The sequence below is a fragment of the Lolium perenne genome, chromosome 5, assembly GCF_019359855.2.
Source record: "Lolium perenne isolate Kyuss_39 chromosome 5, Kyuss_2.0, whole genome shotgun sequence".
NCBI lineage: Eukaryota > Viridiplantae > Streptophyta > Magnoliopsida > Poales > Poaceae > Lolium > Lolium perenne.
Window position 1 is genome coordinate 179731999 of NC_067248.2, and position 71370 is coordinate 179803368.

The 71370-nt window shown below is 46.2% G+C and overlaps 3 protein-coding genes across 5 annotated transcripts; all 3 read left to right on the forward strand.

The window, feature by feature from the left end:
• The first annotated feature begins 27281 nt into the window (after nt 1-27281).
• On the forward strand, nt 27282-29247 carry LOC127300803 (uncharacterized). The gene is made up of 2 exons (XM_051330971.2): nt 27282-28837; nt 29071-29247. The coding sequence occupies exons 1-2, from the start codon at nt 27532-27534 to the stop codon at nt 29106-29108; spliced, it is 1344 nt and encodes a 447-aa protein (XP_051186931.1). The 5' UTR covers nt 27282-27531; the 3' UTR covers nt 29109-29247.
• Nucleotides 29248-34641: 5394 nt separating this feature from the next.
• On the forward strand, nt 34642-41335 carry LOC127300805 (ABC transporter A family member 7). Of its 2 annotated transcripts, XM_051330972.2 has the most exons (18): nt 34642-34901; nt 35420-35804; nt 35903-35985; nt 36068-36212; nt 37485-37598; nt 37799-37923; nt 38019-38177; nt 38277-38439; nt 38547-38672; nt 38753-38836; nt 38919-39283; nt 39364-39564; nt 39658-39767; nt 39865-39949; nt 40097-40225; nt 40317-40422; nt 40528-40616; nt 40688-41335. In XM_051330972.2, the coding sequence occupies exons 1-18, from the start codon at nt 34827-34829 to the stop codon at nt 40985-40987; spliced, it is 2844 nt and encodes a 947-aa protein (XP_051186932.1). In that variant the 5' UTR covers nt 34642-34826; the 3' UTR covers nt 40988-41335. The 2 variants fall into 2 exon arrangements, with proteins under 2 accessions (XP_051186932.1, XP_051186933.1); XM_051330973.2 differs by lacking the exons at nt 34642-34901; nt 35420-35804; nt 35903-35985; ... (1 more) ...; nt 37485-37598; nt 37799-37923 and having other exon boundaries at nt 38019-38113; nt 40688-41329.
• Nucleotides 41336-43476: 2141 nt separating this feature from the next.
• On the forward strand, nt 43477-51612 carry LOC127300806 (serine/threonine-protein kinase PBL34). Of its 2 annotated transcripts, none has more exons than XM_051330974.2 (6): nt 43477-44175; nt 49244-49581; nt 49694-49829; nt 49982-50118; nt 50216-50339; nt 50877-51612. In XM_051330974.2, exons 1-6 carry the CDS (start codon nt 43923-43925, stop codon nt 51386-51388), a joined length of 1500 nt encoding a protein of 499 aa, XP_051186934.1. In that variant the 5' UTR covers nt 43477-43922; the 3' UTR covers nt 51389-51612. The 2 variants fall into 2 exon arrangements, with proteins under 2 accessions (XP_051186934.1, XP_051186936.1); XM_051330976.2 differs by having other exon boundaries at nt 49247-49581.
• The last annotated feature ends 19758 nt before the right edge of the window (nt 51613-71370 follow it).

A 71370-nucleotide genomic window follows, 5' to 3' on the forward strand; every position in this document is an offset into this window, starting at 1 on the left:
GAGGCCGGGGCGCGGCGGGGCAGGCGGAGGAGGCCGGGGCGGGGCGGGGCAGGCGGAGGAGGCCGGGGCGCGGCGGGGCCGGCGGGAGGAGGGCGGGGCGGGCGGGGCAGGCGGGAGGAGGGCGGGCGGGAGGAGGGCGGGGCGGAGGCGGGGCGCGGCGGAGGCGGGGCCGAGCGGAGGAGGCCGGGCGGGAGGAGGCCGGGGCGGAGGCGGGCCGCGGCGGAGGCGGGGCGGAGGCGGGCGGAGGAGGCGGGCGCGGAGGAGGCGGGGCGCGGCGGAGGCGGGGCGGAGGAGGCCGGGCGCGGCGGAGGCGGGCCGCGGCGGGGCTGGAGGGCGGCGGCGGCGGCGGGATCGGGGGAGGAAGAGGGAGGAAGAGGGAACGAGCTGAAAGTTCCCTCCCGCGCGTGTCCGGGACGTTTACAGGTCGGGGACGGGTTGGATTGCCCAACCCTCGTTTCTACAGGCCAAGAAGGGATTCCCAGGTCCGACCTGGGAATTTTTTTACAGTTTTACAGTTTTAGGGGCTCTAGTCTTTGCGATTTTTTCGTCAAAAAATGTAAAAAAACGGTTATTTTTACAGATTTAGGGGTTTAGGGGCTCTACTAGACATGCTCTAAGGGCTGTTTCTTTCTATCTAATATAAAGCACATGCAGTTCTCCTGCATGGTTCGAAAAAAAAACAAGTACCTCGCTAATCACAACGGTTGATTTTCCATAGTCGTTGTGTACATGGCGCCATGCGAAAATTGGGGCGTCGGGGGACAAGAGGTTGGGTGGTGGTGGGGGGGGGGGGGGGGGGGAGTGAAATTCGTCATGGTCTGCCTTGGCACGCAACATGGGCAAATTGTGGAGCCGTGTCAGAGACTGCATCGGGACCAATTGACGAAGAAGGCCGGAGACAACTCGCTGTCGTCATTCACCATCAAAGGGCTCCTCCTCCAGCGGCATGGAGGATGATGCAGTTGGTATGAGCTTTTTTTAGGGGGGGTGGCAACGACGCCTCCAAAGCCACCCCAAGGCCATTTATAACGGAGAGTTCTTAGAGAGGTGCTTATAAAAATAAATCAGACTTTTTCATAATCACCAATGCTTATTTCTACAAGAGAGGTGCCAAGTTAAGCATTTTCTCCTATAAATAAACGCTACTGCTTAAGTACAAGGATTTAAAAAAAATTAAGCATCTCTCTAAGCACATTGCATTGTAGATGGCCTAAGTGACATGTAAGGTAGTTACAAAAGGTTTTGTTTCTCCACCCAATTTGCACTCATGCGTGATGCGGGGCCTTGTTATATTTGATACGGTTGAATAGAGCTAAACCATGTCCAATGTGATCCACATAGCATGTACGTATTATTTGCTAAGCGCATCACATAGCGAACTGTGTCTCATATAGGTGATGTTTTTAATATTTTTGTGTGATAGTGAGACATGTGTGCTGTGTGAAATAACAATGGTACAGAGGTAGAGTGATAAACTCAAAATGCTCATTTTGAGAAAAAAAAAAGAAAAAAAAAGCTGTGCCTCGATGAGAGAATGTTGCGCACAAGTCTAAGAGGGCACACCCAAATATTACAACTCAACACCCCTACAATCTAAGAGGCGACCACAACCCCTGCAGCATCTGCCATAACCCATGAGCAGGCCTTAGCCTTAATCGTTCCGAGAAGGTTAGCGGTGCTAAGTCACGTTCCCATGAAGATGACGGAATTACGATGCTTCAAATACACCATGCCGTCGGCATAATGAACAGCGAGGTCCCGTTCCTTATTGGGGTGGGAACAGACGGGACTGCCTGGTGCCACCAATCCATGAAGTTGCATAGTTACATCGCAATTTTGGCGGCAAGTAATGACTGCAAATATATACCGTAGATTTGTATTATTTGTAATAATTTCAAAATGAAGGAACATATGTGTTTTTTAAAGCACTTATTTTTCATATATATTACTAAAGAAAATAAATGAAAATTATTTTGAATATAATGGTTCGAACAGCAGCAGATAACAAGGATCTGCACAGAAGAGTTGCATATCTTAGTACATCATACTGGCATGCATCATTAACCACTGAGATTTGATTTGTATGCAGGTACTAGTGTTGTAGATTGATGCATTTCAGCTAACAGATCCAAAGTGGCAAAGCAAAAAAAATTCCGGTAAATTATTAGTTGGCATAGTTATTGTGCTTAATAATTTTTAGAGATATGTATCTTAGAAATGACATGAAGAATATATAGAGCCCATGAAAGAAAGATCAACGATTCATATAAATTACTTAATGGAAGTATCCTGAAAAAGCATAGTGAGAAACTATGATTCTTGTTATTGAGAAAAAAAGAAGTAACTATCATTCCTTTTTTCTAGATCACGTAATCCCCCAATTTCACAAACTAATAATGTTATCAAATGAATCATAATCACAATGAAAATGTGTGAGAAGGATATACGGTTTATTATATGTTATGAAGTTGCAAATAGCATAAGGGCAAGATCCCTTAACAAAATTGTAAAATTCAAATTGGATCCATTTTCAAATTTGTATTCTTTGTCAAGAATGCCTCCACTAGGATTCTAACCAAGATGCTTGAGCAATGCATCCTAACAACAGTATATCTACCAATTTCACCATGGTGGCTAACTTCAAATAATAGGTAATTTAAAAAAAAACTTAGCTATTATCTTGCGAATCATCGTGATTGGAAATGTCTTGGACATCAAATAACTTCGATTTCTATTATCCATTGTATCAAACTCAATAAGATCTGCCGATGTATAATCCAATTTCTCGATTCAATAGAAGCCCAAAGGGGTGCATATGGTAGGACTTATGATTGGGAAAATCAAGTTGGTGTCGACCCAGTTATCTTACTAAGGGACCGATAGGAAGAATAAGAAAAAGCAAGGACAAGAGAGGAACGCATGAGACTAGACTAGCGTTTAGTAGGACAAAGGAGGCGAACAAAATTTACAATAGAAAAGAGAACTTTCGAAATTTGAGCGAGGATATAATTTCTTAAACTTTGAGGATCAGGGATCAATAAAAAAAAGTTCCTCACTTCGTTCATGATAGTCAGTCTGAGTTCCATTTCCCCTTCCTTTTGTTGAGTTTGGCCTCTCCTCTCTTCCTTGTCTAAATTGTGATTGATTTGGACTATATTAGGCTTAAATTACATGTTCACATAAAGACAAGTTGGAGAACTCTTCTTCTCGGGCAGTTGGTCAGCCATGCTGACTATTTTCTGAAGTGAAGTGTCTCAAAGACGTCCATGCTGCTTGAAGCAACCCATGATGAAGGAATCAATGATTGATACCATGCTTACTTTTCCGATCGAAACAAATAGATAAATGCAGAATGGATTGTACAATGTATGCGTTAGATCTGATAGTATCAACGCATCATATAGGCCTCCCTCGTATATATTTCCTCTTTACTCCCTCCATTCCGAATAATGCATGTACCGACGATATCGTTCAGCATCGTCCGATGCATATCCAGGCACCCAGCTGCTACCATATGGTACATGCATTTATGGCCGCCGTCGCTGTTCTTCCCGTCGCTGCCATGCGTGGGGGTCGTCAGCGGCTGCCCATGCCGGAGCGCCGCGCGCGTTCCTGAAGCGGAAACAGGCCCCGGCACCTCGCCGGGCCGGCAGCTACCTGCAGACAGGCATGCCCGGCTTGCACTGATGAGTGATGGCTGCCTCGGTGTTTCCTGCACATAAGTCGGTATGGAGAAGACTACTTGGCCATTGTCGGGTTTAAGAGATGGCCAATGCTAGGCATTAGCCGGCTGTAAAAATGATGCTCATCAGCCGTCTTCTCAACAGTTGAATTAATTTAAATAAGCGAATTTCACGAGTCCAATCGTGGTACAACAACGTTTTGTATGTAACAAAAAAAATTCATACGTAAGGTCGGTCTTCAACATTTTTCATTAAGTCGCGAAATAATGGTATAATTTTTTTTCCAATGATACGAAAAAATTCCTAATGTAACCTTTTTCTTCGTGTATGTAATATTTTCAAAAATATGACATTGTTATACAATATTTCTCTACAATGCATCCGATATTTTGGTCTAGTGTATCTTTTTGCTAAAGGGAATATATTGATATTAAAAGATACCAATTACACTCAGCCTCTGCAAGAACGCACCACCCTAATAGCAGTACGGATGCACACAACTAAAAAAAGGAAAACTAAGAAAGAAAAGTCCCGCTCTAGTATCCTAGGCCTAGCAACAATAATACATCCACCCCTAGACAACACCTGAAATACTCTCCAAAAGCGACGCCTCTAAGAAGGGAACAATGCACCAGCGCCGTCTTTGCTCGATCAAAGATCTTAGGTTTTCACCCTGAAGATAGTACCCGCTCTCAAAATAATGCCTCCAACAAGGTTATTGCCAAACACAACCAGTAAAAGCCAGATCATGGGTTTTCACCCTGAAAGGTGGGACTTTGAACTTCACATGTGCTGTCACCCCCACTTTCGTACCACTGTTGCGAATACCGGAACACCAAGAAAGTTCCTCAACATCGCGGAGACTTGAACCTTCTTTAGCTAATCCCCCAATCCCGTTTTCATGATCTTCTCTGTTTCTGACTTCACCATGGACCAAAAGTCTCTTGATGTCAACACGGAATAGAGTTCCGTGCCACTCCCTCCGGAACCAAACGGTCAGAATAAAAACATGGGTGGCGCGCGACCGAATACCACCCGATCATGTGAACTCCAGGCAAAAGATGCAATGTTCCATTCACTGTCGGAGCCTTCCGGAACTCATCACTCTGACTAGATGAAGAAAGATCGGCATTCAGAACATCTTCATCTTCGCGAAATAAGAACCCTAGGATCACCACCATGAAAGCCGGAACGGCCGGCCCACACGCCGCCGCCATGGCTGGGATCCGCGGTACATCTTCCTCCTCCAACCCGGCCGGTGGAGGTCAGCAGCGATCCCGCTACCGCCCTATCCCCGCCGAGTTCCGCCACACCACCGCGTCTCCCGCCATGATCTAGGTGAAGTAGCCGAAGGCCACCGCCACCAGACCCGCCGTCCACCATCGCCGCCCCTGGAAGACCCCACCTCTGCGCGAAGGGGAGTCCATGGACGCGCCACCACCGCCTATGCCTTTGGCAGCCGGACGCGGCCGCCGACCCCAGCGGCGGCAGCGGCCAAGAAGAGGAAGATGGACCGCCTCTTCTTGGGTTCGGGTCATCGCCCGGAGTCGCCTCGCGCGAGACGACCTAGGGCAAAGGTGAGAAGGGAGGAGAGGGGATGGGAGGGGGCGCCGGGAGGGTGGAGGTGGAGGGGCGGTGGCTCTGGTCTAGTGTATCTAACATTACACAATAATATATGTACCATTGGTGCAAATTTATCCGTAACAAATTTCATGGAGACACCACCATGCACGATTTAAGGTCGCAGGCAACGAATCCATCACCAGTGATGGAGAAGCTTCCGGTAATGCTGTCGGTGCTCTGCCGCATGGTGTGTGGAGAATGGTGCTGGAGATCGATTATGGCTGGATTCATGGAGATCCACGACGACTCAACCGGCGCGCAAGGGGCAATCGCTAGGAAGACCTCTCCCACATCGGCGGCGAGGGTCTGTGTGGATGCAGCAGCCGAGAAAAGGGACGCACATGGTGCGAGGACAAGAGCGTGTGGTGGCTAAGAGCATCTCCAGCCACGTCTCCCAAACCAACCCCAAACGGCGCAGGATCGAGCGTTTGGGGGACGAGTTTTGTTCGTGCCGCGTTTGGGGGACATCGCTCCCTAGTCGTGTCCCCCAAACACCGTCCCCAAATAGGAATTCAAATAGTTTGCATTCAAAAGAGATCGTTTCCGCCGAAGTCATCGCGATTAGAGTAGCGGCGATCAAAGTACTGGGCGGGCGATCATATTACAGGCCGATGATCCAACTAAAAGAAGGGGTCGGGGTTGGACGACGCTGACACCGACATCGACGCTGGCGGCGCATCCTGAGTCGATGTAGGCCCGTCGAACATGATGAACTCGTCGTGATCTTCCTGGTGTGCATGCTCCGTCGCCGATGTCGAGACAGAGGCCGATACAGGTGTAGTAGCGGATGCGTCTGCCGAAACTTGCTACGGGGTTGGGGCCGCTGCAGCTGCCTGGGCCGCCACCTCAGACTCCGTCTCGGCCGCCGCCATTTTGGCTTCGATGGCGTCGAGGATCTGGCCTTTGAAGAAGTTGTGCGCCGCCCGCGTCCGGGGAGAGATTCCTTCTCTCGACGCTCTTAACAGGGACATGTCGTCCCTACGTTTCTTCGGCTCCATCTTCTCCTCTTGCCTCTTGAGCAGCGCCGCCCACCTTTCCTCGGCCTTTTTGTCGCGGGAGAGCAAGGTCGAGGAGACCTTGACGAGGCACTACGTGAGCGACGCCTGCGTCTTCTCGGCCGATGTAGCGTCGGCCAAGGCGGCCTTGGCAGCCTTGTTGCCGATAGGACGCCCTGCCGATGTTGCTAGCGGCGCATCCAGATCAATGGCGTCTTTCCCCTTCGACAACGAAACACGCGTCAACCTCCATTTGGCGTTCTTCTTGAGCTTTGAAAGTGCATGGAGCCCCCATGTATGGTTTTGGTAATTAATGACAATCCCTATGGACTAATGTTTGCATTGAGTTATATTTATAGGTGTTGTCCATAGGCAATGCTTGAACCATATGTTGGCTTCAAGGTTGCAATAAGAAGAAATTGATGAAGGATATCAAGTGTCAAGTATGTCTTGAAGATGAAGATGAAGTGAGCCCTCAAGTTACTTCAAGACATCAACATAATGAAGTGCAAGTTCAAGATGAGCCAACTCGAAGAGATCATAAGCTTGAAGCTTGCCATGAAGAAATGAAGTGCAAGTTCAAGATGAGCCATCTCGAAGAGATCCTTTGCTTGACTCTTGCCATCCATATGGTGATCATGGATATGTGAAGATGCGTCGAAGAAGAAGCTCTCCCATGGTGGATTATGGGGGAGCAATCCACAAGACTTCGTCAAGCAAGCACAATCAAGAAAGGCGTTCCATCTTGTTGAGGTCAAGATCGTCATCATCGAGCACAAGTGGAATGCGCAAGTATAAGGTTTGCTCTTCATAGGGTTTATATCTCACCGGTCTCATAGTGTAGTTGGAGACCGGTTTATAGTTTAGTTGCCGTACTATCAAGAGGGCTCTCGAGTGAGTAACTCGACCGTATCGTTCGGAGAGAGCTCAAACCTTTGCATTCTTGCATCATCTTTCTTGGTTGTTATTTGGATCTTATCCATGTGATGTTTTAGAGCTTGTGCTTATTCTCATGACAAGCTCTAGTTCATCGAAAACGGATTTCACATAGATCACTTGTTGCGTTTTCGAGTTTGGTTCATCATCTTTCTTGGTGGTTATTTGGATCTTGTCCATGTGATGTTTTAGAGCTTTTGCTTATTCTCATGAAAAGCTCTAGTTTATCGAAAACGGATTTTGCATAGATCACTTGTTGCGTTTTCGAGTTTAGTGATTTTATCGGTTTCTCATGTTGAGGTAGCTCCTGGTCGTCCTCTTTCCAACAAAATTGGTTTCACTCCATTCGGAGCTACCAATCTTGAGATATTGATTTTACAAGTTTGCTAGGCCGGATTTTCCGGGCCGGATATTTGGCCGGATGATACGTCTCCGACGTATCGATAATTTCTTATGTTCCATGCCACATTATTGATGTTATCTACATGTTTTATGCACACTTTATGTCATATTCGTGCATTTTCTGGAACTAACCTATTAACAAGATGCCGAAGTGCCGATTCTGTCAAGTGCTGTTTTTGGTTTCAGAAATCCTAGTAAGGAAATATTCTCGGAATTGGACGAAATCAAAGCCCAGGGGCCTATTTTCTCACGAAGCTTCCAGAAGTCCGAAGGAGAGACGAAGAGGGGCCACGGAGGGGCCACACTATAGGGCGGCGCGGCCCCCCCCTTGGCCGCGCCGGCCTGTAGTGTGGGGCCCCCGTGCCGCCTCTTGACCTGCCCTTCCGCCTATAAAAATTCTCCGTGACGAAACCCCCAGTACCGAGAGCCACGATACGGAAAACCTTCCAGAGACGCCGCCGCCGCCGATCCCATCTCGGGGGATCCAGGAGATCGCCTCCGGCACCCTGCCGGAGAGGGGAATCATCTCCCGGAGGACTCTACGCCGCCATGGTCGCCTCCGGTGTGATGTGTGAGTAGTCTACCCCTGGACTATGGGTCCATAGCAGTAGCTAGATGGTTGTCTTCTCCCCATTGTGCTATCATTGTCGGATCTTGTGAGCTGCCTAACATGATCAAGATCATCTATCTGTAATTCTATATGTTGCGTTTGTTGGGATCCGATGAATAGAGAATACTTGTTATGTTGATTATCAAAGTTATATCTACGTGTTGTTTATGATCTTGCATGCTCTCCGTTACTAGTAGATGCTCTGGCCAAGTAGATGCTTGTAACTCCAAGAGGGAGTACTTATGCTCGATAGTGGGTTCATGCCTGCATTGACACAGGACAAAGGATGAAAGTTCTAAGGTTGTGTTGTCTCGTTGCCACTAGGGATAAAACATTAGTGCTATGTTCAAGGATGTAGTCACTAGTTACATTACGCACCATACTTAATGCAATTGTCTGTTGTTAGCAACTTAATACTGGAGGGGGTTCGGATGATAACCTGAAGGTGGACTTTTTAGGCATAGATGCAGTTGGATGACGGTCTATGTACTTTGTCGTAATGCCCAATTAAATCTCACTATACTCATCATGATATGTATGTGCATGGTCATGCTCTCTTTATTTGTCAATTGCCCAACTGTAATTTGTTCACCCAACATGCTGTTCGTCTTATGGGAGAGACACCTCTAGTGAACTGTGGACCCCGGTCCAATTCTCTTACTGAAATACAATCTACTGCAATACTTGTTCTACTGTTTTCTGCAAACAATCATCTTCCACACAATACGGTTAATCCTTTGTTACAGCAAGCCGGTGAGATTGACAACCTCACTGTTTCGTTGGGGCAAAGTACTTTGGTTGTGTTGTGCAGGTTCCACGTTGGCGCCGGAATCCCTGGTGTTGCGCCGCACTACATCCCGCCGCCATCAACCTTCAACGTGCTTCTTGACTCCTCCTGGTTCGATAAACCTTGGTTTCTTTCTGAGGGAAAACTTGCTGCTGTGCGCATCATACCTTCCTCTTGGGGTTGCCCAACGAACGTGTGAAATACACGCCATCAAGCTCTTTTTCTGGCGCCGTTGCCGGGGATCGAAGGAAAGTTACACCACAAAGATTTTCAACTCCCACGTCAACATCTCTTTTTCTGGCGCCGTTGCCGGGGAGATCAAGACACGCTGCAAGGGGAGTCTCCACTTCTCAATCTCTTTACTTTGTTTTTGTCTTGCTTAGTTTTATTTACTACTTTGTTTGCTGCACTAAATCAAAATACAAAAAAATTAGTTGCTAGTTTTACTTTATTTGCTATCTTGTTTGCTATATCTAAAACACAAAAAATTAGTTTACTTGCATTTACTTTATCTAGTTTGTTTTATTTACTGTTGCTAAAATGGCCAATGCTGAAAACACTAAGTTGTGTGACTTCACAACCACAAATAATAATGATTTCTTATGCACACCTATTGCTCCACCTGCTACTACAGCAGAATTCTTTGAAATTAAACCTGCTTTACTGAATCTTGTTATGCGAGAGCAATTTTCTGGTGTTAGTTCTGATGATGCTGCTGCCCATCTTAATAATTTTGTTGAACTATGTGAAATGCAAAAATATAAAGATGTAGATGGTGATATTATTAAATTAAAATTGTTCCCTTTCTCATTAAGAGGAAGAGCTAAAGATTGGTTGCTATCTCTGCCTAAGAATAGTATTGATTCATGGACTAAATGCAAGGATGCTTTTATTGGTAGATATTATCCCCCTGCTAAAATTATATCTTTGAGGAGTAGCATAATGAATTTTAAACAATTAGATACTGAACATGTTGCTCAAGCTTGGGAAAGAATGAAATCTCTGGTTAAAAATTGCCCAACCCATGGACTGACTACTTGGATGATCATCCAAACCTTCTATGCAGGACTAAATTTTTCTTCACGGAATTTATTGGATTCAGCTGCTGGAGGTACCTTTATGTCCATCACTCTTGGTGAAGCAACAAAGCTTCTTGATAATATGATGATCAACTACTCTGAATGGCACACGGAAAGAGCTCCACAAGGTAAGAAGGTAAATTCTGTCGAAGAAACCTCTTCCTTGAGTGATAAGATTGATGCTATTATGTCTATGCTTGTGAATGATAGGACTAATATTGATCCTAATAATGTTCCATTAGCTTCATTGGTTGCACAAGAAGAACATGTTGATGTAAACTTCATTAAAAATAATAATTTCAACAACAATGCTTAGGAACAATTCTAGTAACAACTATAGGCCATATCCTTATAATAATGGCAACGGCTATGGTAATTCTTATGGGAATTCTTACAACAATAATAGGAGTTCACCCCTGGACTTGAAGCCATGCTTAAAGAATTTATTAGTACACAAACCGCTTTTAACAAATCTGTTGAAGAAAAGCTTGGGAAAATTGATATACTTGCTTCTAAAGTCGATAGTCTTGTCTTGATGTTGATCTTTTGAAATCAAAAGTTTTGCCTAATGAGAATCATCATAATAAAATTACTACTACAGCAAATGCCATTCAAGTTAGAATTAATGAGAATATAAGATTAATGGCTGAACTGCGTGCTAGGTGGGATAGAGAAGAAAATGAAAAACTAGCTAAAGAAAAGAATATAGCTAAAGTTTGGACTATTACCACCACTAGTAATGCTAACGCTACACATGTTGCTGCACCTCCTACTCATACTAATAAAAGAATTGGTGTTAGCAATGTTTCCACTTCTAATGCAAAGCGCGAAAAACTGCCTGAAACTGCTAAAGCTCAAACTGCCTGTGATAAAGCTGCTGAAATTTTTTCCAACATTGGGGATGATGATCCCATTGCTTTAGATTATAATGGTTTGAATTTTGATGATTGCCACATCTCTGAAGTTATAAAGTTCTTGCAAAAACTTGCTAAAAGTCCTAATGCTAGTGCTATAAATTTGGCTTTCACGCAACATATTACAAATGCTCTCATAAAAGCTAGAGAAGAGAAACTAGAGCGTGAAACCTCTATTCCTAAAAAGCTAGAGGATGGTTGGGAGCCCATCATTAAGATGAAGGTTAAAGATTTTGATTGTAATGCTTTATGTGATCTTGGTGCAAGTATTTCTGTTATGCCTAAGAAAATTTATAATATGCTTGACTTGCCACCGCTGAAAAATTGTTATTTGGATGTTAATCTTGCTGATCATTCTACAAAGAAACCTTTGGGGAAAGTTGATAATGTTCGTATTACCATTAACAATAACCTTGTTCCCGTTGATTTTGTTGTCTTGGATATTGAATGCAATGCATCTTGTCCCATTATATTGGGAAGACCTTTTCTTCGAACTGTTGGTGCTATTATTGATATGAAGGAAGGTAATATAAAATATCAATTTCCTCTCAAGAAAGGTATGGAACACTTCCCTAGAAAGAGAATGAAGGTACCTTTTGATTCTATTATGAGAACAAATTATGATGTTGACACTTCGTCTCTTGATAATACTTGATACACACTTTCTGCGCCTAGCTGAAAGGCGTTAAAGAAAAGCGCTTATGGGAGACAACCCATGTTTTTACCTACAGTACTTTGTTTTTATTTTGTGTCTTGGAAGTTGTTTACTACTGTAGCAACCTCTCCTTATCTTAGTTTTATGTTTTGTTGTGCCAAGTTAAGCCGTTGATAGAAAAGTAAGTACTAGATTTGGATTACTGCACAGTTCCAGATTTCTTTGCTGTCACGAATCTGGGTCCACCTCCCTGTAGGTAGCTCAGAAAATTAAGCCAATTTACGTGCATGATCCTCAGATATGTACGCAACTTTCATTCAATTTGAGCATTTTCATTTGAGCAAGTCTGGTGCCATTTTAAAATTCGTCAATACGAACTGTTCTGTTTTGACAGATTCTGCCTTTTATTTCGCATTGCCTCTTTCGCTATGTTGGATGAATTTCTTTGATCCATTAATGTCCAGTAGCATTATGCAATGTCCAGAAGTGTTAAGAATGATTGTGTCACCTCTGAATATGTCAATTTATATTGTGCACTAACCCTCTAATGAGTTGTTTCGAGTTTGGTGTGGAGGAAGTTTTCAAGGATCAAGAGAGGAGTATGATGCAACATGATCAAGGAGAGTGAAAGCTCTAAGCTTGGGGATGCACCCGGTGGTTCACCCCTGCATATATCAAGAAGACTCAAGCGTCTAAGCTTGGGGATGCCCAAGGCATCCCCTTCTTCATCGACAACATTATCAGGTTCCTCCCCTGAAACTATATTTTTATTCCATCACATCTTATGTGCTTTTTCTTGGAGCGTCGGTTTGTTTTTGTTTTTTTGTTTTGTTTGAATAAAATGGATCCTAGCATTCACTTTATGGGAGAGAGACACGCTCCGCTGTAGCATATGGACAAGTATGTCCTTGGTTTCTACTCATAGTATTCATGGCGAAGTTTCTCCTTCGTTAAATTGTTATATGGTTGGAATTGGAAAATGATACATGTAGTAATTGCTATAAATGTCTTGGGTAATGTGATACTTGGCAATTGTTGTGCTCATGATTAAGCTCTTGCATCATATGCTTTGTACCCATTAATGAAGAAATACATAGAGCATGCTAAAATTTGGTTTGCATATTTGGTTTCTCTAAGGTCTAGATAATTTCTAGTATTGAGTTTGAACAGGGGCGGAGCCAGGATTTGACCATAGGGGGGGCGAGGAAGACGACAACCACAAAACGACATAGAGGATTTTTTTTCAATAGCACATGTAACATCAATATAAAAATGACAATTTGACAAATAGGTGGTGGCTTTCTCTTCATTTTTTCATAGGATTGTCTTTCTGTTCATTTTAAAGCAATTTTTTAAAAATAAAATTTACTTCATGTTTTCTCTCGCTTTTGTCTTTCAACTGTGTGGCGATATACAAATTGATGTACGATTCCTATTCAGCAGAACAAGAAAATTAGCTAGTAGTATATACGGATTGAACTGTAATATTAATACACGCCATACCTTAGGTATAGTATCACAGATTGCACTCAGATCGCGACGCGGCGCCTGAGTGGCTGAGCGGCAAGCGCTAGAACATATCCTGCTCTGATCTCGCGGTGTGGTCAAATGGTGGCGTATGAAGGCAGAGAGCTGTGGGCGGCGGCGGGGGCGATGCCCTAAAACAGTTTATCTATCGCCGATCGATCGATCTATAATTCCCAGTGAAACTGTATTGCTAGCCAATGCAGAGCGACTTTTGAAGTTTCGATCCAGAAAAACAAGTCCACGCCACGGTAGGGACATGGACTAGTGGGCTTTTGTTCGCTGGGCTAGTCTGGATGAACTAAGCATGGGCTAACTAAGTTTATCTCCGGCCATTAACGTAGTATAAACACCTGTATACCACACATGTAGCTACTGAATACATTGAGGGGGGCGATCCATTGGGGGGGGGTCTAGCCCCTGCTCGCCCCCCCTTGTCTCCGCCCCTGAGTTTGAACAACAAGGAAGACGGTGTAGAGTCTTATAATGTTTTCAATATGTCTTTTATGTGAGTTTTGCTGCACCGGTTCATCCTTGTGTTTGTTTCAAATAAGCCTTGCTAGCCTAAACCTTGTATCGAGAGGGAATACTTCTCATGCATCCAAAATACTTGAGCCAACCACTATGCCATTTGTGTCCACCATACCTACCTATACTACATGGTATTTTCCGCCATTCCAAAGTAAATTGCTTGAGTGCTACCTTTAAAATTCCATCATTCACCTCTGCAATATATAGCTCATGGGACAAATAGCTTAAAAACTATTGTGGTATTGAATATGTAATTATGCACTTTATCTCTTATTAAGTTGCTTGTTGTGCGATAACCATGTTCACTGGGGACGCCATCAACTTTTCATTGTTGGATTTCATGTGAGTTGCTATGCATGTTCGTCTTGTCTGAAGCAAGAGAGATCTACCACCATATGGTTAAGCATGCATATGTTAGAGAAGAACATCGGGCCGCTAACTAAAGCCATGCTCCATGGTGGAAGTTTCAGTTTTGGACAACAATCCTCAAATCTCAAATGAGAAAATTATTAATTGTTGTTATATGCTTATGCATAAAAGAGGAGTCCATTATCTGTTGTCTATGTTGTCCCGGTATGGATGTCTAAGTTGAAGAATAATCAATAGCGAGAAATCCAATGCGAACTTTCTCCTTAGACCTTTGTACAGGCGGCATAGAGGTACCCCTTTGTGACACTTGGTAAAAACAATGCATTGTGATGACCCGGTAGTCCAAGCTAATTAGGACAAGGTGCGGGCACTATTAGTACACTATGCATGAGGCTTGCAACTTATAAGATATAATTTACATGATGCATATGCTTTATTACTACCGTTGACAAAATTGTTTCATGTTTTCAAAATCAAAGCTCTAGCACAAATATAGCAATCGATGCTTTTCCTCTATGGAGGACTATTCTTTTACTTTCAATGTTGAGTCAGTTCACCTATTTCTCTCCACCTCAAGAAGCAAACACTTGTGTGAACTGTGCATTGATTCCTACATACTTGCTTATTGCACTTATTATATTACTCTATGTTGACAATATCCATGAGATATACATGTTACAAGTTGAAAGCAACCGCTGAAACTTAATCTTCTTTTGTGTTGCTTCAATATCTCTACTATGAATTATTGCTTTATGAGTTAACTCTTATGCAAGACTTATTGATGCTTGTCTTGAAGTGCTATTCATGAAAAGTCTTTGCTTTATGATTCACTTGTTTACTCATGTCATATACATTGTTTTGATCGCTGCATTCACTACATATGCTTTACAAATAGTATGATCAAGGTTATGATGGCATGTCACTCCAGAAATTATCTGTGTTATCGTTTTACCTGCTCGGGACGAGCAGAACTAAGCTTGGGGATGCTGATACGTCTCCGACGTATCGATAATTTCTTATGTTCCATGCCACATTATTGATGTTATCTACATGTTTTATGCACACTTTATGTCATATTCGTGCATTTTACGGAACTAACCTATTAACAAGATGCCGAAGTGCCGATTCTTTGTTTCTGCTGTTTTTGGTTTCAGAAATCCTAGTAAGGAAATATTCTCGGAATTGGACGAAATCAAAGCCCAGGGGCCCATTTTCTCACGAAGCTTCCAGAAGTCCGAAGGAGAGACGAAGAGGGGCCACGGAGGGGCCACACTATAGGGCGGCGCGGCCCCCCCCTTGGCCGCGCCGGCCTGTAGTGTGGGGCCCCGTGCCACCTCTTGACCTGCCCTTCCGCCTATAAAAAGTCTCCGTGACGAAACCCCCGCACCGAGAGCCACGATACGGAAAACCTTCCCGGAGACGCCGCCGCCGTCGATCCCATCTCGGGGGATCCAGGAGATCGCCTCCGGCACCCTGCCGGAGAGGGGAATCATCTCCCGGAGGACTCTACGCCGCCATGGTCGCCTCCGGTGTGATGTGTGAGTAGTCTACCCCTGGACTATGGGTCCATAGCAGTAGCTAGATGGTTGTCTTCTCCCCATTGTGCTATCATTGTCGGATCTTGTGAGCTGCCTAACATGATCAAGATCATCTATCTGTAATTCTATATGTTGCGTTTGTTGGGATCCGATGAATAGAGAATACTTGTTATGTTGATTATCAAAGTTATATCTACGTGTTGTTTATGATCTTGCATGCTCTCCGTTACTAGTAGATGCTCTGGCCAAGTAGATGCTTGTAACTCCAAGAGGGAGTACTTATGCTCGATAGTGGGTTCATGCCTGCATTGACACCTGGGACAGTGACAGAAAGTTCTAAGGTTGTGTTGTGCTGTTGCCACTAGGGATAAAACATTAGTGCTATGTTCAAGGATGTAGTCACTAGTTACATTACGCACCATACTTAATGCAATTGTCTGTTGTTAGCAACTTAATACCGGAGGGGGTTCGGATGATAACTTTGAAGGTGGACTTTTTAGGCATAGATGCAGTTGGATGACGGTCTATGTACTTTGTCGTAATGCCCAATTAAATCTCACTATACTCATCATGATATGTATGTGCATGGTCATGCTCTCTTTATTTGCCAATTGCCCAACTGTAATTTGTTCACCCAACATGCTGTTCGTCTTATGGGAGAGACACCTCTAGTGAACTGTGGACCCCGGTCCAATTCTCTTACTGAAATACAATCTACTGCAATACTTGTTCTACTGTTTTCTGCAAACAATCATCTTCCACACAATACGGTTAATCCTTTGTTACAGCAAGCCGGTGAGATTGACAACCTCACTGTTTCGTTGGGGCAAAGTACTTTGGTTGTGTTGTGCAGGTTCCACGTTGGCGCCGGAATCCCTGGTGTTGCGCCGCACTACATCCCGCCGCCATCAACCTTCAACGTGCTTCTTGGCTCCTCCTGGTTCGATAAACCTTGGTTTCTTTCTGAGGGAAAACTTGCTGCTGTGCGCATCATACCTTCCTCTTGGGGTTGCCCAACGAACGTGTGAAATACACGCCATCACCGGACTTTTGACCGGATTTTCCCCAGGGCCAGACTTTGGGGGGGGGGGGGGGGCGGATTATCCGGCCCCAACTTAGGTCGGATTATCCGGCCCTAAAAGTTCCCCAACGGCTGGATTTTGGTGGGGGGGGGGTGGTATAAATACCCCTTCTTCCTCCTTGGGCTGGTGCTTCTCTCACTCTCTCTCCTCCATTGTTGACATAGAGAAGCTTGCTCTATCTCTCAATCCCTCCATGATTCTTTCCCCCATTTTAGGGAAAAGAGAGAGGAGATCTAGATCGGCTGGATTTTGGTGGGGGGGGGGGTATAAATACCCCTTCTTCCTCCTTGGGCTGGTGCTTCTCTCACTCTCTCTCCTCCATTGTTGACATAGAGAAGCTTGCTCTATCTCTCAATCCCTCCATGATTCTTTCCCCCATTTTAGGGAAAAGAGAGAGGAGATCTAGATCTACATTTTTACCAATCAAATCCATCTCTTTGTGAGTGGAACTCTCTAGATCTTGATCTTGGTGTTCTTTGTGAATCCTTTTGTTCTTCCTCTCTTATTCCCCCAATAGCTTTTGTAGCTTTGTTGGAATTTGAGAGAGGAGGACTTGAGCATCTTTGTGGTGTTCTTGCCATTGCATTTGGTGCATCGGTTTGAGTTCTCCACGGTGATTCGTGGTGGTGAAAACAAGAAGGTTATTACTCTTGGGTTCTTGGAACCCTAGACGGATTCTAGGCCTTTGTGGCGATTTGTTGGGAGCCTCCAATTAAGTTGTGGATGTGTGCCCCAATCTTTGTGTAAGGCCCGGTTTCCGCCTCGAACGAAATCCCTTAGTGGAACTGTGACCTAGGCCTTTGTGGCGAGGGTCACCGGAGAATAAGGTGAGGCGCCTTCGTGGTGTTCGGTGTGTGGTGTGTACCGCATCTTGGGGTGAGGCCTTTGTGGCGTTGGTGTGCATCGAGCAACCACACCTCAAGGTGAGCCTCTTGTGGCGTTCGGGAGCACTAAGCCACCGCACCTCTCCAACGGAGATTAGCACTTGCAAGAGTGTGAACTTCGGGATAAATCTTCGTCTCCCGCGTGCCTCAGTTATCTCTATACCCGAGCTCTTTACTTATGCACTTTACCTTGTGATAGCCATCGTGCTTGAAGTTATATATATCTTGCTATCACATAAGTTGCTTGCATTGCTTAGTATAAGTTGTTGGTGCACATAGGTGAACCATAGTATATAGGCTTTGGGCTTGACAAAGTAAACGCTAGTTTTATTCCGCATTTGTTAAGCCCATCTTGTAAAAGTTTTAAACCGCCTATTCACCCCCCTCTAGGCGACATCCGTGTCCTTTCAAGCTTGCAATAGCAATGCATCAGGACGAACGACTTATGCCCATCTGAGTTCCTCTGGTACAAATCAATAGCCTTGTCAAACTAACCAAAGAAAACGCAATCATTTCATCGAACACAATGTAGGCGCTACAGATTATGTAAGAAAGAGTCATACCAGTTGGCTGATGTCGGCGCCGCTGCCGCCTCTGGTCTCTAAGTCGTGATGGTACCCTTGGAACATGTTTACCGACGCCTGGATGATGGCCCCTCGCGTTGAAATTGCCTTTTGGCTCCTCTTCACTGTCACTTTGTTGTAGTCGATGTTGATCAGCTTGCGCTCATCGAACTCGGCCTTGATCCTCACCCAATACTTCCCGTATTTTTGGTTGGCGCCGATGATGGAGTCATGGCGCACCGTCGCCCACGACTCGCACGGACATAGATCCTCCAGAACGGTCCACTTGGGGCCTCGTGTGCCAGACTCCTTCTTCTTCTTCTTCTTCTTCTTCTTCTTCTTCTTCTTCTTCTTCTTCTTCTTTCTCACGTTGTCCGCGTCAACCTCCACGAGATCATCGGCATCCTCACCGGCACCCTCATCGCCTCCCTCTTCGTCCTCGTCGTCCTCCTCCTCAACCCCCTCCCCCTCCCCTCCTCCTCCTCCTCGTCCTCCTCCACCACCTCCTCCTCCTCAGCACCGACACCGCCGAATTCGAGCGGGCCCCTGCGGCCATTGAACGGGATGCCCTCTGGACCGGGTCCTGGCTCACACGTCGGGGAGTAGAACATAGCGTTGGGGTTGAAGCCGCCATGAGGCAGCGCATCCTCGTACCGCGGCGACAAATTTGGCGTCACGCACCCGGGAGTGGCAGAGGGTCCGTCGTTGTAGAACCCGGATGTCGACGGGGACAGCACTCCCGGAATGTACGGCGGCAGCGTCGTACTCCATGGGCTCGCGTTGGTGGCAGCGATACACCCGGCCAGCGCGTGCTGGTGCGCGCGCGCCGCCAACGCCTTCTTCTCCAGCTGCGTCGCCCTTCTTCCTTTCCGCTCCGCCATCGACAACTTCCGGCGCAGACAGTTTTGATACCACTGATCATCGGTCCAGCCTTCCGGCTTCTTCTTCGGAGCCGGCGCCTTCCGCGGCTTCATGAAGGGCGCCTTCGCCCCTTTCGTCTCTTTGCCCGGCGGCTTCTTGGCCGCTTTCTTGGCCATTTTTTTTTGGGGCAGTCGGCGGCGCCATGGATGGTGTGAGGGTGGCGACAGGAGGAACAGTGTAGCGACAGTGGGAGGGAGAAATGAATCGGCGGGCAGGATAGCTCAAATGTGTTGGGATGGCAGAAATACGCCGCGGGAGAGGCGCGATTAGGCGGGAGCGGTGGACGAATTTTTCCTGTACCGCTGACACGTCGGTCCCGCCACGTCTCGTCTCGCTTTTCGGTGTGTCCGGCGTCCCCGGAGCGTTCCCTGTGTAGCAGGGACGGGCTCGGGGCGCCGGACAAAAAAAGATTTGAGAAACGCAGCTGAAAACATTTTTTTATCCGGCATGCTTCAAATCTCTTTGGGGAACAATTTAAGGGAGGCGATGACTGGAGATGCTCTAAGGCGGGAGCGCAGCGGCGACGTAGCGGCCTCGGCGTGAGCTAGCCGCGGCTGCAGTGGAGCGGCGGCCAGGATGGGAACACGCGCAAGAGGCGATGTGAGGAAGAAGCCGAATGCGTGGCACAGTTTCACCGACTATAGCTACACTGGAATGAAGAATATACTTTTCCTTAAGAGATTCTCATCAGCTCCCGAGTCTTGATTTCTTGACACGTACTCCCTATAATTATGAAATAAGTATCTTCATTTTTTCTAGATATAGATATATCTATAACTAAAATATATTTAGATATGCCTCTATCTTGGCAAAGAGAAATTAGAGTGACCGCGTCATTGATGGCCGCCACGTATATATGGTGTACGTGTAGATGCCACCTCCAAATATTAATTCGGCGATCCAGTGCTACCAGTACTCCTACTAGGTACGCTAATTTGGACCATTCTTAGCTAGGGCACCGGTCTACCGGACCTGTACGGAGTATTTTTGATGGTCGGGGTACAATTATGTATAGTTCGTTCGATGCACCGTAAAATCTCACTTGAGAATATACGAGAGCGCATTTTCATCCCGTCTGTCGCCGCACGTAAATACGTACGTGATGTACACTGTACGTAGTACCAGCTCCCGCAACTTCCAGATCGAAATGGTGATCGATCTCTCATTTCTGCAGCTAGGATCAGCCATGTCATCTTAAAAAAATAGGATCAGTCATGTCATCTTAAAAAAAAGATCAGTCATGTCGGATCCTTGATACATACTGTATAAGCAAGCAGGCTACATCATATGCAATGCCAGCAACAAAAACGGCAGGGTAATCGCTCCTCCATATAGTACATCTTTGATGAATTGATCAGCTGGCCACATAAAGGACGTACGCACCACTCACCGGATCCATGAACAGAACACCTAGCACCTCCACCGGCGTCCTCCATAGCGGCCTCGATAGCATTTTGAACGTCGGCAACGAAAATGGACTCGCACCGATGCGCCCCAAACGTCGCCGGCCAATATTCGAGTCCAATAGAATCGTCGGCAACCCCGTGCCGGTCCCTTCGCCAAGGACGCGAATCGGGCGCGCCGGCACCTCGCGACACGTCTGAAAACGAGCGTGGGTTCCGCCTGACTGCTAGACACACCGATTTCCCACCTCTTACACACACCCGAGCCGACTCCCATCCCTCTAGATCATTGTCACTATCGCTGTCGCGCCCCCTGCTTGCAATAGACACCACCGACTGTCTAGGAACCGCCGTCCATCGACACGGCCGCCACCCCCTCGACCGGCGGCCGCTGTTTCGCCCGGAACAGAGCTCGCCGCCACCGCGATAGTATCACCCCGCCCGCAAGGTGTTCGTCCGATTTCCGCGATGGGCACCGACGACGAGATGATGATGCAACTGTTCACGGAGGATCAGAACGCTCAGGCTGTTCGGCGGCAACAACATCAGCTGATTCTGACGAACATCCTGCGCGTTCGCCAGCCTTTCTTCGTCGTGCCTCGGCGAGGCTGCTCAAAGCCAGGCAAGAGGTTGAACATCAACCGGCATCGTGAAGCCGGCGCAATGCTGGTTGACGCCGACTACTTCTACGACGACACGACTCATTCACCAAAGGAATTTTTTGCGCCGGTTTAGGATGAACAAGGAGTTGTTCTTGAAGATTGTCCACGGCGTCAGGGAGTACGATAAGTACTTCATGGCCAAGAAAGATTGCACGGGTTTGTGGGGCTTCACCTCAATTTAGAAGTGCACTGCTGTAATACGCTGTCTTGCATACGGAGCTCCTCCAGATACAGCCAATGGCTACCTACGGATGACAGAGTCGACATGTACAAATACTCTCTACAGGTTCTACCGAGCTGTCATAGCGGTGTTTGTAAAGACTATTTGAGAGCACCAAGACAAGATGATACAGCTCGGATCCTGCAAAAGAATGCAGCAAGAGGGTTTCCTGGGATGCTCGGCAGCATTGACTGTATGCATTGGGGCTGGAAGAATTGCCCTTTTGCTTGGCAGGGGATCTACAAGGGGCATACTGGTGAGTGCAGTGTCATTCTTGAGGCGGTGGCAGACCATGACCTTTGGATTTGGCATGCATTTTTTGGCATGGCAGGAACAAACAATGATATCAATGTGCTGCGACACTCTCCGGTGTTTGCCAGGCTAGCTGGGGGACAAGCTCCTACTGTGACTTTGAGGCAAAGACCACACATATAACAAGGAGTACTATCTAGCTGATGGTATCTACCCGAAGTATGCTACATTTGTGAAGACAATTGCCTCTCCATCAAACGAGATGGAATCCTATTTGCAACATGCCAGGAAGCAGCACGCAAGGATGTTGAACGTGCTTTTGGGGTGCTTCAGCAGCGTTTCGCCATTGTCAGGTACCCTGCTCTCACTTGGTCTGAGGCTCAAATGTGGGAGGTGATGAACGCCTGTGTGATCATCCACAACATGATCATTGAGCGCGATGCACCGGATGATCATCCATTTGATTATGAAGGACCACTAGCTGAGGTAGAGCATGTACCCCAAGAATTTGCTGTTTTTCTTCATATGCACAATGAAATTCGAGATGCAGGTGTCCATGCACTAGCTGCGCATTTGTGGGCGAGAAGATGAGCTGCCAACAATGCATGATTTTATTTCTATTTGTTTGCATGTATGAATAATTTAAGTACTATTTGTTTGTTGGATTGTATGAATAATTTAGTACTATTTGTTTGATTGATTGTATGAATAATTTAAGTACTATTTGTTTGACTGATTTTATGAATAATTTAATTTTATTTGTGTGATTGTATGAATAAAATATGATTGATATGTTGTTTCAAAATATTGTAAAAAGAAAAAAAAGATTGCGAGCCGCCGTTTGGGAGACGCCGGTGTGGGAACGGCGTCCCCCAAATGGAGGATGCACTGCCGGTGCTTCCCATATAGCAGTACCGGCGTCCCTGCCGACGACTATTTAGGGGCCGCCGGCTGGAGAGGATGAGGTGGCGGCGAGCGGCAGAGGGCCATTATGTATTTTGGGACATGCTGTGACGCTCGATTAAGCACGCGTACGTACGCACAGGCAGTACATGACAGCCCAGCATCTACTTAGCTAAGCTGGCTAGCTCCTCGTACGCAGAAATACATCTTGCCACTACAACCTGTTGATCAAGGTTCAAACATGAGAGTAGATGTTTTCTACTACTCTGCTTATTAATATTAAATAGATGTTTTAAGTTTCCTTAAATTTAGATGTATCTAAACATTATCTACTATTATGTAGATGCATCCGAATTGAGATAGATATAAAGTATTTTTTATAGGATGGAGGAAGTACTTCAAAAATTAGTAAAGTACATTTGAGCAGTTCTTCAATGATTTTCAGAAAGGACGACACTCCTTTCTCCGTAACTAAACTATCGATTCGGTTCACTTCTTTCTCTGAAAATTGCTGTAAGTTCAGTTAACCCTAAGCAGCTATGACATGGTATCTCGATTCTCAGAGCAATATATATCGGGCCAGGTTTCAAGAAGAGCAAAATCTGCTAGCAGGTTCCAGTATACGTGTGAGTACCGAATGTGTTGGATTTTATGGTCCTTGGCCCATTTAGACTACCAACTCCTGAAAAAACTCTAAAAAACCCATATTATAACCAACATGACATGTATCCTTACACCAATTACAACGAGGTGGAGACAAGGCTGTGCTGTTAGACCACGGAGAGGCAAAACTTAATCTGCTATCTTGATCTATATATCGAAGGATTAGAATGGTCTTGCAACTTCGCTGCATTAGAAACTTTAGCTTAATTTGCTAAAAAAAAAGCTTAGCTTAAAGTTTTGGTCCTGTTCATTGTCTCTAGGTTGCAAGCTAATGACCATTTGGTTACAGTACTTTGCAGGTAATAGAAGTAATAGATGTGCAAAATTGATCATACGAATAACCGTTAATGTCCTTGAAGAGATTTTAGTGTGGTTGATTGTGCCTTTTTTTTTATCAGTCCATTCCTCGTAGGAGCATGCTATGATCCAGTTGGCAAAGGGGCTCACATCTGCAGTTAAATGTGAGGAAGAAAAACATGTTTTCAAAGGAGAAGATCCACTAATATGCTAATAGTTCATCCATTAAGTATAAAGCTTTTTCTACAGTATGTGCTCTTGTGTCAACAGTTGTAACCTGCAAGTACTTTCGGCAGCATGCTATTATTTCTGAAGAATTGACCTTGTAAATTAGTTATATTAATGCTATCTCTTCATTTTTTATGTCTGCTAGATTACTTCACCCTTTCTCTGTTGCTGGCATTGCTCTCTTTCTTAGTGCTTGTAGTTCATGTGTCCCACATGATATATACCTCACTAGCATTCTCAAGTATAATAGTTTGATTAAGGGATTCCTCCCGCAAGTGGTTCCTGGGGGTGTCATCAGCCTCCAATACGCTGATGACACCATTCTCTTCTTAGAACCGGATACTCATATGGCTAGAATTCTCAAGTGGATTCTTACTTGCTTTGAAAATCTCTCGGGATTAAGGATTAATTATCACAAAAGTGATTTGCTGACTATCAATCTTTCAGAGGCTTGCGCCAAGGAGTTTTCCCAGGTGTTTTGTTGCAACTTGGGTTCTTTCCCGTTTAAATACTTGGGTGTTCCTCTGCATTTTACAAAATTGCGGAGAGAAGATTTGCAGCCAATTATTGACCGCATCATCAAAAAGATTTCTGGCTGGCGGGGAAAGCTTATTTCCTCTGAAGGGAAGTTGATTTTGATTAAGACTTGCTTAGCAAGTATCCCTACATATTTACTTTCGGTGCTTAAGTTTCCAAAATGGGCCATAAATGCCATCTATTCCCAGATGGCAATTTTTTCTGGGGAGATTTGGATGATCAACATAAATACCATCTAGCAAACTGGGGGTTGATCTCTAGGAAAAAAGAGTTTGGAGGGTTAGGTGTCCCAAATCTTAGAGATATGAACTTATGCCTCTTGGGTTCTTGGTTTAATCGTTTCTTCGTTGCTGAAGATAAAATTTGGAGAAATATTATTGAATACAAGTATGATACCCTACCTAGTGTTCTCTGGGTTAACGACAATAATGCCTCTCCCTTCTGGAAAGGCATTATTTGGGCTGCACCATCAATCAGAACTGGTTTTCGGTGGCAAGTTGGTAACGGAGATAATGTGTTTTTTTTTTGGCTGGATACATGGATATCTGATCACTCTTCGGCCACTATGTTCTGGGATCTTTTTCAAATTTGCAATGAGCAGTCAGTTACCATTGCAGAGGTGATGGTTGGTAATGAAATTCGTTTGACTTTCCGTCGTTGTTTTAATGACTCAATGATGCTGCGTTGGCATGCGCTATGTGATTTGTTGTCGAAAATCTCTTGTTCGAAGTCTTTGGATAAACCTATCTGGTGCCTTGAGGCTCTTTTTATGGATGGGTTAATGATGGTGGGGTTAAAGTGCCACATCTTGCTACGATCTGGAAGGTACGGGTCCCAGGACGTGTACAAGTGTTCTTGTGGCTTTTGTCACACAATTGTATTCTGACAAGGGATAATCTTGCAAAACGTCGTCCTGTGACTGACCAAACTTGCCTGTTTTGTTCTGAGATTGAATCGGTTCATCATTTATTCTTTGATTGTGTTGTTTCCAATTTGATTTGGAAGATGCTTGGGTGTGTATTTCCTGGTAGTCATATTAGTAGCATTGATGCTCTGTTTGATGCTTGGTTATCTGGTGATCCTATTTGCAATATTGTGTCCACTGCTTTCCTAGTTTCCTTATGGAAGACCCGCAATGAAATGTGTTTTCAGGGAAAGAAGTGGTCGAGCATGCTGGTGGTCTGGGATCGTGCGACTTCTATCCTGAGAAGGTGGCGGCCAATCTAGAAAAAATCGAGATCTTGGTTGCTGGATATGAATCTTCAGTTGCTGGATATCAAAAGGGCGGAATTACTGCGGATTGCCTGGACGGCTTGAAGTCAGATGCAGAGCGGGAGCGTTTCTTCATTGAAAATACAAACTGGTACTCTCCAGTTTGATTGTAATCTGGCAAAAATGTGTATGACCCCTTTTGCATCTGGATTATGGGAACAAAACAGTACTTGTTTAAAGTATTGCAGGAACATAGCTAGGGATGCAAAAAAAAACTTGCTGTAACCCTCGCGTGCTACATTGTTATCCCCTGCTTCATTTTCAATAAAATGGAGCTGGGGGGCCTCGGCTCCCCTGTTTTTCTAAAAAAAATACCTCACTAGCATGAAATGCCTAAATGTCCTCGAGTACGTGATCAGGGAGAGAAATACTACTTAATTAACTTGGCTAGCTAAATCCATAACCACTTTTCATCTAAATTGTTTGTTGCATGCTATTTTCAAATTCCATATTTTCCAAAAAAATTAATGTCTAATTCATGCATATAAAAGTAACTGAAGTCATGATTAAATAGAATAGAAACAAAGGTTACCTTATTTGATGGTACTGCAACACTACAAGGTTTCAGAATCTAGATGGCCCGGTGTTATATTTGTATCTTCTACTCCGCTCGAGAATCTAGATGGCACCATACCTCTATCTCCAACGTCCTTACAGCATCGCTTGATGGATCTGAAAGCACCATACTGAACCTAGTTTCCAATTTCTGTATGGGTCAGGTCTCATGGTTTTTGTAAATACCGTGACACCAATTTGGATGAGGTGGAGACAAGGTTGTGTTGTTAGACCACGGAGAGGTAAAACTTAATCAGCTATCTTGATCTATATGTCGAGGATTAGAATGGTTTTGCAACTTTACTGCATTAGGAATTTAGCTTAAAGTTTTGGTTCAGTTCGTTGTCTATAGGTTGCAAGATAATGACTATTTGGTTGGCTTCCAAAACCAAAGTAATAGATGTGGAGAACTGATCGTATGAATGACCATTAATGTCTTTGAAGAGATTTTAGTGTGGTTGAATGTGCCGTTTTGTTTTATTGGTCCATTCTTTGTAGGAGCATGGTATGATACAATTGACAAAGAATCAGATCTGCAGTTAATGTGAGGAAGAAAAGCATGTCTTCAAAGGAGAAGATCCACTAATATGGTAATAGTTCATCCATTAAGTATACTGCTTTTTCTGTATTATGTGCTATTGTGTCAATAGCTGTAGCCAGCAATTACTTTCAATAGCATGCTATTATTTCTGAAGAACTGACCTTTTCGAATTGGTTATGAATTAGTTCTATCTCTTCATTTTGTCTGCCTGCTAGATTACTACTCCCTTGTTCTGTTGGTGGCAGTGCTCTGTTTTTTAGTGCTTCTAGTTCATACGTCCAACATGATATACCTCACTAGCATAAAATGCCTAAACGTTCTTGAGTACATGATCAGGAAGCATATGATTATTTTTAGACCATTACAATATTTTCTCTTGCAGGTTAATTTCACAAAACTTTCAAAATACTACTATATATCTTAACTAGTTACTGTGTGTGATATCTTGTGTGCCTGGACTACCAGGTATGAACAACAAACATGAGGTTTCTGGATCTCACTAGTGCAATAATATTTCCAGAAAGATAAGTTACATGTCAGTGATACCATGCCCAATTTAGCGTGTGCATGGAAAGAGCTACACTTGTACTAGCTGGTATCAAACTAGCATAGATTTCTATATCCCAGAAACAAGTCAAAGCTTCACTGTTAGATAAGGAGGCACCGGCTGATCAACTTGGAGCTTACTCTAAGTCACCTAGCTAAATACGTATTCTATACTTGTATTGTGTATTTGTAATTGTCTATAAATATATGAGGAGGGCCGAGGCACTGCGATCACGCAGCCCGGATTCAATCCAACTTTCATGGTATCAGAGCACCAGCTGATCCTCTCTTCCCTCTAAAACCCTAAACCTCAAAAACCCTAGCCCTCCTCCCTCTCTCCCGCCGCCACCATCACCATGTCTGCCGACGATCTCAAGAAGCTCGAACAAGAGCTCAAGGAACGTGAGTCCCTCCTCCAGGCTCGCCAAGCCGAACTCGACCGCCGCCTCGCCGAGATGGGCAAAAGCGTCGACAACACTACAACCTCCCCAAACCCTAGCCCCACTCCCTCCTCCTACGTCGCCTCTATCAAAAGCCATGTCCCTGTTACCCTTGATCTGCAGGAATCCAACTACGCCAAGTGGCGGGAACTCTTCCTCGTCGCGCTCGGGCGCTACGGCCTCACCGCCCACGTCCTCGGCACCACCGGCGCTACGCCATCGGACACGTCGCCCACATCTGACTGGGCACGGGACGACTACACCGTCCTCTCCTGGATCTATGGCTCGATCTCCTCCGAGCTCCTCGGCATCATCATGGCTCCTGGCTCCACGGCGCGGCAAATCTGGGACGCGCTGGCCAGCCTCTTCCACGACAACAAGAAAAGCCGCGCTCTCGCCATCGACGCGGAGTTCCGCAACACCCCGCAAGGAGACATGAGCGTCCACGACTACTGCTCCAAACTCAAGTCCTTCGCCGATGCCCTCGCCGACGTCGGCCAGCCTGTCTCCGACGAAACCCTCGTCCTCACGGTCCTCCGCGGCCTCAACGAGCAGTTCAGCCATCTCCGCTCGTTTCTCCCGTACCAGGTGCCGTTTCCCACCTTTCTTCAAACACGATCTGCTCTTGTCCTTGAGGAGGCACAGAAGAAGACCGACGCCAAGAATGCGGCTGCCTCCGCGCTCTGGGCCAGCGGCAACAGCATCAACCCGCACGCTGGTGGCGAGCGTGCTCCTTCGGCTGGACGTGGCGGTGGCTCAGGCAGCACCGATCCCCGTCCCCCTTCGCCCTACCAGCCTGGCCTCTTCATCAACTCTGGCTGTGGTGGGGGCTACGGTGGTCGCCGTGGTCGCGGCGGTGGCCGTGGCCGCGGCCGCGACAACAACTCTCCCTGGATGTACAATCCGTGGACCGGGCTCCCGACCCGGGCCGCGCAGCAGCAGCAGCAACTCCAGCTCGCCCCATGGCAGCCACGATGGCGCGCGCCCACGGCCGGCGTTTTGGGCCCCCGCCCCGGTCACCAAGCCTACACCGCCACCGGACAGCAGCTTCCTCCCATGACACCGACCTGGAACAACGGTCTGATGATTCCTCCCCAGCAACACATCTCGCAGCAGCAGCTCGACCCAGCTCTTCTTACAGCACTTCAGAACATGCACCTCCCCGGCAACCAAGAGTGGTTTATGGATTCAGGCGCCTCGTCTCACATGGCATCCGATCATGGTATACTCTCTTCCCTTCGACCATCTTCTTCACATAAAATCATAGTCGGCAACGGTGCATCTCTTCCTGTTACACACATAGGTTCTTACACACTGCCCCTTCATCCTAAAAACATATATCTTCGTAACATTCTAGTTGTTCCTCATATTATCAAAAACCTTATTTCTGTTCGTCAATTCACTATCGATAATCTTTGCTCCATTGAATTTGACCCTTTCGGTTTCACTGTGAAGGATCTTCTCACCAAGACCGTGATTCTTCGATGCAATAGCTCCGGCCCACTCTACTCCCTCCGACCACCAGACGCTCAAGCTCTCCTCACCACTTCATCCTTCGAGCTTTGGCACCGCCGCCTTGGACATCCTGGCCACCACACCATGCAGCGTCTCCACCAACATCAACAAATTCCACCAAACAAAGCATCGTCGTCCTTATGTCATGCGTGTCAGTTGGGCCGCCACATCAGGCTGCCCTTTTATCCTTCGGAGTCCATTAGTGTCAAACCTTTTCAATTGTTACATTGTGATTTGTGGACATCGCCTATTCCTAGCACCTCTGGTTTTGGTTATTACCTCATTATTGTGGATGATTATACTCACTATTTTTGGACGTTTCCCCTTCGTAAGAAATCTGATGTTTTCCTTACCTTCACTGCCTTTCACGCCTATGCTCGCACCCAATTTAACCTTCCTATCCTCGCTATCCAATGTGACAATGGTCGCGAATTCGACAACAAACAAGTCCACTCTTTCTTCACCAAACATGGCACCCTCTTTCGCTTCTCCTGCCCCCACACATCACAGCAAAACGGTAAAGCCGAACGCGCCATTCGTACCACCAACAATGTCATTCGCACCCTTCTCTTTCAAGCCTCTATGCCTCCCTCCCTTTGGGCCGAAGCCCTACACACCGCTACCTTCCTAATCAATATACGCCCCACCAATGCCCAGACCCTTACCACCCGCTACGAACTCCTCTTCGGCCTCACCCCTTCATATCACACTCTTCGCGTCTTTGGTTGCCTTTGCTACCCGAACATTACCTCCACCACGCCCAACAAACTATCTCCTCGCTCCACCAGATGTGTCTTTTTAGGATACCCCTCCCGTCACAAAGGATATAGGTGCCTCGACCTCGCTACCCGCCACATCATTATCTCGCGTCACGTCATCTTCGATGAGCACACCTTTCCCTATGCACCAGACACACCAGTTCAACCATCGCCACCCCCAACACCTGATCTCTTCGATCCCATAGACTCACCACCACTTCCAGTACCCTCCCCTCGCCCGGCAGCGTCCCCTGCCGCGGCAATACCTCCTCCTCCCGAGGCCCCTCGCCAGCCTCCCGCGGCACCGGTTTCGCCCGCTGCGCGCCCTTCTCCTGCCACCGCCGCCACGCCTCCTGCACCTACACCACCTCAGCCTCAACCCGTACCACCTCCTGTCTATCGCACTCGCTCCACGACAGGTCGTCTCCCTGGTCCCAGAGAGAGGCTCAATCTCTCTGCCATTGTTTCCTCTCCACTCCCATCTACCTATCTCTTAGCTCTTCGTGATCCTAACTGGCGGCAGGCCATGCAGGAAGAGTACGACGCACTCACACATAACCAAACTTGGACTCTTGTCCCTCCCCCACCTGGTGCCAACATTGTGAGCGGAAAATGGATTTTTCGCCACAAATATAACTCCGATGGTTCTCTTGCCCGTCACAAAGCCCGTTGGGTGGTACGCGGCTTCTCGCAACAGCCCGGCGTCGACTTTGATGAAACCTTCAGCCCTGTAGTTAAACCCGCTACCATTCGCATCATTCTCTCTCTTGCCCTCTCTCACGCTTGGCCCATTCATCAACTCGACGTCAAAAATGCCTTCCTCCATGGTCATCTCGATGAAGTGGTCTATAGTCAGCAACCCTCTGGATTTATCGATCCACAACATCCTAACCATGTCTGTCGTCTTCTCAAATCCCTCTATGGCCTTAAACAAGCCCCCGTGCTTGGTTTCAACGCTTCTCTACGTTTGCTCGTTCCGTCAGGTTTGTTGAATCCAAATCTGATGCCTCTCTATTCATTCTTCGTCGGGGCTCTGACACTGCATACCTTCTCCTATATGTTGATGATATAATTCTCACCGCATCCACCACATCTCTTCTCACCCATGTCACCTCTGCTCTCAGTCGTGAATTCGCCATGAAGGATCTTGGTCCACTTCATCACTTTCTCGGCATTTCAGTCACTCGTACCCCCACCAGCATCCACCTCTCTCAACACCAATATATTCTGGATATTCTTTCTCGCGCAGGCATGAGCGATTGTCACCCCGTTACCACACCTATCGATACCAAAGCCAAACTATCCTCCACAGCCGGCTCCTCTGTCTCGGACCCGTCTCTCTATCGTAGCCTTGCTGGAGCTCTTCAGTATGCCACTCTCACCCGTCCTGACATATCCTATGCCGTCCAACAAGTCTGTCTACACATGCACGACCCTCGTGAACCTCATTTATCTCTAATCAAGCGTATTCTTCGCTACCTTAAGGGCACTCTCCACCATGGTCTCACTTTGCACCGTTCCTCCTCTCATTCCCTTGTTGCCTACTCCGATGCTGATTGGGCCGGGTGTCCGGATACTAGACGCTCTACATCGGGGTTTTGTATGTATCTTGGAGATAATTTGATAAGCTGGTCGTCTCGCCACCAGACAACGGTCTCTCGTTCTAGTGCCGAGGCCGAATACCGCGCTGTTGCCACGGCGGTCGCAGAATCTTGCTGGGTACGACAACTATTGCAGGAGCTACATCGTCCCATTGACACAGCCACTATCGTGTATTGTGACAATGTCAGCGCTGTTTACTTGTCGGCCAATCCAGTTCATCATCGCCGCACCAAACACATTGAGCTCGATATTCATTTTGTTCGGAAGAAGGTGGCTCTCGGCGCTGTTCGTGTGTTACATGTGCCATCTACATCACAGTATGCTGACATTTTCACCAAAGGCCTGCCGACTATTTTGTTCAGGGAATTCCGATCCAGTCTTCACGTCGATGCTCTCCCAGGTTCAGACTGCGGGGGCGTATTAGATAAGGAGGCACCGGCTGATCAACTTGGAGCTTACTCTAAGTCACCTAGCTAAATACGTATTCTATACTTGTATTATGTATTTGTAATTGTCTATAAATATATGAGGAGGGCCGAGGCACTGCGATCACGCAGCCCGGATTCAATCCAACTTTCATTCACATCTCAGAAACAACATTGCTGAAGCTTCCTATAACTGGAAAGAAAAGGCCTCCTGTTCCCTGCCACGTGTTGCTCACAAGGCCACGGATGCTATTAATAGTATAGTGCTTAATGCTACTAAGAGTTCCACCAGGGAACACAACAAGGCACTAGGGCTAATGGATTAACATTGTTCTGCTCTAGACAACATTCTGGTCTGTAATAACTTAGTTAATGTGATTTTGCTAGAACACGCTCAACATTATTCAGGATGTCCTTTTGCTTTACATGTACTGTGTTATTTTCGATGTTAAATACAAAGTTTGGAACAAGATCAGTCAGTACTGGATGGTAATTTCCTATAATTGTTGGTTGTTGATGCTACATTGTTGTGGCGAACCCGCTTCTCTTTAGATGCTGGTCATATTTAACTTGGTTATTCTCTCATTGATTAAAGTACAAATTACAAGCAAGTTCATCTCCTTCCATTGTACTAACAAAGCATCACCCATCAGGTTACAAGCATCTCAATTTCCCATTGAATCCACATAAGCATCAGTTATTCACTGCAAATCCACATCATATTATGGGTCTGTTTTGGTTCTCAGCCACACTTTGTCAAGCCAAAGTTTGTCAATTTGGCATGTGTTTGGTTCTTGCCACACTTTAGAGCTGCCACACTTTATTATCCATATGGCCCACTTGTCATAGAGTGAATTTTTTGCCAACTTTCACCACACTTTGTGACTTCCAAAATCCTAGCCACACTTTTATGGCTGCCACACTTGCCAAAGTTAGGCTTGGCAAAGTGTGGCCGGGAACCAAACAGGCACTATGTGTTGTATGCCCTAGTTGTATGTCCAAGAGCAACAGAAAAAACACCAAAGCACGTACATGTGCTTTTTTGTTTGCCTCCATATTCACCCATCTTTTTTCTGGATATAGAACTTCAGCGTTCTTCTCACAGGCAGATCTCATCTTGCATTTCCTCAGCATTTCCTTGCCAAACTCCTCAGCTAACGAATTGTCCTCCTTCAGACATCATCATTCTAGCGAAGATCCAAGATCAATTGCTTAAAAACATACGGAGTATTATTCTGATCATGCCACCCCCTAAAAGAAGAACCATTTCTTGAAGACATGCTCTCGATGCATGGGGAAAATCCAAATATGGCTAATTTAGAACCGGAACTACAGTGGACATACCTGGGATGCCATGAACCTGCAATAGCCCCAGCATGTTCCTCACACAGTCGTGTAATTTGACCTTTTCAAATTTTCTCAGATTTTTTCAACATATTTTTGTAAAATATTTATTTTGTTAATCGTTATATGGACGGTCGCGGCAACGTGTGACTTGTTATTTCGTTATTGTTGGTACACCTAATTGAACCCAGCTTATTTAGATTTTGTGCTTGTAAAATAAAAAAAATATTAGACAAAGGTACACAGACCAAACTAAGTGAACCTACACAATAAAAGGTCTAGATCATGTAAGGAAAGAGCTAAAAGACCCGCAACACAACCCAGCGGAAACAACCAGGAGGCGGCGCAAGAAGCTACAAAATCCATCTAGGGTTCCCTCCTCGCCGGTGATACCGCTGGTCCGCTCCACCTCCGGTGGCCTTGGGGCCTTGGAGGTGTGGTGGATCACGGTCCCTCGCCGGCGGGGAGTTTTCGTCCTTAATTTAGTTTGCTTTTCAGTCTCTTTTTTAGGATGGTGAGGCGGCGGCTACATCCTGAAGTCAGAATAAGGTTCTCCCCGCCCAATCCTCGCTCCGGTGGTGCATCTAGCGCTGACGGAGGGTGCGTGGAGTTGTGTGCCCATCGGATCTCCTGGGATCCGGTCGGTTTTTGTGTTAGTTGGTGTGGTTTCATGTCAGTCTCTTTCGATCTATGGTTGTCATCATTGGCGATGGTTACTGCTCTGGTGTGCTGGTCCTTTGAGACCTTAGCACGACGACTTCCCGTCTGTCTACTACAACAACAACAAGCTCTTCTACGACAAGCTTTGCCTGACTCCGGCGATGGAGGGGCGAAAACAGCGGCGCGCCTTCGGCTCGTGCTAGTGTCTGTAGTCATCGCTAGGTGGTCCGAGTACCAATTTGTAATTTCTTTTACTTTTTAGGCTTTTTTACTACTGTTGATGATTATTAATAGATCGGTGGATTTCTCGCAAAAAAAAAGAGCTAAAAGGCAAATAGATGGGTTATGAACTTCTGAAGGTGCCAACTCGCACCAGACTGCTTATAGTGGGAGTAACATAGCTAGTAACATCACACATCTCAAGGCATTTTGGTGACATGGCATGCGAATAAATGAAAAAAAAGAGTGAGGTGGTAATTAGCTATGTTACCATAACATCACACACCCCAAGGCAAAATGAGTCTACAACATAATAAATGACACAATGCATGGCACCACATATAAGTTACTACCCACTATGAAGGTACTAACCTAGACTAGTAACGTGGCATATGTTACTAGTCTAAGTTACTCCCCACTATGAGCAGCCTGATGCACTCATGCACGACAAGTCCAGGTACAGCACATATGTTATTTTTTTTTGGATAAGATCGGGGGGTTTTGGTTGTTTAAATAGCGTGGCCGCTTGATTCGTGAAGATAAATTGGCGGGAGTCCGGTAACTGATGTATATAACTGGGCAAAGTTCAATCCTTTGATCGGTTTCGTGTCGATTCCCAACTCTGAACGCCTCGGGCCGTCTTTCCCCCTTTCTCTGCTTCAGACCTAACCATCTTCCCCATCTTCGCATGGATACGCTGAGGCGCCCAGCGAGTTTCCTGACGCAGGCCAACGCCCTGCTCCGCAAGAACATCTGCCTCCAGGCACGGCTCCGTTTCTCTCCCTCGCGCTTGTTCGTTTTTCACTACTATCTGCCTGTTTCTACTTTCCTGATGCGTTACTTTGGGTGCGCCCGCTAAGTGCTTGTGAATATTCCTGCACGGTTCTTGGAGTTGCGGCAGGTGGATCGAGCGGAAAAGGTGCCCGTCAATCTGGTGTATTTTGAGGCGCCTGTGAAATTTTAGCTCAAGTGGGGTTTAGTAAAGATCTATTGGGGATCGGGCCAACTGTTTTAGGAGAGTCCATGGATAAGAAGCCTTTCGAGCGACAGCATGATGTGCATGGAGCAACATATGTTTTTGAAAATCTTGATGTCCTTTTAGGATTTCACGCAATGTTTGTGGAAAACCACTCACCATATAGATGTTGTTATGCGCCTTCTTGTTTTTCCTGTCAAATATGTCAGTTCTTTGTGCAGCATCTGGTTCTGTTTTTTCTACTTCTGAGTTCCTCTATGACGGAGATTGCAGTATCTGATTACACCTTCATAACTGCGATGCAGAAAAGGAACTGGAAGACTAACATTGGCATCACCTTCTTCCCAGTCATCATCTGCGTTCTGCTTATCGTGCTCCAGAACATCATCAACAGTGAGCTCGACAAGCCCAAGTACAGATGTGGCTGCGCCTGTGTCGAGACCGACATAAATGGAACCTGCAAGAGGAGGGAGTGTGGCGTCCAATACTCGACACTGGAGCAGGTCTGGAACTGCGCAATTCCCAGCCCGCCACGGTGGCCGGCCCTGATTCAGGTCCCCCAGCCTGAGTCCCGAGCTGTCAGAACAGTTTCCCAGCCATTTGATGATCTGCCTGAGCCCTCATGCCGTGACTCCTGGTCTTGCCCCGCCAGCGTCCTCATCACTGGAAAGGACCGATACTTTGCTGAAAGTACGTGCTGCCACAATACAACTCAATTCATACCAGCTGTTCATAATTAAGACCAATGTGCCTTGCGTCTTGAGTACTAACCATTTTCCAATCGACAGGTGTTGCAGGAGGTCTATTTCCTGCTTTCTCTCCCACTCTTAATGTGACGGATTATCTTGATGCGCTATCCAGGATAGTTGTTGTAAGTTCCTCTCGTAATTATTAGTATGCAGGAATTTTTGTGTTTTGCTTACCCAAGTACTGGTTGGCTTGATTTGTCTTAGGGTTCAGACACTGCGCCATGGTATACACAATTGCTAGAGCCCGCATTTTCTTCTTCGGATACCATCTATCTGCTTCAGCCTCAGTGCGTGCCCTACTTATCGCAGACCATTTCGTATAGAGCTAGGGGCATACCCCTTCAGCTAAGTAAGTTAAAGTTTCCTTCCATGTGATACCGAATTTACAATTTTGTGTTGGGAAACTTAAATTGCTGAATCGGGCAGCAGCTTAAGTGTAGGGATGTGATCTTGCGCTGTTCACGTTAAACTTTATTTGCATTTGAAGGAGTTCTATATAGATGCATATTCGAGAAAACAAAAGGACCCATCAAAGACTGAACTATTGATGGTCCACATCTTTATCGAAAAAGATGTGGACCATCAATAGTTCAGTCTTTGATGGGTCCTTTTGTTTTCTCGAATATGCATGTGTTCTGCACATCTTTGTATTAGAAAGAAGAAGCTACGGGGTGAAAAATAAAAAATAAAATCTATAGGCTTGAAAATGACCAACAAACATAAAAGATGATGAAAAAAATACAGATACAGCCAAAAGTCCAAAACTATGCAAATGCTAGCCACTTTGGATTTTGGACTAGCAGAACATACCTTATATAGCTCCAAGTGCCAGGTGACCGCGAGTACCTTTCATGGGTCTTATGTTGAAATATTGACAACGTGTTGAACTTAATTAATGCTCTTTTGTGCGGAATTGGCTAAGCCTGTACATATCTAGGAAACATACTTGTATGTAAATATCATTATGCTCTGTACTTAAGAGTGACTGTAGCTTCCATTTAGCATTAGCAGGGCTGCATACTAGTGATAAATGTAGTGGTTTAGAATGTAGGGCCAGAGAAAATTGAGAGCTATTGCGGTGATAGAGGCCAAGAGAGCGATGATTGTGGGTACTATTGCGATGGTAGCAACTAAGATAGCAGCTGTACCGATGTGAAAGTAGAACTTCAAGATTTTTTTGCAATATATATGTGTACTACGGCGGTAAACAAATGCATTGTATTAATTCCATGTTAGTTTTATACAACAGACCTTTTTATATATACAAGTAACTCAAGATGATGAATCTTTTCGTAAATTGGTGTGCAAATATAGCACTTGCTCTATCACTTGCTATCCAGTATCCATTATAGTGAATAATCCTCTCCAAAGACTATGAACCTGCTATCTTCTATTTAAAACATGGATCATTATAACTCATAGTTCACTATGTTTTCTTGTTTGCTTTCACAAAGTGAATCTTGTATTTCGTATGGTTAATTTCTATTTTAATGACTAATCGGTACTGAATTTTAGTGTAGCATGTGTTTTAAAATAACAATTAGACATGTTCCTCTTTCGTTTGGACTCTTTCTTAGGACTGCTATGATTGCAGCTCTGATGTGTTTATGAAATGAACCAGATATACAGTGTGTTGAAGGTGTGATGTTATGGCGAGAGAGTACATCGGTTATCAATGATGAATTATTAAAGGGTTATAAACAAAAAGGAGGAAAAATAAACGAGTTTATTGCAGGTTATATTTCTATCTTGTTAGCTCCAAATTTTGGCCTCTTTGCATTTGTAATGGATTTGCACAGCAGTGAGATTCTGGTGTGCGATTTCCTAATACCTTCTGAGAAGCTGTCCCTTAAAATATGATGAGCAGCTCATTTGAACATATGACAACACTTATTTGCATCCATGCATACTGTAAAGTTTCCTTATTCTTTGCAGGTTATGACTTCTTGAGTACAACAGAATTTGGACTTGGTATAAATGTTTTGTACAACTCTACATATAACGATAAAACTGCATATTCATTTATCGCAGCATTACGAGTTCCACGCTTGGTGAATGCCGTATGTGCTTTGCTTCCCATTAATTCATATCTGGCCAATTTCATTGTATTCTGGAACTTGGCAACTTTTTTCTACTTCATCTTTCTTTCCTATAGGTATCCAACGCATATCTCAAATATATCCGAGGACCTGGGGTGGAAATGCGACTTGAATATGTAAAAGAGATGCCCAAAGTTGGAACAAGTTATAGGTTCGACCTCTCTTCTCTTCTCAGTGCGCTATTCTTCACATGGATCGTTGAACTGCTTTTCCCAGTGAGTATGATGAGATGCAACATTCCTTAATTACATTGAAAAAAATGGCTGAACGTGTTACAATATCATTAAAGCTAGCAAATTAACTCTCCTTTCTAGGTTATGTTGGCATATCTGGTGTATGAGAAGCAACAAAAGCTAAAAATAATGATGAAGATGCAAGGTCTGAAGGATGTACCTTACTGGATGATATCTTATGCTTATTTCTTTGTTCTATCAGTTGTCTATATGACATGTTTTGTGATTTTTGGATACTTCATAGGTAATGAACTTCCACACTTTATTCATGAGTATTCTTGAAATAACCAGTTTACTCGTGAAACTGCTTTTGCGGAAACAACTATATGTATTTCACCTTGTTTTGTGCAGGTCTCAATTTCTTCAGACTCAACAACTATGGCATACAGTTTGTTTTTTTCTTTGTCTACATAAATTTACAGATTGCTTTTGCCTTTTTTGTGGCATCTTTCTTTTCATCTGTCAAGATAGCCACAGGTCAGTGACTTAAACATGCAACATCTAAGTCAAAATTTTCTTCTTACAAATGACAAACTTTGTGTATTTTCTTGCTGCAGTGATTGGTTACATCTATGTATTTGGATCTGGTTTACTAGGGGCATTTCTTTTCCTATTTTTTATTGAGGACAAAACCTTTTCCGGTAAGTTGCTAGCTTAGCGGTAATCTGCAATCCCATTTAAATTTTATGGCCATACGTTAACAAGGTTGTGTTCTCTACTCAGGTATCTGGGTATTAGTTATGGAGATTGTCCCGGGATTTTCGCTCTATCGAGGACTGTATGAGCTTGGTCAATACGCATTTGCTGGAAGTGCTACGGGATCCAGTGGCATGATGTGGGGAAATTTGAAAGACCCAGTCAACGGAATGTGTGATATCTTGATTATAATGACTGTAGAATGGGCATTACTGCTCGTGTTAGCATTCTATTTGGATCAAATGTCTTCAGTAGGTGGTAGTGTCAGAAACCCCTTACTCCTCTTTAGATCTTCACAGAAGAAGCATGCACCATCATTGCATAAAAGTAGCTCTGCGCAACAGGATTCTAAAGTAATCGTTAATATGGAGAAAGAAGATGTTGCTCAAGAAGTAGGTTACCTGCCATACTATCACTTCCAGCTTTTTCTACGGCACATTTTATTAAAACTCTTGTGTTGATCTCTACTCAGCGACGACTAGTTGAGCAATTATTGATGGACCGCAATGCAAACGAAGCTGTGATCTGTGACAACCTCAGGAAAATGTATCCTGGAAGAGACGGAAACCCAGACAAGCTGGCTGTTCGAGGATTATCTTTGGCCCTACCAAAAGGGCAATGCTTCGGAATGCTTGGCCCTAATGGAGCTGGGAAAACATCATTCATTAGTATGGTATAGTACTGAAACAGATGGTAGCATTTTTACTGTAAATTGCATAACGTCTTGGCACACACCTTGATTAACTTCGCTCTGATCTTTCCTCAGATGGTTGGGCTTACTAGACCTACATCTGGCACTGCTTATGCTCATGGAATGGATATAACAATGGATATGGATGACATATATACAAATATGGGCGTGTGCCCTCAGCATGAGTATTTACTGAAACTTATAACTTTTCTGGCCATGTGCTCTTTTCCCCGCATCAGATTGCCTTCTTTATCATTGTAACTGGTGGTGTCTGAAATGCAGCTTACTTTGGGAAACATTAACGGGAAGAGAGCATCTATTCTTTTACGCTAGATTGAAGAATCTCAAAGGTGCTGCATTAGTGAAGGTACCTCTAATCTGTGTAACTTTGTTTGAGTGTAGTATTTGCATCTCATTGTTGGAGAACTCTATTTAGCATCTCAGTTTATGTACAGTATTATTCTTCAGTATCGCTGGCCTTAGTTAAACACATTGGTTTTTCTTCCACAATCAGGCTGTTGATGATTCTCTTAAAAGTGTAAATCTGTTTCATGGTGGAGTTGGTGATAAGCAAGTGGGAATGTACAGCGGAGGCATGAAGAGAAGGCTCAGTGTGGCAATATCATTAATCGGAGACCCCAAAGTATTATTCTTGATTTTATGTTTCAAGTTTTACCCATATCCTATAAATTCAATCGCAAGTTGGTTATGAAACTGAAGGAAACTTTCCTTAGGTTGTTTACATGGACGAACCGAGCACAGGGCTAGATCCAGCATCAAGAAATAACCTGTGGAACATTGTGAAGGAGGCCAAGAGTAACTGTGCAATTGTTCTCACAAGTAATTACTTTTCCCTGTCCACCCATACAAAATCCTAGACTCTCAAGTTCACCACTTTACTGCGTCTAAAAATAACAATGAATATTGATTAAATTTATCTGACAGCACACTCGATGGAGGAGGCAGAAGTACTTTGTGATCGACTTGGCATATTTGTTGATGGAGAGTTCCAATGCATTGGAAACCCTAAAGAGGTACATTATACCTTCTTGAATCACACAAATTTCTGTAGAAGCACTTCTAAATTATTTGCCACTACATGCAGCTAAAGGCGAGATACGGAGGCGCGTACATATTCACAATCACAACATCTCCAGAACAAGAGTCGGAAGTTGACAAGCTAGTGCGTCACCTGTCTCCAAGCGCAAACAAGATCTACAATCTTTCTGGGACCCAAAAGTTTGAACTACCGAAGCAGGAGGTGAGAATAGCCGATGTTTTTCGTGCAGTTGAGATTGCGAAAAGCAGGTTCAGCATACATGCCTGGGGCCTCGTTGACACTACCTTGGAGGATGTGTTCATCAAGGTTGCCAAGGGAGCGGAGGTGTTCAATGATGTTGCGTAGATTGTGACTTGGAGAGTGTATTCGTCATGGACGGCAGGGGACCGCAGCCCCTAGCTTGCACTCCATGCGAGTCCGTACATAATCTGTTGAACTAATAGCATATAGGTTTTGTTAGGGTAAATATTCATTGCATAGAGAATTTTTGTAGGGTGAAAGTACATATAGTAGGTGGTAACGGGAATAGCAGTTCTCCTGGTCGAGAGAAGCGAGAAAAAAAAAACAGAAACAGAATTTTTGCAGGTAAAGAGAAACAGATTCTTGATAGTGTTGTTGAAGAATAAAATCGGCGGCTACTTTAGTTTGTCAAATTATTACCTGAAAATTTTCTGAGTGTGAAAATTCCATTCTCATGTCAAAGCATTCTATCTGCCACTGTTTCGTAGTCGTAGTAGTACTGCATTTTGCTGGTACTTGCGTGCGTTTGTACCTGTGTTTGCTGTACTAGTGAATTTGCGGACTTTTTGTGCATAACTATTATTCCTAAAAAAAATTGGGTGGAGGGGACATATATAAAGATGAACTAGAGACCAATGTTGCGTTTTGGCTTCAGAGTTCAAGTGGGTCAAACTTCCAAGACAGTCTAATTCGAAAGTCTTGTTAAAAACGTGTATTGGATAGCAGAAAACGATGCTTCCCCAAGTCCAGATAAATATGATGTTCCGGACATAGTTATTTGTTAAAATTGTATAGCTTGTACAACTTATGTACGTATATTTTTTTGTATAAAATTTACGAGACATGAAATTACATGCAATTTTTTCTCTCAGAAAAGAGTTTTATAAGAGGTGAGGTGCTGCCAGCCTAGTAAAGTATGAAGTATTTTGATTATTTTCCTTTGGATACTATACAAACAGCAGTATAACTAACTTGAATTTTACAAAGAGTATTTTAAATGTTTTTTATTCAGTGAATGTACTTTCCCACGAACGAAGTCAACATGCGACAGCTATTTGGGATTACTCTAAGGCCGTGATTTACGGCGTAAGCAGCAGTGACATGTGAGATCTGGTCATCTTGCGTGACATGTGTGCTTTGCGTATTTCTTCTTGCAGACGCATCTTGACTTGGTCAAGTGGCGGCACGGCCAGTCAAAATATATACTCCGTATATGAAGTTTTTTTTCTTCTTTTTGCGATGAATGCTTGCTGCTGCATGTGAGAGTCCATGTGTACATGCCACCTCGGTCAACGAGAATATTATCGAGGAGAATGTGCCTACCTTTGCAAGACCAGAACGTATTACCAGAAATGCTAAGGACAAGCGGCCCCACGCATTACAGACCCTAAAATAGACCGCGCGTGTCCATTTGTGTCGGGTCACGGACATGGAAAGTCTTTCGACCACGATTGTCCATTGGGTCCGAGGGTGCCACGACGCATTATTTTGTTATTTTTCATTGATGAGATAGATGTACATAGTTTGCAAAAAAAAGCATATGAAATCTAATAACGCAGCGAAGTCTACTGGCGTCTAGTCGTCTAGTCGTCACCGGTGAGGTCAATGACCTCCATCATCTCCCATGACATGTGCGGCACCGGTGGTAGCAAATGGTATCCCGGCGGTGTAGGAGGAGGAGGAGGAGGAAGGGAAGTCGCCAGCCTGCCACTGCCGGCTCTAGCGACGGGAGGAGCAGCAGACGGGCCACGCACCTCGTGCTCCGGAGTCACCGGAGGTGTCATCGATGTCCCCTGCGCTAGCGCTGACTCGCCAAGCTAGAAGGCGAGGTTGTTCCACTCGATGAGCTGGTCAATCTCGCTCTGCTCAATGGCGAGCCGGATGGCCTCGTCCTCGGTGAGATCCAGCGGCTATTGCTCTGGACCCCACGCTGCATCGCCATCGTTGAAGCCCTCGTCCTCGTGGTCACCGCTCTCCTTGTCGTCGGCAGCCTCCTTGTCATCATCCTCGTCGTCTGTGAGTGTTTTCAGGAGTTTGCGATTGAAGAACTCGACGTCGTGAAGGTAATGCGCTCGGCGGCGCGGGTCGAACTCCCACGTCCCAAGTGGATGGCAAGGCGCGGCGCGTGGATGGCGTAGCATCCATGGTCCTGACAGGCGGGCCCAAGTGCGAAAGGCGTGGATGTTCGTGTTGATCGCGCTGTGTCCGGAGAGATGCGTTCACGACACATATTTGGAGTGTATTTACATTCCCGTGGACGTACGGTCATTTTGCGTCGAACTGCTAGGGGATGCAGATCTATTTTTCGACAACACGATCGCAAACGGCCGTTTCCATCAGACCACTGGAGATGCGCTAAGAAAAACACGCGCAAGTTCCGTCCAAAATTAGCTCATCGAAAATTCAAAACCTGCTCATCCCGTCTCCATTTCCAAGAGCCGCCGGCCACGTAGGCGCCACGTCAGCCCCGCGGCGCGCGGGCCCGGCGCCGCACGCTGCAAAAGGCGTCCACGTCGGCCACGTGCTGGGAAAAGAGGCAGGGACATTTGTGCTTTTCCCCCGCTGCCATGTCCCTCGCTCTCTCTCTCTCTCTATCTCCACAATCCATCCATTATTCTCTCGCTCATTATTATTCCCCACTCTCTCTCTCTCTCTCCTTCCCACTGCTGCTGCTGCCCCGCCAGCCGCCGCCGGAGACGACCGCCGCCGCCGGAGCGTCCCGGGGGTCCCGCCGCTTGCTGCTTCGGGTTGCCCGGTGGGTGCGCGTGCCTCATGCGGCGGTCCTGCCACAGGCTCCGTGGGGGCGGTGGCGGAGACGCGCTGCTGCGGCGTGGCTGGTACGTTGGTGCTCGGAGCCGGGTGTGATTCGACGGGATTCGGCGGACGGGGCTCGGTTTCTACGGGCGTACTTCGGTGGCGGCGGGGAGGCGGGGATTCGGAGGTTTCGTGGGGAGGGCGGCCGATCTGGTGGCGCTCGTGCGGGGGAGCGAGCTGATTCGGCCCGATTCGGCGGAGCGGCGGCGGGATCTCTAGCTAGGCCATGGGGCTGGCGCCGCCGGAGCTGGGGCAGTTCGACGGGTGGGAGAGCTCGGGCGAGGAGGAGCGGGAGCGGTGGGGGTGGTGCCGCCGCAGCCGCAGCAGCAGCAGGCGCGGGAAGCGGCTGCCCAGCAAGGGCGGGGACGACGGCGGCGTCGCCACCGGCTGCTGCATCCGGCTGTGGCCGGCGGGGAGCTGCCCGCGCCCGCCGCGCTCCAAGGTCGACACCTCCACCAGCAGCGCCAGCACGCACGGCGGTAATGCCCCTTCCACACACCACCCTTGCCCCTTTTTTGTGTGTGTGGATAAGCTAGGTATACTTTGATAGTATAACGGATGTCGTTGTTGGTCTTTGGTCATGGTTTGTTAGACGGTTAGTAATGCTGATGATGTGTGTGGTCTACTGGTCTGGTCGTTAAAATTGCCGGAGAGCTGCGTGAACTAGGTGCGTGTCCAGCTGGGGACGCCGCTCTTTGGGGGCGTATCCGTGTCGTCGAGCAATGAATGTAGAAATTCGGTTGAAATTGTTGGAGAGCTGCGTGAACTAGGTGCGTATTCAGCTGGGGATGCTGCTCTTTGGGGACGTATCCGTGTCGTCGAGCAATGAATGTCGAAATGTATCCGTAACACGTATGACGAGCCGACAAAACGCATAAAACACCAAGTAGTTGGCGAATCCTTACCGGACATTGAGCGCCGTATCTCTAGCTGATCTGCAGTTCTCAATATCATCTAGTTATCAATGTGGAAATTGGAGGGTGGAATTCCGGATGAGTAAATGTGTTCATGTGGCATTCATGAGTTTCTATTTTTAGAGTAATAACATGTGGCTATTTCGCCCCACGCAGGTCGCACTAAATTCTGTAGCAGTTGCCGTTTTGGATAATTAGGTGTGATGTAATGCATGCCGTTATTGGTCTTGGCCATAGTTTGTTAGATAGTTATAATGCTGATGATGTGTGTGGTCTGGTCGTTAGAATTGCCGGAGAGCTGCGTGAACTAGGTGTGCGTCCAGCTGGTGACGCTGCTCTTTGGGGGCGTATCCATGTCGTCGAGAAATGAATGTCGAAATGTAACCGTAGCGAGTACGACAAGCCGACAAAACACATAAATCACCAGGTAGTTGGTGAAATCTTACTGGACATTGGGCGCCGTTTCTCTAGCTGAGCTGCAGTTCACCTTATTACCTAGTTATTAATGTGGAAATTGGAGGGTGCAATTCCGGATGAGCAAATGTGTTCATGTGGCATTCATGAGTATCAATTTTTAGAGTAATAACATGTGGCTATTTCGCCCCACGCAGGTCGCACTAAATTCTGTAGCAGCTGCCGTTTTGGATGATTAGGTGTGATGTAACGCATGCCGTTATTGGTCTTGGTCATAGTTTGTTAGATGGTTATGATGCTGATGATGTGTGTGCTAATGTGGTCTGGTGGTTAAAATTGCTGGAGAGCTGCGTGAACTAGGTGCGTGTCCACCTGGGGGATGCTACCCTTTGGGCATATCCGTGTCGTCGAGCAATGAATGTAGAAATGTACCCATTGCGCGTATGACAAGCCGACAAAACGCATAAATCATCAAGTAGTTGGCAAAATCTTACCGGACATTGAGCGCCGTATCTCTAGCTGAGTTGCAGTTCACCTTATCACCTAGTTATTAATGTGGAAATTGGATGATGGAATTCCGGAATGAGCAAATGTTTTCATGTCGCATTCATGATCATCTATTTTTAGAGTAGCATGTGGCTATTTCGCCCCACGCAGGTAGCAGGCCGCACTAAATTCTGTAGCAGTTGAACGAGACTGATGCACAAGTAAGAAATTCCACTTGCGTCTGCCACGTACATTGGTTGTTGACAACCTGATTGGTTAGACTCAGCCACCTGCCTTAATTTGATGATTTTATTGCCTCAGGTGTGAGTCAGTGAGTCTGATGTTTAAAAAGTATCCATTTTGTAAATCATTTTCGTTGAGACTGATGGAGATGGATAGTTTAGAATATGCAAGAGATCATGATAGCCGCCTTGCAAAGTTCTTTTAGGTTAGTTTTTGTTAATTATTTGACTGACAAATAATACATGGTTAGATCTCGGGTAGATACTTCAGGTCAGCTTTTATTAAATTTATATTTTGTGCTGTAGTCCTGTGAAATCTAGTCAGTTATATGCACTTGTGCAGACCAGTAGTTAATTCTGGTAAAGTGGTTATCATACGGGTCAGAAAGGTACTCTTTATTTAGTTAATAATACAAAGTAGACAACAAAAGTGATTTTAGAAAGCAACAACTCTAATACCTAATCTCCCTTGGTCTATCATTCTCCATCTGGTAGCTATATTATTATAAAATTGTTGGCATGAAGAAACTAACATGAGCAGAAAAATTTAAGGGTGAATGAGCCTAGTCAGCTACTGCATTTTCCTTTAACTCGAGGTTACATTTCTTGGAAATAAAACACTTACTGAAACACATTGAAATATATGAGAAAGGACGCCATTTATTATATCCATCGGTATTTTTTTCTGCTATGTACATTAACTTATAACCCTTACAATCACCTTTTGTCAGGTGCTACTTCTTGTAATGAAGAAGGATAAATAAATCATTCTTTCCTTCTCCTCCAGAGAAACCTATTTTTATTTCTTCTAGAAATATCTAAAACGGTTGACTATTCCGCTATGTATTTATTTATTTATTTATGAGATGCTTTGCCTTTTGCGATGCTTGCAAGGTACTACCAGGACATTCTTTTATGAGATTTGTCATTTGTGTAAACACGATTGATTTGGTAAGTAACAGCCTCTCCTCCGCTGAAATTCTTTGCCAACCTGTCACCTGGATCATCTTGGCCGATCCTCTCCTAATCCATCTGTGCTCCTCCCATTACCCACCTACTGCATTACTACTTTCTTGCTCTCCTTAGATCTGTCAAGCTAGCAGAAATTGTAACTCTTTCCGATCCAAAAGAGTGTGGATAACCATTTAATTTGTGCCCGCCAGCTTTTTTTACATGCCTATAATAACATTAATATGCCCTTGTGTGAAACTTTGAGAGAGCTATGTGGGTTTACTTTGATTACTTGGATCCAGATTTGTGGATCCAAGAGCCACTACAAAAGCATGTGGCTATTCATGAGCCACTAAAAAGATTTGTGGAGCTATTTCGGCCCACACAGGTCGCACTAAATTCTGTAATAGTTGCCGTTTTCGATAAGTAGGTCAGATATAACGCATGCCGTTATTGGTCTTGGTCATAGTTTGTTAGATGGTTATAATGCTGATGATGTGTGTGGTAATGTGGTCTGGTGGTTAAAATTGGTGGAGAGCTGCAGTAGGTGCGTGTCAAGCTGGGGATGCCGCTCTTTGGGCGTATCCGTGTCATCGAGCAATGAATGTAAAATGTACTCGTAGCGAGTATAACAAGCCGACAAAACAAATAAATCACCAAGTAGTTGGCGAAACGGTACCGAACATCGAGCGGCCTATCTATAGCTGATCTGCGGTTCACCTTATCACCTAGTTAACGTGAAATTGGAGGATGGGATTCTGGAGGAGCTAGTGTTCATGTGGCATTCATGGGTATCTATATTTAGAGTAGCATGTGGCTATTTCGCCCACACCGGTCGCAGGTTGCACTAAATTCTGTAACAGTCGAACAAGACTGATGCACAAGTAAGAAATGTCACTTGCGTCTGACACGTATAAAAATTGACAACATGATTTGTTAGACTCAGCCACCTGCCTTATTTTGATGATTTTTCTAGTTATCTCCTCAGGTGTGAATGAGATGTTTAAGAAGCATCTGCTTTGTAAATCGTTTTCGTTGAGACTGTTTTGTGCATACATGGATGGAGATAGATAGTTCAGAATTATGTGGGAGATCAAGATAGCTGTCGTGTGAAGCTCTTTTAGTTTAATTGGTGTCAATTATTTGACTAACAAATAATAAGTGGTTAGATCTCAGATAGATACTTTAGGTTTGCTTTTCAATTCGTATGCTGTGCTATACTCCTGTGAAATCTAGTAAGTTGTATGCACGTGCATACCAGTAGTAATTCTGTATTTAGTTAATAATCCAAAGTAGACCAGCAAAGTGATTTTAAAAAGCAACAACCTTATACCTAATCTCCATAGTTAATTATTCTCCATCTGGTAGCTATATTATTATAGAATTGTAGGCATGAAGAAATTAACATGGCACGGAAAAATATAGTGGGAATGAGTCTAGTCAGCTACTGGATTGTCCTTTAACTCGAGGTTACATATCTTGGAATTAAAACGCTTACTGAAACACATAGAAATATATGAGAAAGGACGCCAGTTAGCATGTCGCTTTGTATTTCTTCTGCGATGTATATTAACTTATAACCCTTAAAATCACCTTTGGCAGGTGCTACTTCTCCTAGTGAAGAAGGATAAATAAATCATTTTTTTCTTCTCCAGAGAAACCTATTTTTATTTCTTCTAGAAATATCTAAAAACGGTTGACTATTACGCTTGGTATTTATTTATGAGATGCTTTGCCTTTTGCGATGCTTGAAAGGTACTACCAGGTATCTCCACTCGACAAGTACCATAAATTGATTTGCAGGACATTCTTTTATGAGATTTGTGTAAACCAGATTGATTTGGTAATTAGTAGCATCTCTTCCGCTGCAATTCTTTGCCAACCAGTCACCTGGATCATTTTGGCTTATCCTCTCCAAATCCATCTCTGCTCCACTGCTCCTCCCATTCCCCACCTACCCGTGTTACCACTTTCTCGCTCTCCTTAGATCTGTCAAGCTGGCAGGAATTGTAACTCTTTCCGGTCCAAAAGAGCATGGATAACCATAGCAAATTAGAAGGTCTTTAATTTGTGCCTCTCAGCTTTTTTTACATGCCTATAATGCCGTTAATATACCCTTGTGTGAAACTTTGAGAGAGCTATGTAGGTTTACTTTGGTTACTTAGATCCAGATTTGTGGGTATGAGTTATGTAGCTAAAAGATAATTTTCTTTTTTAAGCTAGTACCAAGTATCTGTTCCACAACATAAATAGCTTTGTACAAGTATCTTTTACTCTAGATCATTAGATTATTCATGAACAGATGTTGCGACTCCCAAGCACCATAAAACATCTCTTAGGAAGACTGGTAATAATATGTGAGGTATTTGCATTTAGTTTGTGCTTTCCATGCCCCATAATTGAACTTACACTTCACTGTGTCCTTCAACCATTCCTCAGACTTTGTTGTGTAGATTGAATTATGTTTCTGCATATTGTTATTGTACGGACATTCATGTATTATTATGGTATCTAAAACTGTTATTCATTTGATGGAACAGCAGAAAAATCAACAGAAAATGGTAGCAGGAACCAACCAGTTGCATCAGTAGTCTCAGGCTCGACATCTACTAGTAATGCCGAGAGCAGTTCATCAGCATCTAAAGCTGGAGATGACATAAAGGTTTCCTCCAAGTTGCGCAAGTTTGCATTCAATGACCTAAAATGTGCCACACGGAACTTCAGACCCGAGAGTCTTCTTGGTGAAGGAGGTTTTGGGTGTGTGTTCAAAGGGTGGATTGAAGAAAATGGAACTGCACCTGTGAAACCTGGTACAGGTCTTACAGTTGCTGTCAAGACACTCAATCATGATGGTCTTCAAGGGCACAAAGAATGGGTGGTACGTGCTTTGTTACTACAAGCTATGTTTATTTTTATCATGTTGCCTCTCCATTCTCATTACGACTCGCACTAATTCTGCCCCATATTCTACTTTGTTTTGTTCTTTGCAGGCAGAAGTTGACTTTCTTGGTAATCTTCACCACCCCAATTTGGTCAGATTGATTGGATATTGTGTTGAAGATGACCAAAGATTGCTGGTATATGAATTTATGCCACGCGGAAGTTTGGATAATCATCTATTCAGAAGTATGTACTGAATCATTAAATTTTCATAAATTTTTTTCCCTTCTGATTATCATATTAGAGGACATGTTCCAACTGTTTTCTCAGTGCTTCTCAGTTGAAAAACAATAATTAGTAAAAATTTGAACCTTACATGGATTGTGATTTATTTGTAGGGTCTCTTCCTCTCCCATGGTCCATCAGAATGAAGGTTGCTCTTGGGGCAGCACAGGGTCTTTCCTTCCTTCACGAAGAAGCAGAAAGACCAGTCATTTATCGCGATTTTAAAACATCTAATATACTGTTAGATGCGGTAAGTATTGAATCCATGAATTGGATTTTGCACTGTGGGTCATATGACCCATGTAGTCGCATACTGTTATTTCATATGTTCCCTTGTGCTCTTGCAGGAATACAATGCAAAGCTCTCAGATTTCGGGCTTGCTAAAGATGGCCCTGTAGGTGACAAAACTCATGTGTCTACTCGAGTAATGGGAACCTATGGGTATGCAGCTCCAGAGTATGTCATGACAGGTAAGTTCTTCATCGGACATAACTTGCCAACTCTGAAAGAGTGAAAGATACTTACGAAAACAAGTTAGCTGTGGGGATTTAGAGTGCTTTGATAGGTTACGATGCATCATTTGATCTTTGTTATTGATATACTTCAAGATATAGAGATGCTTGTTGGATGACATTGAGATGATAGTAGTAAATGTCGTGGATACGATCTGAGCAATTTCTCGGTGTTATACAAAGCTTCGTATAGTAGTTTAGTATTATGTTGGGTTGCAATAAATCCTTAATGTCCTTGTGTATACTCTTTTCCTGGAAAAAATACAATGTGCTACTAATCCTACCACAAATTAGCTATTTTGGTAACATAGATCTTCATTGTCTGCATAGTAGAATGCTGTTTGGTTACCTTGTGCAGTTAAAGTTTTCATACATTTCCCTCGTCTAGTAGGTAGTTGTGCAACCTTTGTTGTGATGTTAACTTGATCTCATAACATTTGTTGTGATGTTTACTTGATCTCGTAACATTTGTTGAATATTTTTCCAACTTTTCAGGTCATTTGACATCAAAAAGTGACGTCTACAGCTTCGGTGTGGTGCTGCTTGAGATGATGTCAGGGCGCCGATCGATGGACAAGAACCGCCCAAACGGCGAGCACAACCTTGTTGAGTGGGCACGCCCACTCCTAGGAGAGAGGCAACGCTTCTACAAGCTAGTTGACCCTCGTTTGGAGGGCAACTTCTCAGTCAAAGGTGCCCAGAAGGCGGCACAGTTAGCACGCGCATGTCTGAGCCGGGACCCCAAAGCCCGGCCACTGATGAGCCAGGTGGTGGAAGCTCTCAAGCCTCTGCTCAACCTCAAGGACATGGCCAGCTCCTCCTACTTCTACCAAACTATGCAGGCCGAGAGGATGGCGCACTCGAGCAGCATGAACGGCAGGAGCAGCCACAGCCTCAAGGTGCACGGCTCATTCGCGCGGGCGAACGGACAGCAGCCCATGAGGAGCATGTCCGACGGCCCCCGTGCTTCCCCGTTCCGCTACTCGCCGAAGCCAAACATGAAATAGGTAGCTCGGCTCGTCGTGAACCTGCATCTGTTCTTCCGATGGAACTTGGGTTGGGGTTAGGGGCGGGTAAACGTTGTTGTGCGACCTGAATTGATCTGTCTGTCTGTCGTGTAGATTTGACATGTGAAGAAGGATATAGGTGAAAAGGGAGATGTAGGTGAGGGGATTTTCCCCTTGTTGATGATTTGCGTTGAAGGATACTGCTGGTAGACCGTCTCTCTGTACATCTCTCTCTCCAGCGTTAGTAATCTCATCATTACAGAATAGTCTGCCTGATTTGAAGTTGCTCTCTGGGTAGGCATAGCCTAGCTGCACACCTCACTTTCTTTCTCGGCTCTTCTTTGTGTAAAGATGTATCTTGCTCCTGCAGGCTGTAGTAGCAAGCAAAAGCTCCTCACAAGTCACAATGACGCGTAGCGTTTATTTTAGCAATGGAAGGACTGTCCTCTTAGCGTATGCGTCACTCCATGAACACCGACGATATTGGCTTGACAAGGAGGCAATCAAACGCAGGAACTATCACCTGCAATTGCAATGTCTAGATAGAAATGGTTAGCAATGAAACCGTCTCGAGACATGGTGGTGGTAGTTCGGACGTACGTGTCCTAGGCTCCTAGCGCCCAGTTTAGACACCAGAAGATAAGACAGAAGGATTCGTTTCGTGGAAACTGATTGGAACGTTCCTTCCTGACTGATAAAAAGCACAGTGCTTAAGATGGGTCCTCTCTTATCTGCAGTTTTTTTTTTCGGAACTGTTGGTCCTATCATTGCACGGCTCCATCGCTTTCTTTCTTATCAGCTTGTCCAAAGTCCGAACAAGGAGAGGGAAAAGAGGAGCTTCTGAAGTGAATGTACTTTTTTTAAAGGAAGGCTGAATACATATGCCACTTGCTATTGCCAAAGATGTTCAAATTTGTCCAGAGGAAATTGCGCGGCTGGTATCATTGCACATTTCCATCTTTCGATGGGCTAATCCACCGAAACATCAATGGGTTTTGTTGGGGCATTCCCTACTCGTACTGTTTGGTGCTTACAAGTTACGTACAAAGGAAGGTTAGATGACGAGCCAAATCCATGCGTTAGCTCGAACCGAAAGTGTGGGTCGAGCTTGAATCGAGTAAACTACTCACTCTCCAGCCTATCGATTATATGTTAGTAACTTCCTCCGGTTCGAAATACACACTAAAACATGTCTACATATATCCATTTTTCGCAATTATTTTAGACGAGGGGAATATAAGATTTTCCTTACATTTTGCACATTGCCACTAAGATCTTATTTAGATCACGCTCGTCACCTTTGGTTATCACGGACAAAAACTAAACCAAAACCGTCTTAAGATTTAGAGTTGTATGCACAAGTTTGTGTTGCGGTCAGAAACCCACCGGCGAGCAACGACGGGCAACACAGGAGAGCCGGGAGCAACTTAGGGCTGCGGCTGGCCCTGGTCCCTCCGAGCGACGGCCCGCACAGAACTCCGGCACGCACGTCCGATGCTGGTGCAAGGGCGTGCCACCTGACCTATACCTGGTCAGGAAGGTGATGGAGATGCCTCGCTTAGTTTCCTGCATGGCATACACGTAAACATTAAATACGAGCCTCGATCGACTCTCAGGTTGTCATGTGAATCGGCTCAAAGAGCCGATCCACCCATGATTCGCACGAGGTGTACGAATATATGGTGGTCCTGCTTGATCAAGATAAAGCTAAAACGATCTACGACGATTTGGGGTTTTCACCGCATAATCGGATCATCCTACTCGTGATTGGGCCTCGCGGTCACGCACGGTGATCGTAAGCCGATCCTAGACAAGGCCTAAAAACCAACACGAGGTTGATCCCCGGAACATCCTGTCTAGGGCTAGCAAACTACACCCTACGCGTCGCTGGATCCTCCAACCCTTTGTAAGGCCTAACTATGCAGATATTAAACTAATCCTTGAAGAACAAGGAGCAACCATAACGGATCGGATCTACTAAATAATGATCAAGCGGGGTGCCGCCCCTACACCTAAGATAGGTGTAAGGGCGGCTAGATGTCTAAGGGTTGCACTATGACAGCATATGATACGAAGAACAATGCTAACCCTAACACATCTAAGATAACTACGTTGCTCGCCATCAAAAAGGTTTCAGTACGAGCAACGCATGAACGACGAATAAACTTGTACTGCCTAGATCGCAAGATGCGATCTAGGCAGCATGATGCTTACCCGGAAGAAACCCTCGAGACAAGGGAGTTGGCGATGCGCCTAGATTGATTTGTGGTGAACGTGATTGTTGTTTATTTCATAAACCCTAGATACATATTTATAGTCCGTAGACTTTCTAACGTGGGAATAATCCCAACCGTGCACGAGCCAAACTCTAACTAACCGACATGTAATCTACTATATTACAGATACACGGGCAAACTAGCCCAAACCTTGCATAATAGGCCGATTCACGTATTTCTTCCATATATATTCTTCAAGCCCATCTCGATCGCGGCCCACCTCTGACTCGGTCAAATTCTGGTGATAACACATGCCCCCCTGGTTTTGGAATTGATAATTCCAAAATCACTCTGCTTTTCTTCGTCGGGTCATGTCGTGGCAGAACCGTCGCAGTATCCTTCATCATGATGCCTTGCCTTCTCAACTTCTCCGCGTGACTCCGGGCAGCTTTTTTTTTAGGCACCACTTCCTCGGAAAGCGCTCGTGGCATTGAATTTCCACTATATCCCCTTTTATTTAACCGCTCCAAACAGTTTACTTCCGCATCCCCTTCGCATTAGCACTCCAAAAGCCCTCCTGCGCCACCATGTCTTCTTCCTCCTCTGCTTCATCGGATCTTTCCACCCAGTCCTCTTCTTCCCGCGAGCCGACGCCGGAGCAGAACCCGGAGGAGGTCCATGCGGCCAACACCCGCCGTGCCATCGAGGCCGGGGAGGAATCGAGCCATGATTTCTCCGTCTGGTCTGAGGACGACAAGTCCTTGACCGACGGGGAAAGTGACCTCCGCTTCCTCGCCGACGGGGAAACGGAGGAGGAGAGCGATGATGATCGCTTCTCCTGCGACGACTTCACCTCCCCCGAGGAGGAGGAGGAGGAGGAGAAGGAGGAGGAGGAGGAGGAGGACGACACCTCCTCCGACGAGCCGCCGGCCAAACGGTTCTGCCCTTGGCCGGGGAACCTCAGCGACTTCGACAGCGACGACGACGATGCTGACAAGGAGGATGAGGACAATGAGGGCCCGGCCGGCGGCCGCTGGAGCAGCGACGATGAGCCCGCCGGGAGTAGCGCCGACAGTGGCGACGACGGCGACGATGAGGGCAGTGACGGCCCGTAGATAGGACCTTTAGCATAGGATCAGTAGTAGTAGACGGGGCAATGTATCCCCCAGAACTTCCTTTTGAGAGCAATCAGCTCTTTATGTAAGAAATCTTGCTTATCAATGAAGAACTTCTCCCAATTTGATTTTGCCGATTTCCCTTGAGCTTAATTTAGCCGATTTCCCCTCATACTGATCTTGCCGATTTGTCCCCTTAGCCAATGCTTAATGAGCCGATAGCAACGCATCGGTCCTTCATAATCCATCCTTCAATTCTTCAGCTGATGTCCTTGAGATCTGGTGGATACTGTAGAATTTTCAAGAGAGCCCTTAAATTTCTCGCACCAGCTCCAGCGATCCTCTTCTGCGAGCACTCATCATTTTGTGAAGAAGGTTGCGACGAAGGACCAGCCGATGACACTCCAATCGGCTTCTAAAAAACAGAGCATCTACCAGGCTAGCTGTCCCCCGAGCCTCAGTCATGGCGAGAATATTGGTGAGGATGCACAGATCAGACCAAGGGCTTTGAACTCAGGTAACTCTGAGGCAGCCACCATGTCGAACCAGCCGAACTTGCTCCGTTGACCAAGGTGCCGATTGATTGCCTCTTCCTCCGTTGAAAGCCGATATTGTAGACAAAACACCTACGGCTTAACGAGCAAAAGGCCGTCTTGCACGCCATAGCTGACTTCTAGGCGCAATCGGCTTACTGCAGCTGAGGAAGCTCTCCATCGTTTGCCCCCTCGAATCCGCGTCTTGAACACGCAGCAGGTAGATCCTGTGTAATTGTACTAGAGTCGATGGCTGTGCATCGGCTTTGTTTCTTAGTTCTAAAGTCGATGTCCGTGCATCGGCTATATATCGTGATGCTAATTTTTTTTTACTGGCCGATTTTTCTATCGGCCCCCCAACATTTCACTGCACACATGTTGAATCTGCACATGTTCATCTGATTAGGTGCCCCCCGAGCCGAATCTACCAGGTAACTGCAGATATCGGCTCTGTAGCTTAGCCAAGGCACTGTATTTGCACGTCGGCTCAGGTAGGACCAATGTTGATTTTTTCTAACTCATCAGCCGACGTAAAACCGCTGCCCAGTAGATCGATGTTGAACACAAGCAGAACATGTGGTGAGGATAATTTTGGCCGATTGCTGGAATCGGCCTCCATATTGAATCGCTCAATGAAGGTTTTGTAATGTTCCTTCATAGATCTTTGGGGGCCGATCCCAAGGATCGGCATCGCCACGTTTGCTCATTAGTTTGTTCTTGCTACACGGTCAGGCCGGTGGATAAGACCAGCCTAACCCTGCCCTTCGTCACGTCGATGCACTCGCAGTCGTCCAAATTGATACCTGAGAGTGGCTCTTGGCCTGCTGTTTCCCAAGCGTTCATGCCAGCCGTTGAAATCTCGGCTGAGTCATCGGCCTGGACGACCTCTACTTCATCTCCATCCCACTGTATTACGCATTGGTGCATCGTGGATGGGATGCAACAGTTGGCGTGGATCCAATCTCTTCCTAGCAGAACAGCGTAGGTGCTCTTGTTGTCGACGATAAAGAACGTCGTAGAGATGGTTTTCCTTCCTACGGTCAGATCCACATTCAGAACACCTTGTGCGTCAGACGCTTGGCCGTTGAAATCGCTCAGTGTCACGTTGGTTTTGATCAGATCCGAGCTAGAGCGTCCCAACCGACGTAGCATGGAGTATGGCATAATGTTGACTGCCGCTCCGGTGTCCACCAGCATCTTGTTGACAGGCCTCCCATCGATATAACCTCGCAAGTACAGGGCCTTCAGATGTCTGTAGCTTCTTTCTCGTGGCTTCTCAAAGATAACCGGCCGTGGGCCGCAGTCAAGTTGTGCCACAGGTGCCTCGTCTAATCCTGGAGCACTAAACTCCGTAGGAAGGATGAACACCATGTTTGTGCCAGCCGATGCTTCATCATCGGCTTTCCTTTGCTTGGGGCGCCACTCCATTTTTTGTGGTCGACCCTCTTCATCCAGGGTTCGCTGGATCTTCGCGGCCAGATCAGGCCGCGCCTTCCTTAGCGTGTGCAGGTATAACCTTTCGGCTTCCTCCAAGCCGCGCAGTCGCTGAACCCTGCGCTTCTGGGAACGGCTGAGTCCATCAGGGCACCACCTTGGCCGGTGGTACTTGTCTTCTTCTTCTTCTTCATCGTCTTCCAAATCCTCGAGATCTTCCACCCGAGGGGACTCAGCGTGCTTGTTCCGAAGTGGGATAGGCCCTAGACGTTTGAACACGGACACGTTAGCTGCATCCTTCCTCTTTTGCTTACATTCTGGGCAGTTGCCGATTGTAGGCAATCGGCTCATTCCTGAATCCCAGCAGTGTCTGAAGAAGGGGCAGTCCCAGTGCCTATCATCATCGTCTTGCTCCCTCGATATTTCCTTGGCACGGCGCTCGTACTCCTCCTCATCGCGATCATGCCGACGATGTCTCCTGGCGTCCCTAGCCAGACGGTCTCTATCATCATCGTCGCTGGATCGTCGGCGTTGGCTATATTGACTCACGTACTTGTTGAGGAGGTGATCGGAGAGAGGTCGCTGATATCTTACATTCTTCACTTCTCCCTCTGTGATGTAGCGCTTGCCATCGTGACGGAGCCGATCGCGTGGAGCGGCCTCTTCCGTGTCCTTGCTACGAGAGCAGCTGCCCTCGTCTCCATCTTTGCCAGAGTGGTGCCCAGGTCCTACCATGTTGATGCTGAACGAGAATCCTAGCTGGCAACCTTTAGGGTAAGTGCACTCCACCATGTTAACGGCGGGGAAGGGGTGGGTGTCGACCTTCATGGCGTACTGGTTAAAAATCAGACGTCCTTGTTCTATCGCCATTTGGATCTGCTGACGCCACACCCTGCAGTCATTGGTGGCATGGGAGAACGAGTTATGCCATTTGCAGTATGGCTTTCCGTTCAGCTCCTGTACCGTGGGGATCTTGAGGCCTTCGGGTAACTTCAACTGCTTCTCCTTGAGTAGGAGGTCGAAGATTTGCTCAGTTTTAGTCACGTCAAAATCAAACCCTCTGGGTGGACCTGGTGGCTTAACCCATTTGCAGGACACGGGGGTTGCCCCCCGAGTCCATTCAGCCACTGCTACCTCTTGATCTCCCGCAGAACCTTCGTCTTCGTCTGCCTCAACCAGGACTACCGCACGCTTGAATTTGTCCTGGTACAAGTCCGGGTGGCGCTGTTCATATGTCGACGCTTCGAACCATGTGCGCCAGTGAAGGGTAGTCTGCTTGGGAGGCCATGTCCTTGATTGGTGATGCAAGGCCAACCACTGCCAACTCGACTGCTTCCTTTTCAGTCACGCGAGCCGAATAACATCGGTTCCTAAGATTTCTGAAGCGCTGGATGTATTCTGCCACAGTTTCTCCACGCTTCTGACGTATTTGAGCTAGATCGGCAAGGCCAGACTCGGAAGCTTCTGAGTGATACTGCATGTGGAACTGTTCTTCCAACTGCTTCCAAGTCCGGATCGAGTCTGGTGGCAACGAAGTATTCCACCCGAAAGCCGATCTCGTGAGGGACTGTGCCAAGAACCTCACACGTAGCTCATCCGATGAGTAGATCGTGCCCAGCTGTGCCAAATATCGGCTCACATGCTCGATGGAGCTGGAACCATCTGATCCATTGAATTTTGAGAAATCAGGGAGCCGATATTTGGGTGGTAGCGGGATCAACTCGTACTCGTTGGGGTACGGCTTGGAATAGCCGATTGTCCTCCTTTTCGGCACCATGCCGAACTGGTCTCTCAGTATGGTACTGATTTGATCCACGGTGCTGGCTGCAGGAGTCGAACTCTGAAGATTCGTCGGAGTGGCATACTTAGCCAGCCATGCTTGCTTTTCCAGCTCTGAGCCAACTGCAGGAGCTGCGCTCTGGAGGTTTGTTGGAGTGGCGTACTTAGCTAGCCACGTCTGCTTCTCAAGATCTGTCGCTGACGTTCCTCCTGCTTTTCCAGAAGTCCCTGCTGTTGCGGCCTGGTTTGTGAGCGCCCAGTTGCCGCAGTCTGGCACGTATGTGCACGTGTATCCGTGAGGGATCTCCTTAGGCGCCTTGTGCAAGAACTGGTAGTCACTAGGGTCACCACCGATCTTGTAGACGACGAATGCCAGTGAATTCGGCACTTCTGGTGCTGCCAACGCGAATGGCAGCGGTGGACGGGACTGGAGTGGCATCTCTCCTTGGTATGTCCCGAGAGCTGGTCCTGACGGAGAGTACTGGTGCCTCATGATCTCCTGGATCACTCGAAGAGCAACACGCTCCAAAGTGTTCACCAGGTTCTCAGAGTGGCGGTGTAGTGAATGAGCTACCATGAAGTTAACCTCCTGACGCAGGGACCTGGTGCGTTCTTCTGATGGGGCGGATAGATCTATTCCATCGAGCGCACCTTCAGGTGAGAACCCTTTCCACCTGATGCCATGTGAGTGGGTTCTGTGAAAGGAGCCGATGAGGTCGGCTTCGAGGATCGCTTTGACCTCGTCATACTTCTTCTTGAGCTCCTCGGTCAGATCCTCGTACGTGACTGGAGTGCCGTCCGCCATCTCAGATGTAGATGGCGATGTGGTTGATGTCGAAGATTGTCCCACCGGGCGTGCCAGAATGTGTTGCGGTCAGAAACCCACCGGTGAGCAACGACGGGCAACACAGGAGAGCCGGGAGCAACTTAGGGCTGCGGCTGGCCCTGGTCCCTCCGAGCGACGGCCCGCACAGAACTCCGGCACGCACATCCGATGCTGGTGCAAGGGCGTGCCACCTGACCTATACCTGGTCAGGAAGGTGATGGAGATGCCTCGCTTAGTTTCCTGCATGGCATACACGTAAACATTAAATACGAGCCTCGATCGGCTCTCAGGTTGTCCTGTGAATCGGCTCAAAGAGCCGATCCACCCATGATTCGCACGAGGTGTACGAATATATGGTGGTCCTGCTTGATCAAGATAAAGCTAAAACGATCTTCGACGATTTGGGGTTTTCACCGCATAATCGGATCATCCTACTCGTGATTGGGCCTCGCGGTCACGCACGGTGATCGTAAGCCGATCCTAGACAAGGCCTAAAAACCAACACGCGGTTGATCCCCGGAACATCCTGTCTAGGGCTAGCAAACTACACCCTACGCGTCGCTGGATCCTCCAACCCTTTGTAAGGCCTAACTATGCAGATATTAAACTAATCCTTGAAGAACAAGGAGCAACCATAATGGATCAGATCTACTAAATAATGATCAAGCGGGGTGCCGCCCCTACACCTAAGATAGGTGTAAGGGCGGCTAGATGTCTAAGGGTTGCACTATGACAGCATATGATACGAAGAACAATGCTAACCCTAACACATCTAAGATAACTACGTTGCTCGCCATCAAAAAGGCTTCAGTACGAGCAACGCATGAACGACGAATAAACTTGTACTGTGCGATCTAGGCAGCATGATGCTTACCCGGAAGAAACCCTCGAGACAAGGGAGTTGGCGATGCGCCTAGATTGATTTGTGGTGAACGTGATTGTTGTTTATTTCATAAACCCTAGATACATATTTATAGTCCGTAGACTTTCTAACGTGGGAATAATCCCAACCGTGCACGAGCCAAACTCTAACTAACCGACATGTAATCTACTATATTACAGATACACGGGCAAACTAGCCCAAACCTTGCATAACAGGCCGATTCACGTATTTCTTCCATATATATTCTTCAAGCCCATCTCGATCGCGGCCCACCTCTGACTCGGTCAAATTCTGGTGATAACAGTTTGATACCACAACTTATACCAGATATGCAATTTATTCCCACAACTTGAAACGTGCATCCGGTGCCTAAACATGCTTTGCGGTGGCAGCCTAGTCAATTTAGTCCGAATCATGCCACAGGGCCGTTGTCTCGACGATAATTTTGCAATTTAATCCTTGGGAGTCAAAGAAATTCCTTGTTTAGGTCCTTCCACGTGTCAAACAATTAGGATAAGAGACCACTGATTCTGCTATTTCCCTTTCTTTCACCTGGCCGCTTCAGAACAAAACATGGACAGACAGGAACCACCTCAAGCACTTCGCGACGACGACGAGCTCGTTTATGCCGTCGTTTTCGTGCATATGCCACAGGAGATGCACTACCATGAGCACCACGAAGACACGCCAGAGTACACAGTACGGCAATTTGTTCCTCTCCCTTCCTTGGTTTGTCGTGGAGCTCGGTAGGGCTCATGTGGGCGTATGATCAGGAGTGATTTAGCTAATTATAGTGGTGAAATTTGTTGGGAACTAGAGTTAATAGCACTGCAACGTAGTTTAGTTGTAGAAATATTGTGGATGATGCCAAACTTATTCACTCTTTTTTGCCCGATTCTCTGCTGCAGCGAAATCTGATGTGTTTTTGTTCAATTTATACATTGTAATATTGTCAAAAAGTAACATTTAGTGTAATTGTGTGTTGGTGAATAATGTGTGCATCAATGCAAGCCATGATTTTGCAGTTGGTAGCAAAGTCTGAATTTTTCCTAAGTGTTGTCTGAATATGTGCTTAATTTATTGTCTAACATGTGCTCAATCGTTGAAAATTGTATGTTACAATGTTCAATGCAGAGGTAGTGCACAACGAAGTTTTCTGTGGTTTAGGAGACAACATGGCATATGTTAATGCATTAACTGCATGTTTTCATAATTATAGTACTGACACTTGGTCTATTATGTGGATTGATGAAATATTTAGTATTCTGAGTTGCCAAAGATGAGAGACTTCATGTGTATTGGTGTTTGCTAGGCAAGGACATAACAAATGGGTTAGTACTAGTTGACAAGGATGCACACTTGTAGAAATGATCAAAGCTGGCAAGACACATAAAGCACTTGTCTTGTTTGTAGATCACACAAAAAATTTGAGACAATGGAGAGAAGATGTAATCATGAGTGGTCCTCACTTGCCCTCTTTTTTCGATAATGGATGCTTTATTATTTTGAAAAGCAATTACACCCAGCCTCTGCATAATCAGGATGCACACAGCCGTTTATATGTCTTGAGTCAAAAGTCTGAAAATAAAAACTAGACGAATTACATATCGAAGCGATGAATCATAAGACGCCTAAGGTGTGGGTGGAGCTTCAATCCGTAGACTATGTTGTCATCCATGATTACAATCCATAGACTTGCCCTCTATAATCAGTCCTACTAAAATTCCAAGAGCAGTGATGAAGTTGAAGCTTCTACTAGTTCATATGGTGCTCTAGTAGCAGAGAAGGATTGTGTCTCAGAGAATGTACATTCATATGGCAGTGATAGTGAATGTGAGTTCTATGACAGTGTTATCGCCAGATTTTAACCAAGTCCGGAGATGGGCCGTGATTGAGATGGGCTTGGAGGATGTGCACGTAAAATATTTATGAATCGGCCTTGTATGAGAGTTTGGGCTAGATTGCCCGTGTATCTGTATATTATGGTAGATTTAGAATTAAGAGATAGAGTTTAGCTCGTACACGGTTAGGGTTATTCCGAAAATAGAAAGTCCACGGACTATAAATATGTATCTAGGGTTATTGAGAAAGGAGGACGATCACGTTCACAACAATCCAATCTAGGCGCATCGCCACCCCTTGTTTCGAGGGTTTCTTCCGGGTAAGCGCCATGCTGCCTAGATCGCATCTTGCGATCTAAGCAGCATCAAGTTTATTCGTTGTTTATGCGTTGCTCGTGCTGAAGCCTTGTTGATGGCGAGCAACGCTGTTATCATAGATATGTTAGGGTTAGCATTGGTACTTTCTTGATGTATTTGCTTAGTTATGCTACCCCTGGATATCTAGCTGCCCTTGCACCCATCTTAGGTGTAAGGGCAGCATCTTGCTTAGTCTTTATTTAGTAGATTCGATCTGTTACGGTTGTTCCTTGTTCTTCAAGGATTAGTTTGATATCCATATGGTTAGGCCTTGCAAACGGGTTGAATGATCCAGTAGTGCGTAAGGTACGGTTTGCTGATCTTAGAAGGGATGTTCCGGGAATCAACTCCATGTTGGTTTTTAGGCCTTTTCTAGGGCTGGTTTTCTGTTATCTTTCGTATCTGCCAGGCTCAACTACGTGTAGGACGTTCCGGTTATATGGTGAAAACCCTAAATCGTCGTAGATCGTTTTAGCTTAGTGTTGATCAAGCAGGACCACCATGTTATCGTAGACCCAATACAAATCATGGGTGGATCGGCTCTTTGAGCCGATTCACAGGATAACCTGAGAGCCGATCGAGGCTCGTATTTAATGTTTACGTGTCTGTCATGCAGGAAATTAATCGAAGCAACTCATCACCTTCCTGACCAGGTATAGGTCAGGTGGCACGCCCTTGCACCAGCTAGGACGTGTGCCGGAGCATTGCGGGCCGTCGCCCGAGGGACCAGGACCCACCAGCAGTCCTGGGAGCCTCCCGGCTCTCCGTGTTGCCCGTCGCTGCTCGCCGGTGGGTTTTGGCAGGCAACACATTCTGGCACGCCCGGTGGGACATTCTACATCAACTGCGTCAACATCTACAACAACTGCGTCAGCATCTGCAGCTGGGATGGCGGACGCACCAGTCACGTACGAAGATCTGACTGAGGAGTACAAGAAGAAATACGATGAGCTTAGAGCTCTCTTCGAAGCCGACCTCATCGGCTCTTTCGAGAGAACCCGTACACATGGCATTAGGTGGAAGGGGTTCTCACCCGAAGGCGCCCTCGATGAGGTGGATCTGTCTACCTCTTCAGAAGAATGCACCAGAGCTCTGCGCCAGGAAGTTAACTACATGGTAGCTCATTCGCTACACCGTCATTCTGAGAGCCTGGTGAACGCTTTCGAGCGCGTTGCGGTTCGCGTGGTTCAGGAGATCATGAAGCATCAGTACTCCCCGTCAGGACCTACCCTAGGGACTCACCAGGGAGAAATACCGTTCCAGACCAAACCGCAGCTGCCTTTCTCGCTAGCAGCCCCAGAACCGCCGGGCGGTTCACCGGCGTATGTCGTCTACAAGATTGGAGGCGATGCTGGTGACTACCAGTTCCTGCATGAACCGCCTAAGGAAATCCCGCATGGATACATGTGCACGTACGTGCCAGACTGCAATAACTTGGCGCGCACGAACCAGATTGCAGCAGGAGGGGTTTCTGGAGCAGCAGGAGGGATTACTGGAGTGGATGCCGACAAACAGGCGTGGCTAGCTAAATATGCCACTGCAACGAGTCATCAAAGCTCGGCCCCTGCAGCTCCTACAGTGGACCAAATCAGTGCAATTTTGAGAGATCAGTTCGGCATGGTGCCGAAAAGGAGGGCAATCGGCTATGCCAAGCCGTACCCCAACGAATATGATTTGATTCCACTGCCGCCAAGTATCGGCTCCCCGAGTTCTCAAAATTTAGTGGAACAGAAGGCTCCAGTTCAATTGAGCATGTGAGCCGATATTTGGCACAGTTGGGCATGATCTCAGCATCAGACCAGTTGCGTGTGAGGTTTTTCGCACAATCCCTCACAGGACCAGCCTTTGGGTGGTACACCTCGTTGCCACCAGACTCAGTTCGGACGTGGAAGCAGCTGGAAGAGCAGTTTCACATGCAATATCACTCAGAAGCTACCGAGGCTGGCATTGCCGATCTGGCGCAAGTACGTCAGAAGCGTGGAGAAACGGTGTCAGAATACATTCAGCGTTTCAGGACTGTTAGGAACCGATGTTATTCGGCTCGTTTGCATGAGAAAGAAGCAGTCGATCTGGCAGTGTTGGGCCTCGCGGCGCCGATCAAGTATCTGGCTTTCCAAGCGGAATACACTTCACTGGCGTATATGGTTCAGAAATTATCATTGTATGAGCAGCGCCACCCTGAATTGTATCAAGACAAGTTCAAACGCCCTATAAGCCTGGTCGAGACAGAAGAAGTTGAAGAATCTGCAGGAGACCAGGAAGTAGCTGTGGCTGAATGGGCTCGGGGGGCAAACCCCGTGTCCTGCAAATGGGTGAAGCAACAAGGGCCTGCAAAAGGTTTTGACTTCGACGTAAGCAAGGCTGAGCAGATATTTGATTTACTGCTTAAGGAGAAACAGCTAAAGTTACCCGAAGGCCATAAGATCCCTACGGTGCAAGAGCTGAACGAAGACCGTACTGCAAGTGGCATAACTCGTTCACCCATACCACCGGTGATTGCAAAGTGTTGCGTCAGCAAATCCAAATGGCGATAGAACAGGGCCGTCTGATTTTCGGTCAGTATGCCATGAAAGTAGATACGCAACCGTTTCCTGCCGTCAACATGGTGGAGTGCAGTCACCCCACGAGGCGTCAGCCAGGTTTCTCGTTCGATATTAACATGGCAGGGCCTGTATACCACCCTGGCAAGGATAAAGAAGAGAGCAGTCATTCTCGTGGCAAGGACAAGGAGGAGGCCGGCCCACGTGACCGGCCCCGATATGATGACAAACGGTACATCACAGAGGAACAAGTGAGAAGCGTGCGGTATCAACGACCACTCTCTGAGCATCTTCTTAACAAATATGAGCGTCAATATGACCGACGCCGGCGATATGACACAGCCGACGAAAGATATCGTCGGTCTGACGTAGACAACAGAAAGTATCATCGGTATGATAGAGACGACGAAGGATATGAGCGCCGTACTAAGGGAAGGTCAAGGGAGCAAGAAGACATGGACAGCCACTGGGATTGTCCTTTCTTTAAGAATTGCTGGGATTCAGGGATGAGCCGATTGCCTACGATCGACAACTGCCCGGAGTGTAGCCAGAAGAAGAAGGACACAGGTGACGTGTCAGTGTTCAAACGTCTAGGGCCTCTCCCATCTAGGAACAAGCAAGCTGAGTCATCTCGGGTGGAAGATCTCGAGGAGTTAGAAGATGAATCAGAAGAAGAAGAAGATAGATACCACCGGCCAAGGTGGTGTCCTGATGGACTCAGTCACTCCCAAAAGCGTAGGGTGCAGCGGCTACGTAGCTTGGAGGAAGCCGAGAGGCAATACCTGCACACGTTAAGGAAAGCGCGGCCCGATCTGGCCTTGAAAATTCAGCAAACTTTGGACGCAGAAGGTCGTCCACAGAAGAAAGAATGGCGCCCCAAGCAAATGAAAGCCGATGAGAAGACATCGGCTGGCACAAATATGGTGTTCATCCTTCCGGCGGAGTTTTGTGCTCCAAGAATAGAAGAAGCGTCGGTAGCATAGTTCGACTGTGGTCCACGGCCAGTTATCTTTGAAAAGCCACAGGAGAAAGGCTACAAACATCTAAAAGCCCTATACTTAAAAGGTTACATCAATGGGCAGCCTGTCAGCAAGATGTTGGTTGACACCGGAGCGGCAGTCAATATAATGCCGTACTCCATGCTACGACGTTTGGGACGCTCTACAGAAGATCTGATCAAAACCAACGTCACACTAAGCGACTTCAACGGCCAAGCATCAGAGACGCAGGGCGTTCTGAACGTGGATCTAACCGTAGGCCGAAAAACCATCCCTACATCGTTCTTCATCGTCGACAGCAAAAGCACCTACGCTGTCCTGCTAGGGAGGGATTGGATTCACGCCAACTGCTGCATTCCATCCACAATGCACCAATGCCTGATACAGTGGGATGGAGATGAAGTGGAGGTCGTTCATGCAGATGACTCTATCGAGATCTCAATAGCTGGCATGAATATTTAGGACGCGGAAGACCAAGGGCCGCTCTCTGGAATCAGTTTGGACGGCTGTGAGCGCATCGAAGCTACAAAAAACGGGGTGAGGCTGGTCTTATCCACCGGCCTGACAGAGTAGCAAGAGCAAAGTCAATGGACGTACGTGGCAAGGCCGATCCCTGCGATCGGCCCCAAAAAATAAAAAGCAATGATCTAACCTCAAACATGTCACGTAGTCCTAGTGGGGAGACTCCCTCCCATAGTAGAGCACGAACAAGTTGTAAACCTTCATTGAGCAATGCAATCAAAGTGGGGGCTGATTCCAGCAATCGGCCCATATTATCCTCGCCATACGTTTTGCCTGTGTTCAACATTGATCTAGCAGGCGACAGAAAGCTAGGGTATGGGTTTACATCGGCTGATGAGCTAGAAGAGATTGACATTGGTCCTGGGGATAAGCCACGACCAACTTTTATCAGCAAAAAGTTAGATCCCCATCTGAGGAGCCTGATGATAGCTCTGTTGAAAGAATACCCAGATTGCTTTGCATGGGATTACACAGAGATGCCTGGGTTAGACAGGAGCATCATTGAGCATCGGCTCCCTCTCAAGAAAGGATTTCGGCCGTTTCAGCAGCGAGCACGACAGATGAAGGCCGACATTTTAGAAGAAGTCAAGAAAGAGATCGAGAAGATGTTGGCCGCCGGGTTCATCAGGCCATGCAGGTATGCTGAGTGGATTTCCAGTATTGTACCTGTGCAGAAAAAGGATGGCCGATGGTGCGTCGCCATAGATTTTCGGGATCTCAATAGAGCCACGCCAAAAGATGAATATCCCATGCCACTAGCAGAAACATTAATCAATGCAGCTGCTGGTCACAAGGTTTTAAGCTTCATGGATGGCAATGCCGGCTACAACCAAATTTTTATGGCTCCAGAAGATATACACAAGACTGCATTCAGAGTGCCAGGTTCGGTTGGCTTGTTTGAATACGTAGTCATGACATTTGGACTGAAAAATGCCGGCGCAACATACCAAAGAGCCATGAATTACATCTTTCATGATCTGATCGGCAAGTTGGTGGAGATATACATCGATGACGTGGTAGTAAAGTCTGTTTCACTAGAAGGACACTTGGACGATTTGCGACGCATCCTGGACCGAACTAGGAAATTCGGAATAAGAATGAATCCAAAGAAGTGTGCTTTTGGTGTAACGGCCGGTCAATTCTTGGGTTTCTTGGTTCATGAACGCGGAATTGAGATCGGCCTAAAAAGTCAGGAGGCAGTGCAAACAATACAGCCACCTACCACGAAGAAGGAACTCCAGTCTCTCATCGGCAAAATCAACTTCGTCAGAAGATTCATCTCTAATCTGTCAGGGCGAATTGAGCCGTTCATGGGACTGGTAAAAATTAAATCTGATGAGGAGTTTTACTGGGGGGCAGAGCAACAGCGAGCGTTTGACGAAATTAAAGAGTATCTAACGAAGCCACCTGTGTTGGTTCCGCTCCAGCAAGACAGACCATTCTATATTTACTTGTCAGTAGCTGACACTTCCATCGCCTCAGTGGTGGTGCAAGTTTATGATGGTCTAGAGAGAGTCGCTTTCTACCTCAGCAGAAGGATGTTGGATGCAGATACGAGGTACCCTGAGATTGAGAAGTTGTGCCTCTGCCTGTTTTTTACCTGCACCAAGCTTCGTCACGTCTTGCTGTCAGCAGAAATCATCATCATATGCAAGTCAGACGTCGTCAAACATATGCTGTCGGCTCCTGTCCTGAAAGGCCGACTCGGTAAGTGGATGTTTGCATTATCGGAATTTGATCTCCGGTATCAACCTGCGAAGGCAGTCAAGGGGCAAGCGTTGGCCGATCTTATTGCCGAACGGATTAACACTGATATAGCAGCCCTGTCGGTACGTGCATGGGCCATGTTTTTCGATGGATCGGTTTGTGACGATGGTTGTGGCATCGACATTCTACTCGTGTCACCCCGGGGAGCAACATATTCCTTCTCCATCAGGCTATCTACCCCTTGCACCAACAATGTTGCTGAGTATGAAGCAATACGCAAGGGAATGGAGTTGCTTATAGAAGCCAGGGCAGAAGCAGTGGAACTTTTTGGAGATTCAAAATTGGTGATTTCCCAACTCACGGAGGACTATAAGTGTGAGAGCGAGTCGCTCTTCCCATTATGGATGCAATGCCGTGAGTTGATGGCACAATTTAGGTACATAAACTTCAATTGGATCCCAAGGTTGCAAAATACCGAGGCCAACGATCTCGCACAGATGGCATCAGGCTACAAGGACGTAACAGGTGGAGCCGATGTTCAGGTACAGTTCCTAGAACAGGACGACTGGAGAGCCGATATCTTCAATTACTTGAAAGATCCGGCTCGGGGGGCACCTAAACGGATAAGGTACAAGGCCATGAAGTATGTCCTTATAGGAGATGACATGTTCTACAGGACCTTGGAAGGGTTACTTCTCAAATGCCTGGGACCAGCCGAGTCGAATCGGCTCTTACACGAGGTACACGAAGGTGCCTGTGGAACTCACCAATCGGCTCATAAGATGAAATGGATGATCAGGCGATCAGGATTTTACTGGCCCACCATGCTTGAGGATTGCTTTAGGTACTATAAAGGATGTCAAGCGTGTCAGATGTTTGGGAAAATTCAGATGGTACCCGCATCAGCAATGAACCCCATCATCAAGCCTTGGCCATTTCGAGGTTGGGGCATGGATATGATCGGCAAAATCCATCCTCCATCGAGCTAAGGCCACGAGTGGATTTTGGCCATTACAGATTATTTCACTAAATGGGTGGAGGCCGTCCCTATGAAGTCAGTGGCATCGAAAGATGTTATCAGTTTCGTTAAAGAACATGTCATTCATAGATTCGGGATTCCCCAGACTATCACGACCGATGGAGGTTCGGTCTTCATTTCTAAAGAGTTCAGAAAGTTCTGCGACGACATGGGGATTAAGTTGATCCGATCGTCTCCATATTATGCTCAAGCAAATGGGCAAGCTGAAGCGTCCAACCAGAGCCTTATCAAGCTGATTAAGAGGAAAGTTGACGAGCACCCTAGACGTTGGCATGAGGTATTGTCAGAAGCTTTGTGGGCTTATCGCATGTCATGTCATGGAGCTATAAAAACCTTGCCATACCATCTGGTCTATGGACAAGAAGCCGTATTGCCTTGGGAAATTACGGCTGGATCAAGACGAGTTACGTTTCAGAACGATCTAACAACTGAAGAATATGCAGCCCTGATGAGCGATAACGTTGAGGATCTAACGGAACTCGGACTTTGGTCGTTGGAGAAGATTAAAGAGAACAAGGCCAAGGTAGCCCGCGCATACAATAAGAAGGTGAGACCAAAGGAGTTCCAAGTTGGTGATCTAGTATGGGAAGCTGTATTGCCATTAGGAACTAAGGATAAAGTGTATGGTAAATGGTCTCCTAATTGGCATGGGCCGTACAGAGTCGGCCAAGTGTTAAAGGGTAATGCATACATGCTCGAGGAACTGAATGGTGTGAAATTCCCAGTAGCTATCAATGGTCAGCATCTCAAGAAATATTTCCCAAGCATGTGGGATGACGGACAGTGAAATATGGGGGCCGATGCATGAAATTGGCCAGTAAAAAAACAAAATGTACATACAAATCACAGCCGATGCACAGACATCGACTTTAGAAAAATACACAAAGCAACAGGACACAAGTACAGCCGATACACAGACATCGACTTCAGACTAAAAAGCCGATGTACAGACATCGACTCTAGAGGTACAAGCTCAATTGAGCAGTTATCAGATTACATAGAGAGGCTCTACTGAAGGAATGCCTCAAGGGCATGGAGGGCGTCAGCACGGACACGATCCACCTCGGCGATCTCGGCCTCATCATCTTCGTCCTTGCCTGTCACCAGCTGTTTGTTCAGGGCACGTATTTCGGCCAGATCAGTCTTCACTTCAGCTTTGAGGCCTTCTGCTTCTTCGTGCGAGTGGGCAATAAGAGCTTCCTTATCTTGGATGAGCTGCTTGGTTGCCCGGACCCTCTCTTCAAGGTCCTCCAACTCCTTTCGCAGGGTCTCAAGTTCAGCAGTGCTGACAGAGGTGTCAGTTTTGGTATCCAAAGCTGCCTTTTTCTCATTAAGCCGCTGACACTTGTCTGCAATATCGGCTTTCAACGGAAGCTGGGCGTGGCGTAGGTCAATCTTCTGACGAGCCAACTTCACCCTTGACCTGAAGACAGATAGAGTCACCACTGGCCAGAGTTTCACCTGCAACGTCACCGGGAGATGGGGCTGGATGTCTTCAAGAATGCTCTTCACTTCCTCGGGGTTTTCGACCAATGTGTCAATTGAGGAGGAGAGCAGGGCTTTGAGACGTTGGAGTTGACCTTGGGTAGCGCTGGGTCCTGGCTCTTCACTTGCCCTGGAAGTAGTTGGTTCGATGGATTCAGGGTCAAACGCTAGCAAGCGTGAGAGGTCGTAACCCTAACAAACAACAAGAACAGCGTCAGTATGCAGCAAAAGAGAAGGGTAGAGCCAAGGGAAAGGAGTGTACCTCTCCTAAGACCAGAGGGACCGCCGATGATGAGATGATCGGCTCTTGTGTTTCTGCTGTGGGCTTAGCCAAGTTGGCAACCTTGTCAGCTACACTCTTAGAGGTTGCTAGGTCCATGGTGGTGGATGGCATCAGTACCTCCTCAACTTCCCCACTAGAGGTGTCATCAGTCTGCAAAGGAAGTGGTTAGCCAATGCGAGCAGCGATGGGTCAGCATGAAATATGAGCCGAGGAGAGTATGGAGAGTAGTTACATTTGAAGTCTCTTGATTTGATGCAGGGGCTTGCGGTTCCTTTCGAGCTCTCTTGATGCATCGGCTCTTTGTGCTTACTTTGGTTGGAGCTTGGGGGGCAACAAGTTCAGTAACTGACCTTTTCTTAGAAGCCGATGGTGGCAAATCTGGCTGGCTCTGCATGGTGATTTTCACAGAGTGGCCCGAACTCGA

Bases quoted from the DNA above. Each gene is read 5' to 3' on its own strand.
- LOC127300803 (XM_051330971.2), top strand. From the start codon at position 27,532: ATGTCTGCCGACGATCTCAAGAAGCTCGAACAAGAGCTCAAGGAACGT. The intron at 28,838-29,070 runs GTATACTCTCTT...TTCACTGTGAAG, and splicing joins TCACATGGCATCCGATCATG to GATCTTCTCACCAAGACCGT.
- LOC127300805 (XM_051330972.2), top strand. From the start codon at position 34,827: ATGGATACGCTGAGGCGCCCAGCGAGTTTCCTGACGCAGGCCAACGCC. The intron at 39,950-40,096 runs GTACCTCTAATC...TTCCACAATCAG, and splicing joins AAGGTGCTGCATTAGTGAAG to GCTGTTGATGATTCTCTTAA. The intron at 40,226-40,316 runs GTATTATTCTTG...AACTTTCCTTAG, and splicing joins CATTAATCGGAGACCCCAAA to GTTGTTTACATGGACGAACC.
- LOC127300806 (XM_051330974.2), top strand. From the start codon at position 43,923: ATGGGGCTGGCGCCGCCGGAGCTGGGGCAGTTCGACGGGTGGGAGAGC. The intron at 49,830-49,981 runs GTATGTACTGAA...ATTTATTTGTAG, and splicing joins GGATAATCATCTATTCAGAA to GGTCTCTTCCTCTCCCATGG. The intron at 50,119-50,215 runs GTAAGTATTGAA...GTGCTCTTGCAG, and splicing joins CTAATATACTGTTAGATGCG to GAATACAATGCAAAGCTCTC.